The sequence below is a fragment of the Ictalurus furcatus genome, chromosome 24 (genome assembly GCF_023375685.1).
Source record: "Ictalurus furcatus strain D&B chromosome 24, Billie_1.0, whole genome shotgun sequence".
In the NCBI taxonomy this organism is placed as follows: domain Eukaryota; kingdom Metazoa; phylum Chordata; class Actinopteri; order Siluriformes; family Ictaluridae; genus Ictalurus; species Ictalurus furcatus.
In genome coordinates, this window is record NC_071278.1 from 15,080,215 (window position 1) to 15,152,303 (window position 72,089).

The window sequence follows — 72,089 nt, forward strand, 5'->3', positions numbered from 1 at the left end:
TAGTAGTAGTAGTATTGTTGTTGTTTTATCACAGAAATTATATTTGATAGTAACTACTGAACATTGCTGTTTCCACTGTTGTAAGATAAGATAAGATAAGACTGCACAAAAAACAGATAAGAAAGAATACACATTAAATAGGAATAGAAAAAATGTCGAATTTATATATATATATATATATATATATATATATATACATATATATATATATATATATATATATAATAGGAATAGAAAAATAATTATAGTAGTAAAAATATTTTTATACACAATAATAATAATAATAATAATAATAATAATAATAATAATAATAATAATAATAATAATAATAGTATAATTATTGCATAAGTTAAAAAATTAAATTATGTGCGTTTGTTAATTGAAAGCTGTGTAGCTCCTCCTTTTATTTTGAAACTATAGCTTCCGGGTTTTTTGGAGGAATTTCCGGTACAGTTGCTGACTGATTCCCCTTGTTCCTGCTGCTCATAGAGTCGCAGCACATCTCCGTTTAAGCTAACAGCTACACACCGTTTCCCGGTGACTCTTTACGCGTTGATCTTCTTCATTAATCCGCCAAAACGTCTTACGCAATGAGGCAAGTTCTGCGTTTGGGCTAGTTTATGGTTTCTTATCGCGTTAGCTTGTCACAGTTAAGGCTCTGTGGACTCCGGCTCTTATCTTATGCTAGTTAGCGCCCCACGGCTAATTTTTCTCACATATTACTTTCGCAGTGGTTCTCAGTAGCTAACTGTTGTTCACGGGAGTGTGAGAACTGATATTATTTCATTGCGTTCGTTGTGTCGTGTTTAACAGCATCGACAACAAATAAAGTGTTTGAGTGTAATCATCACTGTGCTGATGTTGTGAATGAATGAAACACGGTAGCTAGCTAGTCTGGAAACACACTGAGCTTGTTGGCTAAAGTTAGCACTGTGTCCAGAACACAGTCCTGTTTATTGCTGCAAACGACGTGATAATTAAATGCTTTTAATTTTATTACATTAATCTAGCACCTGGACTGAATTCTCTTTGCTCCACACGCTGGCTAATGTTATTAAGAAAACCTGCAACACTGAAAGCCAGCTTGCTATCCATAGTTAGGGGGTTGCCATGTCAGTAACCAAGCAGCCGTACGGCCTAATTGGGAATGGCTCAGTAACATGTGTGTTTCTGTTTCTCACAGAGGAGATCGGGGAAGGGGCCGTGGGGGCCGTTTTGGCTCCCGTGGGGGTCTGGTACAAGGGTGAGCTATTTCACTTTATAATCCTACTTCACGTACTGACCTCTATTATTACATCACTGTAATGCTTTATACATTCTGTATGATTACATCAGTATACTGCTTTATTTAATCTGTATGTTTACATCACTGTAATGCTTTATACATTCTGTATGATTACATCAGTATACTGCTTTATTTACTCTGTATGTTTACATCAGTGTAATGCTTTATACATTCTGTATGGTTACATCAGTATACTGCTTTATTTATGCTGTATGTTTACATAAGTGTAATGCTTTATACATTCTGTATGGTTACATCAGTATACTGCTTTATTTACTCTGTTTACATCAGTGTAATGCTTTATTTACTCTGTATTACATCAGTATTCTGCTTAATTTAGTCTATGCTTACGTCAGTATACTACTTATTTACACAGTATGCTACTTTATTTACTCTGCATGTATACTGCTTTATACATTTTGTATGCTTGCATCAGTATACTACTTTATACACACTGTATGTGTACAAGTTTATAATTTTTTGGCTGCTTTGTCTTTGCTTATGCCTTTTTTTTTTTTCCATTTTCAGGTACCGCCCTTTTGTCCCACACATACCATTTGACTTTTACGTTGTAAGTGAATCACCTTTTTCATTTGAGCTTTTACCGCTTGCTTTATGCAGCCTTTTAAGAATTAAACATAGAATTGTCGTTTGTGCATAATTTTATCTTCAAAATAAATAGCCTTCAGATACAGGAGAAGTCTGTACACACATTTTAAATCTTGGCTTTGACCCTTATTTGAAATGTGCAACTCAATATATTATTTAAGTTTTTCTTTAAAATCCATTTATTCTAATGTTTCTCTTTAACCACTGTAAAGAAGCTACAGTAGTTTTACTGTGCACTTTGTTCATTCGTTAACTATTGTTTACATGCAACATGAATCTTAATGTGCCGCTGTCATGTAACCTTACTTGCCATTAGTTTAAGAAATGGTGTTTGACAACAATTTGGATTCCAGAAATATACCACCAAAAATCTCTGAAACATTTATGTAGCTCACGTATAAGATTTGATTTCTCCACACTCCAGTGTGAGATGGCCTTCCCACGGGTGAAGCCGGCTCCTGACGAGACTTCATTTAGTGAAGCTCTGCTGAAGCGAAACCAAGACCTGAGTCCTACCTCTAGTGAGCAGGTACCCTTACACTCGAACACCTCTGCATCTATTGCTTATGTAAATGTAGGTCAGGACCTGGAGCGTGAATAGTAGAGTTATTACCGCCATAGTGTTCTTGTTGTCTGTACTCTGCAATAAATTGTAATCAGTGACATTATAACTGTTAGGTATGAGCATTTTTGAAGACCATCGCTATTTTTGATTGTTAGAATGAAAAGGAGCCTGCTGTTCCAGTTAGTTTCATTCCTAGGCACTGTATTGTTGCTGTATAGATGCTGACATTCTGATTTATCTTTTTTGTGCAGTCTTCCATATTGTCCTTGGTGACTAAGATCAACAACATTATTGACAACTTAATTGTAGCACCTGGGAACTTTGAAGTTGTGAGTTTTTACACCAAAGTTAACGTCTCATTTCCATATCTATTTCAGCAGATGGGTGATGATATTTGTACTTGTTGTTGTACATTTACAGCAAATTGAGGAGGTGCGGCAAGTGGGCTCGTACAAAAAGGGCACCATGACGACAGGACACAATGTAGCTGACCTTGTTGTTATCCTTAAGATTCTTCCCACTTGTAAGTATTTTTTTAAAGACATAATGAAATACAATTCTGGTTTGGTTGTAACATATGGTTGGGTTTGGGTTTGGGTTTTTCAACTGGTTTTTATTGCATTGTAAATAACTGCACTTTCCAAACGGAGCATAGTATAACTAGGCGTTTTTGTTCGGAGGTGGATGGGAGGGAAGTGAAACAGAACATGCCATGCATTGTGAGGTAGTCAAAAATAAGATGATTTAAAAAAAAAAAAAGGAATATCATTGTATTTTAGACTGATTAATACTATTGAATAACATACATTATGACCAGGGATATGACGTAACTAGGCCAAAAGGTCGATTTTTACTTTTGGTTGTCAAAGATTTAGTTTTAGCCTGTACCTTGTAAAAGTACATCTGAAGTAAAAACTCTTGTCTGTTGCAGTGGAGGCAGTCGCTGCATTAGGAAACAAAGTAGTGGACACTCTGCGTACCCAAGACCCAGCTGAGGGTGAGTACAGGCTTTACTACACAGGTAGTGGTTTTGCTGTCATTGTTTTATAGGATTGCAATGTTTCATTGCTTCACTTATCTGCTTTAGTGCTGTCTATGCTGACCAATGAGACTGGCTTTGAGATCAGCTCAGCTGATGCTACAGTGAAGATCCTCATCACAACAGTCCCTCCCAACCTGCGCAAGCTCGACCCTGAACTCCACTGTAAGCCTCTGCCTAATACATGTTCATGCTTTTTTTTTTTTTGTGGTGATGGCTGTTTGACCTGAGCATTGTCTGTCCTTTCTCTGAAGTGGACATCAAAGTGCTGCAGAGTGCCCTAGCTGCCATTCGCCATGCTCGCTGGTTTGAGGAGAACGCCTCACACTCAACGTAAGGTCGCTTCTTCTGGCTTTCTTGAGTTAAATCCGTTTAAAGAAATGATCAAAGTCTGTTGTCTGTTGGAGTTTTAAAGCATTCCCTTATAAATGTAGAACCTCCATAGACTTTGATAGTTTTTAAGAGGCTTTGGTGAAGCAGCTTCAAAATGTCAGCAGAATGTTTGAGTAAATCAAAGTGTGTTGTGTGTTGCTTAGGGTGAAGGTTCTGATCCGCTTGTTGAAGGATCTGCGGGTGCGGTTTCCTGGCTTTGAGCCTCTTACTCCCTGGATTTTGGACCTCCTGGTGAGTCATGATTTAAAAGCCAGCATCCAGTTGGATTCTCTACTGATTCTCTCTGATATACACTTCCTCCAGGTTTTGGTGGATTAGATCTGGGCCTCACTAATCTTCCTTCTATTAATAGTCTTGTGCCAATAGAATTGTTTTAAGCTCAGTCAAGGAGCTGATCAGAAAAATTCAGATAAATGTTTTCTGCAGGAAATAGAAAGATATTTAATTATATAATTATTGCTGGTGTATCTCTGGGATTTTATCAGTCATTTCTGGCTGAAACAGAACTATTGGTCAGATTGAAAATGCAGATGATGTTTACAAGGATGTGTGCACCTGTGGGTTTTATGTACATGTTATGGGTATGTCAGCTACTCATGGTTGAATGCAATATACATGGCAGTTTGCATTAAAGATACAGGGTGTACATAGTACACCGGGAATTATTTGTGAGACAACTCATCTGGAAATCTTGTCCAGTCTGACTAGTACTATAAAAAAGAGGTCTGATTTGAGCTGACTTTGTTGATTTAAACTGTGTTGTGCCATCAGGGGCACTCGGCTGTTATGAATAACCCCTCCAGACAGCCACTTTCGCTCAACCTTGCATACAGGTAAGCTAACGGTGCTCCTTTTTTAGTGGATCTGTTCTTTCAGTTATTTTGCTAACATTTGGTTTAGTCTGACATTTTTTGTTTTTGTTGATGTGCCTGTATTTGTGCATATGTGATGTAGACGCTGTCTCCAGATGCTAGCGGCAGGGCTTTTTCTGCCGGGGTCTGTAGGCATCACTGACCCATGTGAGAGTGGAAACTTCCGCATACACACTGTAATGACCCTGGAGCAGCAGGTAAGGACTAATTTTGGGGGAAATCATGCAGATAAGGGTTTGATACATAATGTGGGGAATGGGTGGGAAGTAAATAGATTCTTGTCCGATGACGAGGATTTATCATATGCTGGATGCCACAATACACACACACATGTGAAACCACGTGCAGTCCTGCCTGCAAGTTATTTTATGTGAAATTGAATAGGATGAATAGTAGTTTTTTATTTTTTGTTTTATTGAATAGTTTTTAATAATAAACATGGAAAAATATTCTTAGATTGATCATATTTCATTGCTAGCTAAATATCATATTCACAAGCGCCGATTTAGTGATGGAAATATTTCCTGCTTATTTATTTTATAGCTTATTTATTTTATTGTGCTTATCAGAGTTTTTTTTTGGAAATGTCTCCAAAAAAAATGGAAATGGTTCACCTCTTTGGGCAGGGGGTAAAAGAACCACCCGTTCTTTTTTCATGAGTGGTAAAAGGTGGAAATGCTCTTTTTATATAATGAGGGATACCTGGTATTAATTTAAAGGGTATTTTGAAATTAAATAATTTAAAATACCAAATTATTTATGTATCATAGTGTATTAGCAATTGACATAATTAACGGCTTAATGACTGACATTTTATGTGTGTCTGCAGGATATGGTGTGTTTTACTGCTCAGACACTGGTGAGGGTTCTTTCCCATGGTGGCTACAGGAAGATATTAGGACTTGAAGGAGATGCCAGTTGTAAGTTCTCAACTTCAGTGCCCCAATGTCCTCCTTTTTCTTTTTCTACACCTTCATAATTGCTTCCAGTGTGGTTTATGAGTGTCTCTCATGGTTGTGTGTGTGTGTGTGTGTGTGTGTGTGTGTGTGTAGACCTGGCTTCGGAGATGTCCACATGGGACGGTGTGATTGTCACGCCATCTGAGAAAGCCTATGAGAAACCTCCAGAGCGTAAAGAAGATGATGACGAGGCTTTGGAAGAAGGAGGAGAAGGAGAGGATGAAAGCATGGAGACACAGGAGTGAAACTCAAAGGGGTCACAGACTAAGCCAGATCTTGTCATATAGGCTGTTTATTGTTTTTAAGTATTGAGGCGGAAAAAGTTTAGTGGAGGAAATAATTGATTTTCCATAGTGGATTTGAACTGATCTAAAGTGGATCATGGCAAAATGTGTTTTATTGTTTATTACAGTTTCTGTTTTTCTCCTCCAGTGTTTGTCCTCATCCCCCTTCACTGCAGGAAACCGTATTTGTGCTGTTTGTCGATTCAGCCACCATCTTGTGTTTAAACTGAGGAGGGGAGTCAAGTTCTCCACCTTCATGTTCTGTTCTATTTTTACTTTGTATCCATCACTGATAAATTAAAGTTGTTTTTTTTTTTTATCTATGTTTACTAGAAGCCAGTTTATTTTTTTTTATATTAGTATGTTGGTACTATATTTATTATATATTATATATTATAATATTTTAACTTAATGTTACTTAGAGGTCTATAAGGTTAGCATTATCCTATGGATGGCAGCCGTTGTGGGGGGAAAAGAAAAAAACAGACACAGAATCAACTGGACAAGAATGCTTGACCTTGCTAAAATAGCTTTATCATAATTTTAAAAAATGTTTACAGCCATTAACAGTGTTACATTCTGTATTAGGTTAACCACGTCACAGTGAGCCTTCTGTCTTAATTTACAGCTACTGCACATTTAGCTGTACACGTCTATGGCAAGGGAACAATGACGTACCGAATCTAAAACAGCTGTCACAGGCCTTCAGTGGTTAGCTGCAACTCTTCTTAAAACAAACTGCAGTAAGTGATTCATATTCTAGGCTATATCAACAGGTTGAAGTAGTATTCTATTGCTGTTTGATCTGGCCTATAAAAAGGCATGAAGAAAAAAGTATAAAATTAAAAACAATCTGCACATTTATGCCTGTATTACACTTTAAATAATGAAAACAATTTAAAGAAAGTCAAACAAAATAGTGAAATACAGTATTATATTCTTTAAACTGGTCAGTGAAAGAAGAAGGAACAAACAAAGGAGTGTAAACTTATTTTGCTACATTACAGAATGCCCACTTTTTTCTGTCAGAGTAGAAAAAAAATCAAAAGAAAGTTTTAAATGTAATTTTAAATGATGTAATTCACTATACTCCAGGTGCTATGAACAAACTGAATCCCCATTTAAAATCTCATCCATAATCTTGCATGCAGCAGCCCTGGTCTAGCAGGATATAGTTTTTACTAAATTTTAAAACATTATATATTCTTCCAGTCCACCTTCTACTTTAGCAGCAATAAAAAAAATAATCTAAATAAGGTAGTCCTCTGTACATTATAAGTGCTAGTTATGTATGTAAATGAGGTTCTATAAACACCAGATAACCTCCAGAGGTGGTGAGAATCAATTGGATACCTTGTGTGTGCGCACATACACCAAGAGATCTTCCATAAACATCAATAAGTGATGTATGATGCAGTATTTGCAATAAATAGAAGTAAACATAACTTGCAGGTTGTATTTATATGCAAATAAATAGAACCTGGTAATTATATGGGGTTCACAGTGCTACATTTACTAGCAATCCATTTCACCCCTCCTAATGGCCATGGGCTGTGACACACCTTAACATAGGGCCGTGTGCGGATCACATCAAGGAAGGTTCTGATGGCTTGACTTCATGGAACACTGCAAGGCAATCAATTGATTTGCAAAATTGCTTGACCAATGACAGAAATTCCTGGCCAGAGCATGCAGTTCTACCATTCTTTTTGCTGAAGTGATCATTAACAACAATGGGTGAAAACCCAAGAGTATTCCAACCATTAGTGAAGGCAGTAGTGGAAACCAAGGTCTTGCTAGCCATCTTGTCACCATGTGTAGGACTCTGTGGCCTAGTTGGTCATTTTAGTTTTTTTGTAATGTGGGAAGGATCATCATTAGAGGCAGAAAAGCATAGGGCAGTGCACCATGTCCCAGTGGAATGTCTGGCTCTGTCTGGGAGAACCACAATCTGCAATGTGTTGACATCCACCTGCACTTTGCTAAACCTTTCCCAGATCTGGTTTACCAGTTTTGTAGGTGTACAATACAGCCAGTGCACCATTGTACAGCCCTGGTAGTACAATCCTGGCTCACACAGAGCCTAAGAATGGATGGAGCTACTTGAGTGGATTATGTGCTAGGCTGACCTTGTGCCACCCTATTGGTATCAAATCTTACCATCATAACATCTCTGGTCTCTAGTACCATCATTGATCTCAGTGAACCAACCTGTGCTGATTTCTCAGAACCAATAAGTACAGTCTGAAGACTAGATGGACAGCCTTCAGTTCCAGCTGGTTGTGCCCCCGTGACCTCACAGTACCCCCCAGCAAGTAAGGGAAGTGTCTGTGGTGACTGTTTCTCTCCAATGGGGCACTTCTCCAAAGTGGACTCCTATTGCTTGAAAAGCTAGAGTTTGTCCCCTTTTTTTTGCTGAGACAAAGATACATATCTCTGTGGCATTCCAGGTCTAACCATAGGCTGATTAGCCACTTCTGAAAACTCATAGCTCCAGCCTACAGGAATTACCACTTTGGCTGCCATCAACAATCCTAGCACTCTCAACAGACACCCTAAACAACAGGCGATTCTGCACATAATGACCTGGCTGAATATGATGGCAAGCATAATAATGTTTGCCACTCATTCAGGTGACAGTGGAGCTAGAATTCTTCTTTAAGAAAGAAAGATAGGGGCTAGAGGTGGAACTGGAGTTTGCATCCCTGCAACATTGTCATCAGAACCCACTGGTGTAATGTAGTTGCTGCCCAATGTGCATGCTCCACTGCATTGGTGCTGGACAGTAAGTGATGTGGCTGAGCAAATAATACTGTGGGACAACCTGACACGATGAAGACAATGATGGGTGAATAGCGCAAAACCCGACTCTAGTCCCAGTGTTCCATGTGAACCCAGTTGACATACCATGCTCACTCAGCAGTGAACAGCGTTTGGTATGGCAACGGAAAACCACTCAACCACACCATAGAGCCATAGGCATTTTGGTCAGCTAGATGGGGTTGGATATGAAATACTTGGAGGAGACAATGCTGAGGGAGAACCCAATCCAGCAGGGAAAGGTGGATCATCTTAAGTAACAATACAGAGCAATTTTATGAACGTCAAAGATTTTCATAACTTAACAAGAAAGGGTGCTTGCAATATATAAAAAAAAATATACCAAGTGAGGTAGAAGACATGAGAGGAGGCTATCAGCAGCTTTGGAGTACAGGTTAATTATCCTCTTAATCATAGTCATAAGCTGCCAGGTGATAGCTTCATATGGTATACATACATACATGTAGTCTAAACATGTGTGAGGTGAGAAGAAGAAATGGAAAGATGACTTTTGACAGCGGGATTTAATAAGAAAATCTGCTTCATATGTCACTTTATGACTTTGTTCGAAGGTCTCAGTAAAGGTATCCAGCTGATTCTCCCTGGTGGTTAGCAGGGGTAAAGTAGAACACAACTTTTCCAAATACATATTTTCCATAGTCTAAACATTGAGGTTAAGGAACAACTTCTCTTTATAATGTGATAATAATTATTGTCATGATAATCCATATAATACAATAACTTCCAATGCAACAGATATATTTACATAATAGTAAAACAGAGTGAGGATATATTTAATTACACAGTAATTGTTTAAAACTCTATGACCCATGTGATATCCAGTGATTAAGAACTGCACTGATTTATTATAGAGCAAAAAAAACAAAACAAAATTAAATAAAATTCTACACCACAGTGCCTTGAACACACGCTGCTACAAAGCTCTTCTGTGCTACCAAAATATAATCATCATCTGCACAATCTAATGCTAATGATATTATAGTGTGGACAGGGTAGGCTGTAGGCTGCTTTTGCACTAGAAGACCCTAGAATAACAACAGAGATGTGACAGAGAGTCCTTGTTATAAGTGTTTTGCTAACTCAAGGCATGAGACAGAAATGTATAGAATAGAAAGTGTGCAGAAAGTGCCATCTGTTCTTCCTCATATTCCATGTACCCCAAATATGGCTGGGTCATGTTTCAGATACAGAAGCTGAGGCAGAGAGGTGTACTGAACTGCAGTCTGTATGTTTTTGCTGGAAGATTGTCCATCCTTTTATTCTGAGACACACTTTGCCTGACGGTCAAAATGATTCCGTGTCAGTCTTCCAAACAGGTAATGGGTCCATCCGAAAATGCAAATGTCTGATGCTTAAAATAAAATAAAATAAAATAAAATAAAATAAAATAAAATAAAATAAAATAAAACAACCAGCCAAACAGCAACAAAAAAAGCAAGATTTCATTTCCTTATGAGGAAAAAAAAAAAACCCAAAAACAATGTTCTTTTAAAATCATGAGTCTAGAAGAACAACTAGAAATGTGGAGTCCAGTATGCCAAATGGACAGACGTCCTTCACAGTGGAAAAGGGAATAGTCTTTTGTGCTTTCCTGTTTTCTGACATGCTGGGCCAGATATGACATTCCCTAGTTTTTAGATGCTGATGATCTGCAATTTAGAAATAGATTAAGGAGACAAAGGATATATATATATATATATATATATATATATATATATATATATATATATATATATATATATATATATATAGTGCAGTCATTGGCATTCCTCCTCAATCTGAAAGTGGGTTAGTTTAAAACAAACAAACAAAAAACAACTAACTAAATAAATAACAGTATGACTGGCATAACAGATTCACTGAAATAAAGTATAAAAAGTTATACATGAATGTATTAAAAGGCATGCATGTTACATAGATTACTGGCTGAAGTGAATATCCAGTAAAGTGTTACAAATGTAATTATCAGAACCATACCTATTCCATATGAATAACATACTTTATATTGAGTAAAATATCATAGTCAGTTGAAAAGCCACACAAAGTGCTAATTAGGCACAACTAGTCTATACAGGACAACAAAGACTTTAAGTGGCTCCTGGCTCTTCTTTAATTCAAAATCCACACAAGTAGCCTATCACGGCTGAGGTCTAGAGCGAGAGAAGAGAAATTGGGCACTTCAAGCAGCAGGCTCCATATGATTTCATATAAATATGTAACAACAAATAGGCAACACTGATGATCCGGATATGTGACACCACAGAGACATCCTGCCCTTTTCTTTGTTTTCCTTCTTTTCATTTATAGTACACTGATTAATACTTCACTTTTGATTTGGGATTTCTCTTTTCATATTTAAATCTAAAAATGTCATTTATAAAATATACAATTTCCTATTAAATACTTTTCAAATTCTTCTATAGTTGAACCAAAAACATAGTTATTATATATATATATATATATATATATATATATATATATATATATATATATATATATATATATATATATATATATATATATATATATATATAAAAGACTAGGTGCAATCGGTGTTACAAAGGGCAGCCATTGTTTTGTTTACAATATTTGAACAAAGAAAAACACTATTTTTGCGCGCACACACACACACACACACACACACGCACACACACAGAGAACACACAGAGTGTAATAAGTAAATAAAAACACATCCAGGCAAAACTTCTGAGGTCTGGCGGTATCAGTAATTTCCTTTGCTGTAAGGGGGCACAGCATATTTTCAACATTTTAAAGGAACACAAAAATGAATACCAGTGTTATATCTAAACCCAGTGTTTTCTATACTCTTACATCTAGAAAAGATCTCGGTCATTCTAATACTAAGAGGCTAGTGTTTCTGTCTGGGTAATATTGACTTCACTGTAAGAGATTTCACACTTTCCTCTACTTCTTTTTTACACAGAAGTTCAAAGTGGACTTGAGGAAGGACTACGCTTCCCTTCCTGAACAATTACCAGGATGGGGATTGTCTCTGTGTGGCTAAAGCAGAAAAATGATCAGATGGAGAAAATTAGAACTTGAGAACTTTGTCTCTATCCTCAATGGATAGCATAAATGAAATAGAAATGGGGACTCTGTTTGACTCTGATCTGTTGTGACTAAACGATACTGCGTTTAGGGATGAAGCCCAAATTCACACATGCAGGCCTGAGATTTAGGGATGCACTTATCTGACCTGGCCACAAGAGTGTGCTGCTGTTTCACAGTGAGAGGAGCTACTGTTACCACACTAGCAAAACTACTGTAAATGCACAGTTTAGATATCAAGACTATATCAAAAGAGAGTCTGCTATTTGTAGCTAAATTTCTAAAATCCTCTCACCAAGACAATATTGCACCCGTATTCCGTGGAGACATTTATTGAAAAAAGTCCTAAGGGTTCGGGATATTATATAAGCCTTGTGAAAGAAAAACAACAACAACAACCCAGTCTATACCAAGTGGTTGTGCTGGTGGGAGCCCTTTTTAATCAGTGAGGATTAATCTGTAAGTTTCAACACAAAGAAGTGAGTGATCTCTCTTCCAGAAAGTACCCATGTTGCCTCTTCTCCATCTCATTTGAATCATGCTTGGTAGGTGAGCTATACTGTGGGTCACTCAAAAAATGGAGAGGAGACTTGCTATATTTGTTTTACGGACAAATGTGATCTTGGCTGGCTCACAGTCTGGTCTGGGCCTCAGGGATGTAGATCTCGATGCTATCGCCGCTCTCTGTGGCCGAATTCTGACGGAAAGAACCAGCTCGCTTGGGGCCTGCTTGGAGGAGCCTCCGCCTGGCCTCCAGCCTCTGCCGATCGCCCAATTCTAGGGATTTCTCCCGTAACGGTAAGGGAATGGGCATACTACGACCACGAGAGATCATTAGCGTACCACCAGTGCTTCCCACTCCTGCCTCTGCCATGCTTTCTGCCCGCAGACTCCCAGTCACTCCGCCTACTGGCTTCTTTGGTAACGGAGGAGGAAGCTTTGTCTCCTCCTGAGAGGGATTTGTGGTGGTAGAGAGGGGCACAGAATGAGTGATGACAAGTGATAGATGTGGATGTGGAGCATTTGCAAGAATAGGACAAAGGACACCAAATACACATATACAATACCAAGGGAGTCATGCAGAAGAAGAAGACAGACCATGTCATTATAATGCAGATGGAAAAGGAAAAACAGAGAGAAGAGAAATTTACATGTTAGTTAGTGACAATAAAGTTTGAATAATTCAGAAATAACAGAATGTGTGGCATGACAGTGTTCTATAGAATATTTCCATTGCTACTCTGTTATTGCTTAGGTAGTCATGTATTTCCAGTTTCAGTTACACAAGGAGCTCCCCTTCCCACCGGAGGTTTGGTTCTTGGATTCGTCTGACCCTTCCTTCTCACCTTCTTCTCAGGAGGCAGCCTCCAGCCTGATTCCTTGATCCTCTGCAGGTCTTGAAACTTCACACGCACATCCTCAATGGCCAACTGCAGCAGGTCCCAGAAACCAGCCAGGTCCTGAGTTGTGGGCTGGGGGTATGCTGTGGGGTCCTGAGGGGCGATGTGAGGAGTGAAAAATCAATCTAGTGCCCTAGATTACAGGAGCTTGTTTTCCTTAAGTCTCAAAGTAACTAAACAATAATGACGTTGTAATGAAATTCATCAGTGGCTCCCTAGTGAGAGGAATCAGGCCAGCACGAGAGAGGAAAGGCCTGCTGCTTACCACGCTTTGCTGGCACATGCGGAAGAACTGCTGCACCTTCTGGGACATTAACATCTGTGCACTGCCCACTGCTGTTCTGATCAGCTCCAGCACTACAGGAGAGGAGAGAACAGCTCATTACAAAAAGCACACTGGCTTTAAGACTGAATTCAGATATTGTGTTCACTGCTGGTTCTCCTGTTGACCCAGGCCATTTCTTTGGTAAACCAAGTATAAAATCCAATATTCCAAGCAAGACATTGCATATGTTACAGTTTTAATTTGCAGTAGATAATGATTTGCATTAGCTATGTCCACTTGTTAGGGATTTTACAGTTAGTGTAAACCGGTTCTATGGCCATGTGTTAGTGATTTTATGGTAGGCAGTGCTCCAGCAATTACAGTAGTACACTGATTTGCTTAGGAGATAGCTAACAGATTTCTCCAGTAAGGTTAAGAGACAACCATTCTATAGCAATCTTTATTAAAACACAGTACAACTGGAACTTGCAAATAAAACACGTGACATATAGATAATAAGGGCTTCAGATGACTGTATCGCAAGCTAGAATTAATACTTGGCTATGATGCTAACCAAACAAGCTAAGCTAAAACAAACTATGGTCGGAACTGAGCAAGCTAAGATAACAAAGGTTATAACAAAGACTGCAATTAGATAGTAGTTTAATTAGTTAGACAGCTTAAGATTCAAGGGCAAATGTGGCCGGGTTCAAGCAGTTGTTGACCCTCTTATGCCTGATCATCATAATTGTGCATGCATGAACCTTGTCCTAAAATATAGGTAATGGGCTTTAGTGTTAACAGGTAATTTGTAAATGTGAATTAGAGGTGCAGACATGGATCATTATCAGCTCATCAGGTCAGGTGCATATCCATACAAGAGGCACCATCAAGCACTGACCTGGATATGGTGTCTTGAACAGATGAACCACCAACCTGTACTGTTCAAAGACGCTTGGATATGATTGCACATTTTTGAAGTTATTATATATATTGAAAATATAATATATTAAGCTTATTATATTATATTATGTTATATTATATTATAAGCTGGGGTGTGTGGTGTCTTGAACATTATGCTTCATGCTTTCTTCAGACATCTATTTTTGTTTGTGTCTACGACAGGTACTGTACTGACATGCACTGAGCTGCTTGCTATGGAAAAAAGGTTGTTCCTTGGACTTTCCTATGAGCTTGGATGACTCTTGCTTTCCTTAGAACTTCAATGGATCTTGATAGCCTACTGAATGCTTTCCTTTTATTTGCTAACTACTGCAACACCTTACATACAATAGGACATGTTTAATATAAATTAAATGTACACTCACAGAACACTTTATTACAAACACCTGTACACCTACTCAGTCATGCTATTATATTATCAGCCAATCCTGGGGCAGTAGTGCAATGCAGAAAATCATGCAGATCTGGGTCAGCAGCTTCAGGTATTGTTCAGTCATCAAAATGGGGATAAATGTAATCTCAATTATTTTGACCGTGGTATGTTTGTTGGTGCCAGACGGGCTGGTTTGCGTATTTCTATAACTGTTGATCTCCTGGGATTTTCACGCACAACAGTCTCTAGAGTTTACTCAGAATGGCGCAATAAAGAAAAACATCCAATGAGTGACAGTTCTGTGGACAGAAATGTCTTGTCGATGAAAGAGGTCAACGGAGAATGCCCAGACTGGCTGGAGCTGACAGAAATTCTACAGTGACTCAGATAACCATTCTGTACAATTGTGGTGAGCAGAAAAGCATCTCAAAATGCACAACGCATCAAACCTTGAGGCAGCAGAAGGGTTTGACTTCTGTCAGCCATGGGTCAGAATTTGGCACCAACAGCCATGGACCCAACCTGCCTTGTGTCAACAGTCCACGCTGGTGGAGGTGGTGTAATGATGTGAGGAATGTTTTCTTAGGCCTATTAATACCAATCAATCATTGCTTGAATGCCACAGCCTATTTGAGTATTGTTGCTGACCATGTGCATCCTTTCATGGCCACAATTTACCCATCTTCTAATGCCTACTTCCAGCATGATAATGCACCATATCACAAAGCAAAAGCCATCTCAAACTGGTTTAATGAACATGACAATGAGTTCAAAACTCTTCAGTGGCTTCGGTGGTTTGAAAGTGCACCTGAACAATCTAAAGGTATTGCGTGATGCAATCATGTAACATGGACCAGAATCTCAAAGGAATATTTCCAATATCTTGAAGAATCCATGCCACAAAGAATTGAGGCTGTTTTGAGAGCAGAGGGAGGCCCTACCCAGTATTAGCATAGTGTACCTAATAAAGTGTTAGGTGAGTGTACATGTGGGGAAATTTGTATGCATGTAAATAAGGGAATAGTGGGTGGGAACTTAAATCCAGCCAGCTGATTAATTAAATCCTCTCAAATCAGCATTCATTTTGATGCTATACAACAATCTAATTCTAACACAGAGTAGTTCTTTCGAAGTGCAGATTTTCACCTCTTTCCATCTTAACTCACCATCATCTGGCAGCTCATTCTCCTCTGCCTCTCGCTCCATGCTTTGGCACCATCCCTCCATCCTCTCCACCTCGGTTTGCAACAAGCGGAGGAAGAACTCTCCATCTCTGAGGCACGGTGAAGCTCGGCCTGAGTCGGGCAAGCTGCGTGGGCCTTCGTGCCAACTTGCCACTGCTCGCTCAGTGTGTGTGTGAGGCAGAGCCCTCAGCTCCAGAGCACAGGGCTCAGTGGAGTAGGCGCCATGGTAGTGGTCCCGGTATGCCCATTGGCCCTGTGTGTGCACAGTGGAGCGATATTCCGACTCAGGCTCTGAGGAGTGGCGCTGGAAGGAGCAGCCGAATTGCAGCCCCTTATCCTGCATTGGCACACTCAGAACCCCAAAACCCTCCATCTCCAGATCGGCCTGCACGCTTGCTGTCACGCTGTTGGAGCGTTTAAATCGTGCTCGTCTGTAAAGAATCACGCACATTAAAGAAGCAATTCCTTAATAAAATAATTCATGTATTTGTGATATTGGACATTTGGATTTCTCTTTTATTGTCTCAGGGAATATAGTGTTTCCAATATTCTAAATATTACAAAACCTAAGCGTTAAATTAAACATCCAGAGAAGTTGGAATTTAAAATAATAATAAAAAAAAATACAAAGAAAAGAAAAATATAAAGTAAAAAAAATATAAAGAAATATACAAAGCACTGCTCATTTGCTGATCAGACCAATCTTAGAACTGTATAGGTGTGATGTTAATATTCTAGAAAGCATACTTGATTGGCCATCCAATCAGGAACACGTAAATACTTCTGGTACAAGTAATTGGGAATTGGGAAGTAATTGGTCAAGGTAAAATAATCTATGCCAAAGATTAGCCCCACTGACTTTATACTGTATGACCATAAGAACAATATGAATCAAATTAGAAGGTAATCAGGGAATAAAATTCACTGGAGCTTTAACAACAGCATGAATACAGCAGGGTCCAAAGAACTGAGTCCAATACCAAGAATTACATTTATTACATCACTTATGAAACACTTTTTGTTTGGTAAAATCCTACATCTCAAACAAAATTCCAAACTATTTTGCACTAATATAAAGTGAAAAATACACTGTTACTGAAAACATGATGATAATGTGCAATTCATGCAATTCTCCAATTAGCCAATCTTGTGACAGCTGCCCAAAGGTGATGTCAACTGTGCAATGGTTGCTGGGCTGATTTGAGTATTCCAAAAAGTGCTGATTTCCTGGTATTTTAACAGACAACAGTCTCTAGAGTTTACACAGAATGGCGAGAGAAAACAAAAAAAACATCCAGTGACAGAAAAACATTGTTGACAAGAGAGGTCAGAAGAGAATGGCCAGACTAGATCAAGCTGACAGAAAGGCAATGGTAACTCAAATAACCACTCTATACAACTGTGGTGGACAGAAAAACATATCGGAAAACACAACATGTCAAACCTTAAGGCAGAAAGCATACAATAGCAGAAGAACACTTTGGGTTCCAGTCCTATCAGTTAAAAGCAGGAATCTGAGACTATCGAGGGCATGGCTTACCAAAACTGGATAGAAGATTGGAAGAAGAACCAGACAATGGTTTTCCTGTTTTGGTGAATTTTATGCATTGCACTTCTGCCACACGATTGGCTTATTGAATAATTGCATGAATGAGCAGGGGTAAAGGTGTCTTATTAAAGTGGCTGGTGAGTGTAGAGAACAGTACTATACAAGTCAGTATTAAATGTTGGAATTAATAATAATTAATACTGCTAACAGACCAACCAATTAAATAAAATATATTGTCACACCTAAAAAAAAAAAAAAAAAAGAAGCAAATGGTATTCATTAAATGAGTATTTTAAATGAGTGGCAGCAAACACAGCATGGCATAACATTATACTCTTTCATTAGTGTATATTTAATGTACTTCTAGTGCGACAGGTCCAGTCAAACATGATCTTGTCTTGATGAAAAGAAAGAAACCCATTTAACTGTATGACCTCATATTCGTAAACCTGAAGGGGGTTAATGATCCTGTCATATGACACACATGATAATGAGCTTACCAGCCCAGCCTGGATGACTATGACATCTTTGCACACAATGTGGCATGTCACGTAAGGCCTAATTATACCCTCTCATCACACTCTGTGCTCCTTACACATATACTCCACTGTGTGTATGTGTATGTGATTTACACTCCACACAACCCCCATAAACTTCACAATCCAGTAATCTCTGATTGCAGGTACTTACTAGTAGAGTGAGAGAGACTGAAAGAAGCTAAACTGAAAAGAAAAAAAAAAAAACAAGCAAATGAGAGAACAGATACCTTTTTTCATCCTCTACTTGGACTCCGATGGAGTGCACTTCTCTCAGTGCTTTGCCCTCTGTATCTGAGTCTGACAAAGTCTCAGAGCTATCCACCTAGAAAAGAAACAGAGTGGGCGATATACTACAGAAAAAGCATGGGACAACAAATCTAGTCATTTTATTAGGTACGTTTAGTATGCTGTATATCTGCGCCTTGTTGCTCATCTGTTGCATAGTCTTAGCTCAAACGAGTGCAGCATAAACACATCTGGATTTTTTGCCCACCTGAACAGCTATAGATGGTCTCCATTTGCGCCCTTTGCCTTCCTGCTTTTGCTCCTCCATGCTCTTAACAGTCTTGCTCAGCATGATGCTGGTCTGAGGAAGGGAGGCAGATTTGCCTAGGCTGCCTCCACCACGCTCCCTCAGTGCCCTTGGCCCTTCTAGCAGATTTTCGGCTGAGGCGCTGTGCTTGGGTCTCATGGCTCCTGTCCCTCCCACATAGCCAGAGTCCCTTAAGGCTCGACCATCCATGCTTACGCTCTCTGTAGAGTTGCTGCTCTGTCTGATGCGCACTGCACCCCCACTTGGGTAGTAACCCCCTCTGGAGCTCTCGCTGAGGTCCACAGAATTACTGTGCAGTTTGGGCCGACTCTGGAAGTAGGCATCCTGAGTGGACTCAGTACTGCTTTGTGCTGTTACTGAGATCATGGGCTTGGACATGCGTGGCGGAAGTGGAGGTGGGCCTTTCCTATACGGGAACACTAGAAGAAACACAAATTGTCTGCTGAATCATATCATTTATAAATCAAAAACAAAAGTTCATTAGCCTTTATAAATGACAAAAACCCATAACGGGTTAATGTTAATGGAATGTTTCCAAGAAAAAAAAAGGCACTACTTCTTCCTAACTCTAAAAGGTTTAATGTCTTATATCTACTTGTATAGTTTTATAGTACTGGAGCTGTGAGATTAATGTATCCAACATAATGAAGGTCTATCCCACCCAAAATCTTATCCATAAATACATACCGAAACAAGCTATATTGAAATGACGAGTCTTTATTGGTCACATATACATTACAGCACAGTGAAATTCTTTTTTCTTCACATATAAATTTATGGAAATGAAATTGGTGAAAAAGACATCCATTACTCCAAAGCATTCCTTTAAATATCTGTTTTGATTATTTAATGTTTCTCTGCATTTCCCGTTATTGTTTGTCATCCCTCTGTATTTTCTGTTACTGCTTATCTACTGCCCATGTCTCATGACTTACAATTCACTGTGGTAAACTTTTAAATCACAGAAAGTGCATTATGAAATGGAAATTTCACAAAAAAGTTAAAGATAGTCTGTTTTTGCCTTGTAAAGCGGAGGCCAAAAAATGAACCCTCTAAGCTCCTCTCCTCCTGTAACCATCTTCTTTATCCCTGACAGTCATGCTATATCATACTGCCTGTCAGAGTGCTTGGTCACATGGGACCTTTCATCTGAGTAAGGCACATCAAAAGAACGTGCAAAAATATGTTTTATTCATGGATCATTTTTATTTGCATGAATTCTTACAAAATCAGGGCCTAGTGTGTGTTTTAAAGGGGTTTGTAACCCAATTACTAGGCAATGGGCTTATGGATATCCACTGTGTTTGTGTGTGTCACATTTGGCTGCTTCCCATGAAGAAAACCGAAGCTTTTTATTTAAAAACAAAATGAGTAAAAATTTGGTTACTGAAGTCAAGGTTAAGGTTAGATTTGGGTGTAGACATAGCTTTCGTTTGTATATTAATAATTATTGCAATGGAAAGTCCTCAAAAGGATGTTTGTTTGTGGGGGTCGGGAGGTTTATAGTGGGGTGTATGTGTGTGTGTGGGTGGGTGATGGGTGTGGGTGGGGGGCAATGAACATGCTTTACACTTCACTGTGGCTTTACTAAAGCTCTAAAGAGATTTTCTAATTTAAGCTAAAGAAGAAGATTTAGAGCATAAAAAGGGCGTGAAAAGGTGTGTGTGTGTGAGAGAGAGAGGGAGAGAAAGAGAGAGAGAGAGAAAGAGAGAGAGCGAGAGAATGAATTTCTTCTTGATATCTAAAGCCTTGAGCTGTTTCCTCAGCAGTGACTGGGTGATCCAAAAACTCATTAAGATCCTCGAGTAATCCCTGTTACTGCATAGAGAAAGTGAGAGCCTGAGGCAGAGATATCTATTTACCCAGACTCTCACCCTTACATACACAATCACACACACACACCTGCACCTATACAAACAACCCTCACCTGCGCCACCCTTAATGCTCCCCTGAGGGCCGGACATGGAGAAGACGGACAGGCAGTCGTCGTCTTGGGAGCAGCCTGCTTGGATGGCACGCACATAGCTATGGCTGCGTGTACGAAAGCAGCCGGGCAGATCCAAGGCCTCCACGGCCTGCGACTCAGTCTCCCCAAACATGCTCTCACACACTGACTCGAACTGACGATTCAGCGTGTCCCCCAACTACCGATACACAGATACAATGGAGCAAAAAGGTTATGCTTACATGCACATCTGCAACGTCTACTGCCTTAGACTGTACGAATTATAAGTTAAAAACAAAGACACTCTATTTGCTTTCAGCCTGAGTAGCCTGAGGAAAGAGCAGCATGGAAGCACAGGTCATTTGTCATGCTTTTCAAAAGTAATGAATGACTATGAATGTAGACACTGGAAGTGGAAATAAAATGACATCGGAGAATCGGGGCTTAGCCTTTGTGTTAGAGCTCTTCTAGTGGCACATTATGTAAAAGCCTAGTCAGATAGATAATCAACCTGCAGTAATGAGACTTTTATTATTCTTTGGATAGGTGCAATATTACTGTCTGGAACAGTGCTAACTGTGAGAGAATGTGTTACCTGTGAGCTGGTTAGGGAGCGTGTGTAGCTCCGAGAGCGTGCATGTCCTTTCGGTGTGGTACGGCTGTTTGAATAGGAATCTGTACACTGTTTACATGAGTACCTGGGAAGAGTGATAAACAAGTAAATAAAAATCTATCCTACATTTTATAAAAGTCAACATGAGAAAAAAAAGAACACAATGAAAGAGACACTACTGCATTTTTTCTTGGCAGTACACATATATAATTTGTTATTATATCTACCAGGTGTAAAATTGTGAAATGTGAAAGTCTTCATTGGTGTGGCAAAAACACAGGACTCGACAAACTGTTTGATTTTGTTACTCAAAGTAAAATAATCTGTGTGAGTGGATGTGCAAATCAAACACATCCACTCACATAGATTTCATACTTTCACTGATAGCTTGCATTATGTGATTGAAAAAAAGGTAGCAATGTTGGCTGATTGAATTGTATAATCTATGAGTCCATCCATTTTCTTGCAATATGCCAGGGCACAAGAAGACACAGTGAAATTTAGGAAAACTTCAGTGAACAAATTTAATTTAAAAATATGTACAACTGTTTGTATAAAAGCAATGTCACATAGTGGATAAGCAACCTACGTGTGTTGAATTTGTTCTACTACGTCGGAAAAGAATTCTTATGAAATGGTTGTTTCAAGTTTAAGCGTACTTCTATGTTTTTTTAAATATACTGGAATCCAATGTTACTGAAGGTCCTTTTGAATAAATGTTTGAATAAATTGGAGTGATGCTATACTTATTTTGAGGCATTTGACTCGTAGACCTTGTTTAATGTAGTACATTTTGTACTCACCAATAACAAGTACCATACATTTTAAACTGAAATAGTCCAGCCAAATGTTATTAAATATGATTAATAATATTAAAAATAATATATCATATCAATAATATATATTCTAATGTACTGGTCACTAACCCTGTTCCTGGAGATCTACCTTCCTGAAGACTTTAGGTCCAACCATAAGTGTGCCCACCTGACCATCTAATCATAAGAAGTTCTTGATCAACTAAAACAGGGGTGTTAGATGAAACCTGAAGGAACGTAGATCTCAAGGAAGAGGATTGGTGTCCAAAAAAAACAATATGAAATGGATATTCAAATGAATTTATTTTCAGAACATGATGCCCTTCCGATTGAAATATGTCATATTGTGCACTTTATCCACCAGGATTGACTGGCTTGTGACTACGACTACTTGTCTCCCACAGCACTTGATGAGATGGTGGGAAACAAAATGCTGCTAATGCTGTAGGCAGAGATGGAGGAAAAAGATGAAAATTTCTTCCTAGGAGTGATGACATATATATTTAAGCCTGTAGAGCTAGCTGGTAACAGCGGTGTCGACTCGAATGCAGAGGCCATCATTTGTGCTCCAATATTGGGAAACAACAATGTGAGTAGTACTCATTATCATTCAGATTCATTGCCACAAAAATAACCAGCTCTTCACAATGGAGAAAATGCCAAGGGACAGCATGTAAAAGACATTCATACTGTATTCTTTTAAAAAACTCAGCTGAGCTAAATTGTGGGGAAAAAAACAGTGAAATTGTGAAAAAAACAATCATTTACAGTCACTGGACACTTTATTAGGAACACTATACTTGTACTGGGTAGAGCCTCCATTGCTTTCAAAACAGCCTCAATTCTTCATGGCATGGATTCCACAAAGATGTTGGAAACATTCCTTTGAGATTCTGGTCCATGTTGACATGATGGTAATCACGCATCATCGATTCTACCAAATCCCAAAGGTGTTCTACTGGATTGCGATCCGGTGACTGGGAAGGCCACTGAAGAACATTGAACTCATTGTCATGTTCATTAAACCAGATTGAGATGACTTTTGCTTTGTAACATGGTGCATTAACATGCTGGAAGTAGCCATTAGAAGATGGTAAAGAGATGCACATGGTCAGCAGCAACACTCAAATAGGTTGTGGCATTCAAACGAAGATTGATTGGTATTAATGGGCCCAAAGTGTACCAGGAAAACTTTCCCCACACCATTACGCCACCCCCACCAGCCTGGACTGTTGACACAAGACAGGTTGGATCCATGGATTCATGCTGTTGGTGCCAAATTCTGGCCTTTCCATCTGTGTGCCTCAGAAGAAATCCAGATTCATCAGACCAGGCTACGTTTTTCCAGTCTTCAACTTCCAGTTTTGGTGAGCCTGTGCTCACTGCAGCCTCAGATGTCTGTTCTTGTCTGACAGAAGTGGAACCCGATGTGGTCTTCTGCTGTTGTAGCCCATCCACCTCAAGGTTTGACGTGTTGTGCATTTTGAGATGCTTTTCTGCTCACCACAGTTGTACAGAGTGGTTATCTGAGCTACTGTAGCTTTTCTATCAGCTCAAACCAGTCTGGCCATTCACCATTGACCTCTTTCATCAACAAGAAGTTTCCATCCCCAGAACTGCTGCTCTCTGGATGTTTTTTCTTTATTGCACCATTCTGAGTAAACTCTAGAGACTGTTGTGCATGAAAATCCCAGGAGATCGGCAGTTATATAAATACTCAAACCAGCCCGTCTGGCACCAACTATCATGCCATGGTCAAAATAAAAGGGATCACAATTTTTCCTCATTCTGGTGGTTGATGTAAACATTACCTGAAGCTGCTGTTCCATGTTTGCATGATTTTATGTTCTACACTGCTGCCACACAATTGGCTGATTAGATAATTACATGAATGAGTAGGTGTACAGGTGTTTCTAATAAAGTGCTCAGTGAGTTAGTTATGTTCATTTGCTAAGAATTATGGGTTAGTAACTCACTTTGTTGTAGAAGAGCGCTGGTCCATGCTGATGGAACGGCGGAAAGCATCTCTCTGAGCAATGAGCGAGCGTTTTGGTGAGGTTTTGGGGCTGGTGTCTGAGTCTGCGCTGTCATCATCACCCATGGCCTTAATGTAGCTGCCGCTGCGCATGCGTCTGCATGGGATCTCTCCTCCACTTTCTAACAATCCCCCTCCACCCCAATCATCAGAAGGAACCTGTCATAAACACACAGGTCAGAGTTCAGTAAAGTGTTCTGTCAAAATAGCAGTAAGCGACAAGCTGCATGTGACATAGTGTAAAAGGTGCTAGACCACTGTGCTCAAAACAACGCCCATTCATCAACTGCCCATTCATATCTTTACAAACCAGTGGTGACGGGGCAAAGAAAAACTCCCTGACATGACCAGACTTGAAACCAGAGTGAAAAAGAGAACCCACCCTCTTCTGGGTGACATGGAAAAAAAGTGATTATAAATCACTACTCTGCTGTAACTCTAACTGTATACTCTAAAGTCAAACAGTACTAAATGTGTTGAAAGTATGAAATCAATAAACTTCCTGGGATGAGCAAATGAAAGTCTTCATAATTACAGCAGCAGCTCTTAGGTACAAGTCTACATTATCCAGGTGAGCTTATCCTTTGAAGACTTGGGCATGAAGTTTTTTTTGGGAAATCTTTAGGGTATTCAAGTAGGGCCATTAACAACAACAGAAAGTGAGTCACAAGTGCAGAAAGCTCAAAACAGAAGTAGAACATCAGGATGAAACATTGTCATGCTATTCTCATCAGTTCCTTTTACAACAGTATATACCAGTGACACTAGAGCATGACCTCTTTTCCTCCAATATGGGGTTCAGAGAAAGTGCATCATGCTATCATACCTTCTTTAGTGACTTCTGTCAGGCACAGGGCAAAGTTGACTTACACACATACACACACTCAAATATGCTAGTATTTTGTATGTCCAGTCATGGGGTACTTAAAGGTCATAGCTTTCAAGAGGTGATTCAGTTTGATCTCTGTGTTCCTGCCCCCTACTCTGCCTCTCAGGGTATAAAACCTTCAAAAGATTCCAGTGCTCCATTTATTTCCATCAGCCTTTTAGGCTTCACGTTTCGTCCAAGGGTCTTTCTTTCTTTCCATTAGGGAAAGAGCAACGTAATCAACAAGAGTTAGCAACATTAATAAACAATCTCAGACCACTAAATTCTGTAACACTTTGCTTTCCCTCTCAGAGTCCTCAACGGCACACCCCCCCACCCCACCCCCCAACACGTTTCCATTCACAACTCACAAATTTCTCCATCCTACCTGCTCCATCTTGCCTATTATTCTTATATTTGCCCACAGCTTCTGTGAATTCATTCTCTTCAGCTTGCTGCCTTTCGTTTCTTGTGCTCTCTATCTTTAAAAATTGCCCCTACTCAGTGACTTGGAGCCCCAACTGGTGAAGGTGCACCTCTCTCTCTCTGTCTCTCAGAATCCCAGAAGAGATAAGTTAGCCCTTATACAGGACATACTGCTGACTCTTAGACCCTCTTTTCATAATGTGAGATTACCGAATGTTCCTTTAAACAGTTTGTAACTGCATTTTGGAGTTTCATTTAAAAATTGACTATGTATGGAGAAAATAAAGTAGTACAGTGCATTAACTATTAACAGTGGAGATTGGAGAATGGTTTAGACAGGGCATGCTGAAAACCTAGCTCTGAAGGATAAACCTATGAAGACTAGTTAGGTAGTTAGGCAGCCTACTAATGTAATTACAGCGGCTTTGCTGTATTTTCTTGGCTCTCTCTTCACTGCTTAGCAACTGTTGCCATCTGCCATTACTTCGGTCAAGCTTGGAGCACTTTGGTGAGTGTGCCAGCTTTTCTTGCGGAACTGTTTTGAATAAGAAGCTACAGATAGGGTCATACGACTTGTAAAAGCAACACAAAGTACCCAGGTGTTGTTTTCTATCTATTTCTAAAAAATAAAAATAAACAAATAAAAGACATGTCTGTCTGCTCAAAGGCGAATTCATTTTTTACTGGTTTGTATGGTCGGTTCAAACTATTTGTTCCCTTGAAACAAGTGGAAAGCCAGTATAATAAGAATCGTTCAGGTGAGACCTTTAATTTCCTCTTATATTCTTACTCCTCTTATATTCTAAGGTATAAGTTCTCAATCTTGGAGCACAAGAAATTTGGGCCCTTAAATGGCCAAAAAAGGTTGAGCACCCGTGTTGTAATACATTCTACAGGCCTTGCTCTCCTGATCCCCCAAACTGATATAGTCAGTCTTCTAGTGTCTCTAATAACTCAAAGACTTTGGCCTCTGTTTTCAGCAGCTTGACCTACATAGCAGCAGCTGGGGCCTGATATTAGTCAATGGCCTAACATACTGCATCTCATGAGGAGTAGTAAAGTGATAAACTGTAATGACATTAAATCAAAGGTGGGTTGGCATCCCTTTACATTCTGTCTTAAATCAAGATCTGGTTTATTAAGCAGTGAAACACTAAACTAGCCATTTTAGACAATAATTTGTTATGGATGGAGAGACCATTTGAATAGAATAAGTATAATCTTATCTCAGAAAAGAAAACCACTACAAACACAATGCTAAACACAAATTATATTTCCTTCCTCTGTTTCTATTCATTAATATCTGTACTTTTACAGATCACATATTCATAATCTGTTCAGTCCTGGATGTCTATATTTGTGTCTGCTTTTGAGATTTTGTTGCTTTTGTTTTGTTGTAACCTTGAAGAATTGACATATAGGCTGTTACTTATGTTTATATTTGTTTAATATACAGGATGGATGCATGTACTATGCATTATGTGAGTATTAGGGAGAACTCATTTATACACACACACACACACACACACACACACACACACACACACACACACAAACGTATTTCCCTTTAATGTATCACTATCCATCAAGAGAAGAGTTCTGCTGTGGTTCGCAGATGGAGTGGTAAAGAAGAAAGTGCAAACAGCGTTACCTGCTGTTGTCATAGAAACACTCAGCCTGCATCAGTACCGGAAATGGCAGTTATGAGAGGGGGTGGGACCTTCCAGGGAGCCCAAATTTAGCCTGCCCTCAGGGTATCCACGCTGCTCCCTACAGGTTTGTGTAAAGGGTGTGTGCATGTTTGTGTGTGCTTGTGTCCATTTATTTGGGGGTGAATGAGGGTAAGTGCAGTTATACATCTGGAGATTATGGCCATAAGTACGTGCTTGATAACTGTTGTGAATGAATGCAAATTAAATAGTGTGTTAGTGCTGTATTAAGTCATTTACATTTTTACACATTACTGTAGCTATAACAGTATACCACTTCAACATAAGCTACAGTACACTGGATAAATATTTATTTATGGATTTCACTGATAGAGGTGAGCTTACAAATGGATTGAGCATTGTTCTTGAAGACTATCTGTATCGGAGATAGTATTCCTGTTATACCACAATGATTTGTCAATGATTCCAATTTCTAATTTATTCATGAATAACATATTACTCTTTTTAACTGTTTATAGTTACATTTAATGTTATAGAACATCCATGAGACAGACGAGTTTGTGCTTTATGGTTTCTATTTTCTCATCAACTTCAAGAGAGAGAAAAAAACAAATGCTGATGTAGGAACAATGCTACATAGCTACTATAATATAAGTGATAACCAGAGCTAACTCCCATGTCGTGAAATGTACTGACTTTTACAAAATGCTGAGACTCCTTCCATAAATGTTAAATGAATTCTCCTAACAGAAAACACCATGTCAACACGTATATGCTTTTCTTCATTACATAACATTCCATTTTTAATCAGTTTATTATTAGCCATAGATTATGTGGATCGTTTGTCTTACAAGTCCCTCTGAATGAGCTGTTATAAGAAAAATAATGTATTAAAATGAATGCATTCATATAAATTTAATTTATATTACAGCTGTAAATATTCAGATCCATGCTGCTGATTCTAGAATTCATCCGCACTGTGATATGTAAGGGATAATCCATGGCTGCATTATGCAATGTGGAAGTGTATTAAAATTCTGTAACGCACACCTAGCCGTGGATTACCCCACTTATACCGTGGTCACTTGCCAGCATTGACAAATTAAAACTGTCATTGATGCTTTCAGTGCAAAATTTGACTGAAATGATAAAATAACAGTTAATTTTCATTAGATATTTAATATGCTGGTCATTAGATCTACAATTATGCCTGCTCTAAATCATACACAGAGATAAAGTAGTCTGATAAGATTACATTTATTTGAGTGAATTTTAATAAATAGTTATTAGAGAGAGAGAGAGAGTTACCTTCGTCTGTGCCGTGTCTCTACTTATAATGAAGCTGTGCGTTTAGCTACTGCATGCAACTGTAACTGTATGTTACTATGGTTACAGTTTATAGGTAGTGCACTCATTTAGAACGGTGATTAAACTGACCGGAACTACCTGTTCATTCAACGGTTTCAATGCACACCTTCCAGCCAATCAGAATTGAGTATTCAGACAAACCATGACATAACATTGTTGTAATCAACACACAATGCCTGTTAAAGACCATCTATCATTTGGGTGTGAGGTCATAGCTCATGCCAGATATTCTATATGCTTTTTAAAATTCGAGCACACCAATTTAAAAAGCCTTCATGTGTCCTGGATTTGTGATATGACTGGCTTTGTGTGATGATGGTAGTGACCAGTAGTGTGCTAACAAGGCTATGTTACATAAGTATAGCACTTCTGTTACATACATGATATGTCTTAATTAAATTGAGATAGAAATCTCGCCTGCATGCATGCTCTCTCATTATATGGTTTATGTAAATTTTTTGTTGTGTACATTTCTGCTGTTTGACATTTTGTCATACAGGCCTGATAAAGGCATCAGATTCGACACCTCAGAGTAATAACTGATAAATATAATCACCACATCATTTTTATTTCACAGTGAAGAACTGTCAGTCAGTCCAGCTCAAATAACCTGTTTCTGAACACTGCTTAATTCCTTTTGTCAGGAAGGTGAATCTGCAAGTCAATGAGAGCGACAGTGTGACTGTGTCTGGCTGCATGTATTGGTTTTAGCATGAATATTCAAACAGCTGGAGCTGAGCAGGGCTTACTGCCTTGACTGAAGCTACAGTAATACACTGTACATTTAAAAAATATATATATAAAATCTTCTGAATCAGATTGCATGTTTAAATTACCTATCATGTACAACCAAACCCTATGATTTGTTCACACTATACAAAACAATTGGTGGTTTGACACTCCATGATAAGGGTGCTTACACTGTATGTGAAGTACAACATCTGTGGTCTGTTTTGTCTATTGCAAATCCCCAATAGTGTTTTGAAGGCTTTGTTTTTCCTCTGACATTGATCTTTCTGAGTGAGTGCATGGGGCTTCCTGCTACCTCGTGAGATACTCACACTCAGCCTGGTTATAAAAGCTGTGTCTATCTCCTGCCATCATGTTCCCCATCCTGCCAGTCATTGTAAGATAATGAGGGAAGGGTGCTGCAGCTCCAATATGTTCTGTCCATACAACATGTCATGCTGTTGAAGTTATTGGTGCCACACACGTTAACACAAATTCTGTAAAATCAGTTAAGCCTGCTCTCACTGCAAGACAGTAGGGGTGTAATGATACACACAATTCAAATTCGATATGTTATGAGAGTGTCTTGATACAATACATTTTCGATAGACAAGGTTTGCTAGGTCTCAGCAAAATTTCCACCTCAACTACATCTCAAAAACTTCCCAAGATGAGCTGAAAATAAATGGTATTTCATGACAAATATCCTACTTTATTATGCAGTGTGTTAAATGTATTAACCATTTTGCAGACTTATCAAATCGAGAGCCTTGCATTAAATGATATTATATGATACGCCATATCTTTGCACCTCTACAAGATAACTGACCAAATTTTTAACAACTCAGTGAAAGACTGTTAGTGTAATGAATCAGTACTCTGCTGAATCATAATGCACATAGCATTCCACTGCTGATTGCTCTGTGGCAGCCAAATCAAGTATAAAGGTGGGAAAAGTGTCTCTCATTCACAACCAGAAGTGCACACACACACACACACACACACACACACAAACTTGCCTGTAGGTAATGGAGATTACGCTCCTTCAACTTGGCATCCAAAGGTACCAGAGCCTTATCGTAACCTGATCCTCCTCCCTGAGAGGCAGGATATGCTTCTCTGGCTTGGTTGACTGTCATGGCTGACCACGTGCTCCTCTTAAGAGAATGCCCACTATCTCCTACCCTGGCCATGGTGCTGCAAGCCAGGCACTCTCCAGGAGCAGGACCTTTCACCTTCTTCAAGGTTAGCTCCTGGATGGCTGCGTCCAGGGTCTCGTGACCCGGTGGGTATCCCCGTCCTACCCCCCTGGCTCCAGCTACCAGGAAGCTACTGTCACTATCCAGGTTGTCGTCTGAACTCCACCAGCCAGCTGTCTTGCTGCGGTGGCGTGAGGAGTGCCGGGAATCGTGGCGCGAGTCTCCACTCTTGCTGCGCTCCCGACTCTTGTTGCGGCGGGTTGTGCGTGACTGATGCGTACCTGGGTGGTGGTGCCCTGTGCCATCTTCACCTCCACTGCGCTGGCCTCGCTCTCGGTCACGATCTCTGCATCCATTGAGCTCACGCTTGGATGGTGCCTCGAGTGAATGCGACTTGGCGAATAGGCGCTGGACGGAATTTACCAGGTGGCGAATGCGACTGGGACTCTCACTGCGCTGCTCCCCACTGGCTGAGCGCTGGTACTGTAGAGTATGGAAGCCATCTGGGTGTAAGGGTAATTGCTTCTCAAACTGATCGAGCAGGTTAGGAGGGATGCGATGCATCTTTGGGTGCCCATGTCCATGTCCATGCCCGTGTCCATGTCCAGCAGAAGACAAACATTCTTCGCGGGAGTCATACGGCTGCTGCTGAGTGGAATGAGAGCGTGGGAAAGTGCCTCCCCCAGAATGTGGTAGTGCCAGGGGCTCAGGTGGTCCACCAGGTGGGTAGTATGGGTGGTCTGCATGGCGTAAGTAGTCATGCGTGGCCTCAAAGTCCTCAGGTGTGCAGTGGCATGGCCCGGATGAGTGTTGTGACAGGCTGCGGCTCACCTGGTAGCCCTTCATAGCTGGGCCATGGTGGGCCACCCGGGCCGAGAGCGGGCGCTGTGGGCGCGACAGGGCTGCGTTGGAATCAGCTGCATTACAAAAAAAGGAAAGAAAGATCATGGTTAGAAAATGTTTTCTTCAATGATTTAGCTATGCCCTACATTTTGTTGATTATTTATTTTATGTGCTTCATTCAGTTATTTATTTTTAAGTGCTGATTTTTAAAGTAACATATTCTTTACAATTTACCCATACCACTAAGTTTGGAGACATAATCTCCTGTGAGAGCTACACAAATTCGTTTTGAGTCGAGCGAGCTACTATTGAGAAGGACCAGTAACTACAGTACTAATTTAATTCCTCATTCTCTCATATTTTTCTTTCCAAAAGCAAAAGCTTTCTGTTGTAAACAAGATGCTGTCATTGACTTTCTGCAGTTTCTACCTGCCCTTTAGACTATTACATCTGTCAGTATAAAATACTGTGTACATTTTGTGAGGGTGCTATCAGGATCACACCCACTAGATTTTTTCTCATAATACTGAGTGTAGACATACCAGCTTACAAATTGCCCTCAGTTGTTCAGTGAAAAGTACTGTAAAAAACCTTTTGAGAATAGGTTATTGTATAATGGGAGAATCTCTATTCCAAAGCTTTGTTCAAGGCGGTGAACGAATCACACTTTTATTATTTACATTATTAAAGCAGCCGTTGACCCTGAGAACAGCTGACTACACTCACATCCCAATGCTCAGCACAACTGAGCTCAGTTCGCTAATCTGTAGCAGTGAGTAATCCCACATCCTCGATTTCTGATTCCAAACTCATTTAGAAGAGCAAAGCATGCTGTTTCACTAATTCATCCCATAACCCATTTCATGCACATCACACACAATTCCAACGACTCTTCCCTACTCTGTCCATGCTTGGTTTGTGTTAATCTCGATGAGATAAGCATCACAAAGGAAGACAGTGAGGAGAATCAGTTCGGCTTTGTGTGTGCAGCTCATTGGTGGGGGCACATCTCCTTTAAGTGGCAGGTCCTGTAGTGGCTCTGTTGATTGAAGAGGTGACAGAAGTGGAGGTGATTGGTAAATAGCCTGTTATTGAACATTGCTAGACTGCAGCTACTACACTTAGACAGCTCCATCATGCACATGCTCTCTCAAAGATCATTCGTATTATTAAGTGCTCTATTTATGTGCATTAGAGGTGTACACTAAGAGTACTGTGTAAAGTAATGAGAGTAAACATGAGAGAGAGAGAGAGAAGAAGAAGTGCTGTCACACATAAAGGATAAATAACACAGTGTGTGATGTGTATGTAATTTAGAAGAGGCTGCTGTCAGTCACTGTCTCTCAGCATTCTTTTAAATGCCACTTGTCCACAACACTCCTTGTCACATAGCATCGCACCTTATCACTCACAAGCAAGGACGGAAATAGAGATTAAGTAAAGAGTGGCGTGAAATAGCGAAGAGATCAAATGCATCTCAAAGGCATCTCAGACAGTTCAGGGACGTCTTTTAAAAGCCTCTTGACGTTTCCTCTGTTCTTCCCCTCTCTCCATCTGTTTCTCTCTCTCTTAGCTATTTCTAGATCCTTGCCTCTGACCTACTTCTTTCACTCCAGTTTATGAGGAACCCTGACAGTCTTTCTAGAATGTCTATCTGAACAGCCATATGTCTTTCCTCCATTTAAAATTTACACTTATTGTTCTGTCTGTTCTCTTTGCTCACACTCACAAGCTGGAGCTACTGCTTTGCTCCACCTGAGCGTGCAAACACCATATGGGGTGAACCACAGAGAACACACGCACGCACACACACACACACACACACACACACACACACACACACACACACACACACACACACACACACTGCATCACATATGGTATTATTGCACTACATTGTAACGCATATATATCATGTTGAATCATTGGCTGCCCTACATATAACTTTCATACAACTGATCATTTATCATGCATTGTAATATTATCTCACAAAAAGGATTGACCGGTACTGCTGGGTAAGAATGAATGGACCAATGAGATGAATGTTCAGCCAGAGAACATGCAATATTTTTCTATCTAAGCAATGACAGAAAAATCTTTATTACGAAATGAGTTTATCTTGAAATGTGTGATTAGAGTTGGAGCATTGTGTAATGAGCGTGAACTGAAGCTCAGAGTTTTCCAGAAATGGCTCATTCAGTAGGCAAATAAGTTTAGCATTTTTCCCCTGAAGCATATCAGTATGTAACAACAATATGTAAGAAGGCATTAATTAGAGGGGGATCAAGGGAGCTTTAGTTTATGTACATTAAATGACAAGCAATGCTGTGCTCCTATAGCCTACTATAATTTGATGGAACAGTAAATAATAGCACCACATAATGATGATATAACACAAATACCAAAATTGTGGCAATTTAAAACAGCAATTTAAAATCTAGTCCTAGTTAATTAAGGACAGAAACAGATAAATTTAAAATGGAAGATTCTTTGATTTATGATGTTTTTAATTGGAAATGGTAGAGTCTTCCCTTTTGCTTGTTTCTGTACTGAGACATTTCATGACAGAAAGCCATTTTAATAGAAGTATTCTGGCATTACTCATAGGGGCCAGACCCATAATTTGAAGGTGTGTGGTCTGCTGTGCCACTGTGACCCAATCATCTGGGACAGCAGGTCTTGTCTTATGAGCAGTGAGCACAGAGTACCAGTCAGTAATGTCAATAACAGGTGGAACTATGGCCTGTTTGGACAGAAAGGGGCTATCAAAACACTGTTCTGAGAGATGTGGTGCAGTGTCATCCATAACAATGACAGCAGTGGAACAGCATCTGTAGATATAGCCAATCCTACATCAACGAATCCTGCCTCAAAAACATCTGTTTCTGCCCTGTATGTGAACCATATTCAACAACAGATTGACTTCCGTGCTGCCATAGGTGTTCCAAGTTATCAGATCCACCTGCTTGTGAATTTGTCAATCCCTGGGCATAGGCATGCTGCGAGACAGTGCATATGCTGCCTGATTGCATTGGCCCACTAGGTAGGCAGCTCTTAAAAACAGAAGGTGTACATCTGCCTACTTCTAGAGCTTGTTCTCCCATGTCAATATCATTTGCAATTTTGTGCACCCTTGGTGGTTGATGTAAAACACCACTGTAGTGTTGATGGATCACACTAGTACATGTGAGCTAAACATTTTGCAGCACTATTGTGAGCTCAAGTATGCGGAAGAGGGCAGATGGCACTTTCGTCTAAGTGTGTTAAGCTGCAGTGTAACGCAGGAGTTTGAAAAACATGTGGTTGGCTGGCTTCACATGTCTCAGAGGAAATGTGTTAGCCTTCTTGGTAGCTGTTGTATGATAGGGGAGAGTTGGCTGGCGGGTGGGAATTGACAGGTGAACAAATTGAGGAGAAAATGGGGAAAAAAAGGCTTGCACGGCACATGAGCTGAGTTTCATGCTGATGAACTGCACAGTTGGACTCTTCTCTGATTGACTTTCAGTCCCAGAGCTTTTACATGTGAGATCAGGAGCGCTGTCTGGCTCATCACCTGCTGTTACGACTGTCCACACAGCAGCCTGTCATCATTCAAATAGGCGAGTACCAGGAAACTGTGAAAAACTGTGTATTTTGTCTTCTAATGTCCTAATTACCTAATGTTTGTCCATTTACCCTCATTAAATGAAGGCTACAGAACTCTGTAGATACATTTGTAGCACAAAGTGGGCTGTTCCAATGTAAGCCAATGTAATCTTTTTCAATACAAATACATTTTAATGTCCATATTTATAATTGATCTAATTCATAAGACTAAGGTGATCTTGAGCAACAGCATATAGTACTGCAAACTGCTTTATGAAGACACCACAGAGCACTGAGACATACGAATTCCCGGGTAACACTTTAGAATACGGATCCGTCATTAATGATTAACTACACAGGAAGAAATGAATAATTGAATATAAATGAATAACTTTCTAGTAACTACGATTAGCTAACTAGAATATCTGATTAACGAATTAGTAAGCAATAGCACACAGATGAATGTGGTAGTTCAGTGTTAGCTAAGGGTTAGCTGTTTGTGAGGGACCAAGGCAGTCAAGGCACAACGGACACAGTTTCCCAAAAAGAGAGTTTAATGAATCAAAATATATATTTACAAATAAATAGGTACTAATCAAAATAAACTAATAAACAAATAAAAATGTAGTATTATTAACAGCTTACCCAAATCATAAGTCTGCTATTACCTATTGATTATGTAAACAATCTTGTCTATTTGTTAACAGTAGTGGTTTCTCATTACTTATGAAACTGAATATAGTTTCTTAGTACTTCTCCGGGAGGCATGAAAGAAATAGTAGTTTCTTCGTACATTTACATTTTGGCATTTGGCCGACGCCCTTATCCAGAGCGACTTACAGAAGTGCTTTGAAGTCTCTATCAATAAATACATCTCGATACTGGTTCACTAGGTCACAGACTAAAAATACCATCAGTCATAAAACTCTCTTGAGGGTAATACAGTAAGAAAACACAGACAATTTTTTCAAATGAAAAGAGCTAATTTAAGTACTTTAGAAAGAGGTAGGTCTTTAGACATGGTTTGAAGACTGACTGTGAATCACCTGTTCAGATATCTAGGGGAAATTCATTCCACCATCTAGGTGCCAGAACAGAGAAGCGTCTTTATGAATGCCTTCCTTGTATCCTGAGAGATGGTGGAACCAGTCGAGCGGTGCTAGAGGATTGGAGGGAGTGTGGCGCAGTGCAGGGTGTAATAAGTTCTATGAGGTAAGTGGGTGCTGGTCCATTTTTGGCTTTGTAGGCAAGCATCAGTGTTTTATATCTGATGTGGGCAGCTACAGGAAGCCAGTGGAGGGAGCGTAGCAATGTGGTGGTGTGGGAGAACCAATTGTGTAGCTGCATTCTGTTTCAGTTGCAGAGGTCGAATGGCGGTCAGAGGAAGACCTGCCAGGAGTGAGTTGCAGTATTTCACTCTCAAAATGACAAGAGACTGAACCAGCACCTGAGTGGCCTGTATGGATAGAAATGGATGAATCCTTCTTATGTTGTAAAGGAGAAATCGACATGAGCGTGTCAGATTAGCAATGTGAGAGGCAAAGGACAGTTGATTGTCCACGGTTACCCCAAGGTTGTGTGCAGTAACCGAATTTCTCTGGGAGGCCTGAAAGAAATAGTAGTTATTAATAGATTCTTAGTAGTTCCCCAGGAGGCCTGAAAGATATAGTAGCTATTGATTAGCTAATAGTGAACTTCCGCATTCATCTGTGTGCTATTACTTACTAATTCGTTAATCAGAGTTTCTAGTTACTTAACAGTAGTTACTAGAATGTTAATATTGTGTTATTCATTTCTTCCTGTGTAGTTAATCATTGATATCGGATCAGTAATTTAAAGTGTTCCCAATTCCAGTTATTTCATTGTTGTATAATGCAGCAAAGACAATATCAAAGAAAAAAACAGCATACACTGGCCATGTAATAAAGCCAGCCATTGTGTCTTAAAGCAGGAAGACGAATAAAAGCTAGCTGTTCTGTCAAGCAGATATATAATGACCTTATCTTTCTCCCTATAATACTATATGAGTGTACAAATAAACCAGGCATTATTCAACAAGCAATTATCCTGATGTCCCCTACTACAAGGGATGGGCATACACACTCATTTCAGTGTGCGGTAAAGCATCTTTTTTCATTATTATTATTTGTATCTTTTTTATCTGTTAAACCGAATCTAGTGTTCAACAGACACTCCTGAGGGTGTGTTGATTGCTATATTTAGTGGGTTGAAGTGAGCAGATGGGTCTTGATGGCTGGGCTGATCAAGCTGACCCTATGTGATCACCTGCAATGTTGGAGAATTGGTAGGATATAGAGATTTAGCCATTACATAGTATGCTTATACAGTAGTACAAAAATGGTGTCAGACACAGGACAGCTCCACTGCAAAATATGGACAAATTAAAGATGTCTTTGATCTGTTTGGTATAGAAGATGAACAGAAGTGTAGAGACTGCTGTCTTGCTGATGCAAAAACCACATATATAAGTGGCTGCCTCTGTGGAGTACCAACTATTTTTCTGCACCTCTATGGCATACTCAGAAATCCTGCTTATCATTTTGGTTTATTTTGTTTTACATGCAAGACAAAATGATGTCAGTGTACTACTGCTGAAGCAGCTTTAAAATACTCTTTACTCGTGAAGCAAAGCTAAACCAGGATGGTGAACCCCCAGGTTTCAGCTAATGCTCAGCTGAATCTCAGAGTATTTACTGAAATCATAAACATGGAAAAGAAGGAGATCTGTGACAGGATTGACACAATGGTTGCAAATCTGAAAATTGAAATAACAACAGTTCATGGAGATCATGAAAGGTTTACCTTTCATCTATGGATATTCAAGGTAAAGGGCTAGTGGAGCTTGAGAACCTTTGGATTTGAAGTCTACGGTTTCTAGAGTTATTGCACAGGGTACTACCCTTAAGGCAAAATGCAAAAATCTTGAGTGCAGGTACAGACAGAACAAAACCCACCTTACCAGAGTAGCGGGAGTGTGCATATAGTACCCTCCACTAATATTGGCAGCCTTGGTAAATATGGGCAAAGATGGCTGCAAAAAAAATGTCTTTATTGTTTTACCTTTGATCTTAAGTTAAAAAAAAAAAATCACAAAAATACTCTGCTCTTGTGGATATCAAACAACTGCAAACAGAACACAGGTTTAGCAAAAAAAAATCTTTTTTAAATATAGGTGTGCAACAATTTTTGACAACCTTTTAGTCAATACTTTGTGCTACCTTCCTTTGCCAAGATAACAGCTCTGAGTCTTCTCCTATAATGCCTGGAGAGGTTGGAGAATACATGGAAAGGGATCTGAGACCATTCCTCCATACAGAATGTCTCCAGATCCTTCAAATTTAAGATCCACACTGGTGGACTCTCCTCTTCAGTTCACTCCACATGTTTTCTATGGGTTTCAAGTCAGGGGACTGGGATAGCCATGGCAGGACCTTGATTTTGTGGTCAGTAAACCATTTTTGTGTTGATTTTGATGTATATTTAGGATCATTGTCCTACTGGAAGATCCAACCACGGCCCATTTTAAGCTTTCTGGCAGAGGCAGTCAGGTTTTAATTTTTAGATGAGAGTAGAGGCCTTTTCTCTTTCAAACAACTTGTGGTGATGTAGGTGACTTCGGTTTGTAGTTTTGGAGACTTTCTGACCCCAAGATGCAACTAACTTCTGCAATTCTCCAGCTGTGATCCTTGGAGATTTTTTGGCCACTCAAACTCTCCTCTCCACAGTGTGTTGAGACAATATAGACACATGTCCAATTCCAGGTTGATTCATAACATTTCCAGCTGACTGGTACTTCTTAATTATTACCCTGATGGTGGAAATGGGCATTTTCAATGCTTGTGCTATATTCTTATAGCCACTTCCCATTTTGTGAAGCTCAACAACCTTTTGCCGTACATCACAGCTATATTCCTTGGTCTTAACCAGTGTAATGAATGACTAAGGGAATTTGGCCCATGTGTTACCTCACATTTATACTCCTGTGAATCAGGAAGTCATGGTTGAACAATTTCTTGTTCCTAGTCACCCAGATGCACTAAAAAAAGTAAAATATCAATGGGAATATACTTCAAATATATTTTTCTCATATGAATTCATAGGGGTGCCAATAATTGTTGCACACTTATACTTAACAAAGTTTTTTGTTGTTGTTGATAAATCTGTGTTGTGTTAAGCAGAGTATTTTTGTGACTTTTTTAAACAAAAGATCAAAAGTATAAACAATAAAGACAATTTTCACAGCCTTCTTATTTACCAAGGGTGCCAATATTAGTGGAGGGCACTGTAGCTGACTGAATTCATATAACAATGAGACAGAAAAATCCATCAATCCATGTTCATCAATCACTGCATACAAACAATAGGTTATAAATTGCTTTAATGTGTAAACCTACTGTAATTATCTGAATGTGAATGTTTTAAACAAGTGAAGCACAATAAAACACTCCAACATAACTTGAAGACTAAAGTAGCTTTTCTTCAGCTTTTTTTTTCTTTCAGCAAACCAGCCTAAATCATTTTGATCACCATAGATCAAGGATGGGTGAAAATAGTGGGACAAATGTATTACATGTTTTCTTTTTCAAGCAAACCTCAAGGAATTGCTATTTTAATACCAAAGGTCACAACCTTTTATCAAGCGTGGGGCAGCTGTGGCTCAGACGGTAGAGCGGGTTGTCCACTAATCGTAGGGTTGGCGGTTCAATTCCTGGCCCACATGTCTCCACATGCCGAAGTGTCCTTGGGCAAGACACTGAACTCAAAGTTGCTCCCGATGGCAGGCTAGTGCCTTGCATGGCAGTGTGTGTGAGCGTGTGTGCATGGGTCAATGAGAAACAGTGTAAAGCACTTTGTAGAACCACTGTGGGTTAAAAAGTGCTGTATAAGTGCAGACCATTGACCAAAAGTCAAGAGGGTTGTTACTGTCTTTCCTATATACACTCACTGGCCACTGGAACACCCAATCACCAGGTTTTTTTTTTTTCTTTTAGCATCAAACATGTGTAAACAACCTCTAGAATTTAGTGACAGTGGTGTGAAAAACAAAAAACATCCAGCGAGTGGCAGCTCTGTGAGAAGAAATGCCTTATTTAATGAGAGAGATCAGAGAAAAATGTCCAGACCGGTTCAAGCTGACAAGAAGGCTACAATAATTCAAATAACCACTCTTTACATCCCCAGTGAGCAGCAACTCAGAATGCACATGTAAACCTTGACAGCGGTAGGCTACAACAGCAGAAGACCGCATCAGGTTCTAGTCCTGTCAGCCTTTTCTTGGCTGACAGGACTAGAACCTGAGGCGGTCTTCTGCTGTTGTAGCCCACCACTTTAGATAACAAACTTCTTTCATCTGTTTCCTCGAATGCATATAAAGATATAAAGCTATTTTCTGGTAGTAGTTAAAGTCATTCTATTAGATTAAATGTTTTTAAAAATAGCCATCCCCCCCTGGGTCTTTAACTCACTTGTACATTCTGAAGATGAATTTGTTAATTTTCTTTCCTTCCAAATAAATATGTTCATTAAAACTAATGTTACTATCAATTTCTCTTGCTTTGGGTATTTAGGTGTATATTCTGGACTAAATGATATCTTATCTTAGCTTCTGGAAAGGCATATTTGTGAGTTTATTTTATAATATATGTATGGTACTACAGTATGGTACCTACAATTTTAAAAATCTTATAGTTAATAAGATAGATATATTAGTATATGTGTCAGTGTACAAACACCCTCAATACAAATGCCCCTCCACAGTAATCATACATTAACCCCCCTTCTTTAAAATGGGGCTTTAAAACAAAGAGATGAAAGATCCATGATGCATTTTTATAAGGATGGAAACTGCCTCCTTTCAACAATTTTCAGAAATGTCTCATCTTGCTAACTCCTTTCAGACAGCTTCAAGCATATAATTCTGCTGAAAACTTTATAACAGTTTCCTACATTGTCTGCCCTGGTATTCTTTAGATGCACTTTTTGAAGCCTCCTCATCTCTCAGAAGTGTAATATCTTAGTTTCATTTTTAAATTCTTCTCCTTGAGAGAAAAACATCAAATCCGTACATTTCCGAATTGTTGGTGATTGTTGGTGCTGGTTTATGCTGTCTAAAAACATTTTGCCAATTTTATGTCTTAAATTATTGGAAATTATTTAAACCTTCACTGATATTTACCATCTATAATTGCTTCAGATATAGGCGTTTTCCTCGTGACATTTGAATTTTGCCAAATTCAAGTACTGTGATTTGAAATGTCTTATTAAAGAGCCCAAATACATATAAATATGTAAATGTAAATGATGTTTGCATGATCACGTTTTAATTGTCATTTAAATAAGGCTATTAATAAGGCATCCACATCATGTGTAAATGAAATGTCAACACTAGTACATCAAATGGGAAATGCAAATATCATGTATTATGTTTACTGTAACTGAGACTGAATTTACAGAGAAATTTCTATTCAAATAAAGGAGTCCACAATACATTTTAATTTTAACATTGCCTGCAATGCGTTTCAAAACAATTTGAGGTTTGAAAGATGTTGTCTATATTCAGCTGAATCTCTTTATTTTATTAATTGTATTATTTGCTTGTTGTCTTCTTTGAGATTATGCATTTTCTTATTTTATTTGTAAAAAGTCAGCAATTATCAAAACAACAGGTTAACTGACGGGTGAAATAAAAGCAGAAGTAATAGTGCTGTGTGTCATCATGAAACCTTGCTTTTATGGTAGCCTGACAGAAATACATGGCTAGAGCATTTAAAAATGTTAGGTTTTCCACTCACTATCTGCATAATACATTGGTGTATATTCTGTCACTACCAGTTTGAACGGGATATTAAAGAAGAACCCAATTTCTCCATCTCGGTAAGACACAGGGGAAGACACCTGTGACCAGCTGAGAATGAAAGCTATAATGCATCATGCACAGGGAGCTGATGTGTGTGAAAATGATGGAGTCCTCATTGATTGTGCTCCAGCAGCCCTCTGGATTGTGTGTGTCAGAGGTATGACACCACTGGTGACTATGTAAGGTGATTTGCCGCTGATTGTATTGCTCCAATCCTACTGTAATAACAAAAGCTTTTGAGACAAACTGCCATCTCACTGAAAACACTGATAGATGGAGACAATTTAAATCCACTATCTGCTCTAGGAATTGCTATAAACATCAATCTGCTGTATGTATTCTTACTCACAAATACACCACCACCACACATGCACATCCACAACAACAATTAAAGCATATGTATAAACTTCATATATTAAAGGCTCCTTTTTCTCTTCCTGTGTCTTGCACAGGTGAAGGGTGTGATATAATTCTTTCCCAGCCTCACCAAGATAAGCCTTCTCTTCTTCTTTTGCCCTTCCTTTACAGACTGAAATCCTCACAGCAAGCATGAAGGGAGATGAATAATCACAGATAAAGCCATGGATGGACCCTGGGGAAAGACTCTTGCCAAAGCTCTTCGGTCTCTTTCTTCTATCTTTTCTCAATGGGGGCAATTTGAGCCCTTTACCTTGGCTCCTGAGACATGGATGAAATGGCACTGCAGGGATGCTAGGGTTGTGGTCTGAGCCACAAGCATTGCATGGATATCTTTGACATAAAATATACAGAAGGTTACTGTACCAAATACAACCCCAATTTCGATAAAGTTGGGACAGTATGGAAAATGCAAATAAAAACAAAGAGGAGGGATTTGTAAATGTACTTTGACTTGTATTTAAACAACAACAACAAAAAAAACGTATAAAGACAAGGTATGTGATGTTTTACCTAATCAGCTGCATAGTTTTATGAAGATAAATGTTTATTTTTGAAATTGATGTATGCAACACATTCCAAAAAAGTTGGGACAGTGGCAAATTAGGACTAATAGCAAGTCCCAATTTGTGACAAGTTGAAATAAGAAGTTGATGTGAAAAAGGTGAGGCAATCATCTAATCATAATATATAAGGAGCTTTCAAGAAAAGCCTAATCCTTCAACAGCAAGGATGGGTCGAGGATCGAGGATTGTCAATCTGCCAACAGATACGTCAGCGAATAATCCAACGGTTTGAGAAGAACATTCCCCAAAGACAAATCGGTAGGATTTTGTGCATTTCTCCCTCTACAGGGCACAATATAATTAAAAGATTCAAAGAATCTGGTCAAATCTTGGTGCATAAAGGGCAAGGCCGAAAACCACTTCTAAATGCACATGATCTCCGATCCCTCAGATGTCACTGTCTTAAAAATCTGTAATGGATATCCTGACATGGGCTCGGGAATACTTTGGTAAACCTTTGTCAGAAAACACCATTCGCCGCTGCATCCACAGATGCAAGTTAAGACTTTACTATGCAAAGCAGAAGCCATACATCAACACTGTCCAGAAGAGCCGCTGATTTCTCTGGGCTCGGTCTCATCTGAGATGGAGAGTAGCAGGATGGAATCGTGTTTTGTGGTCCGACGAGTGAACATTTCAACATTTCAAATCAAGTGTTCTCCGGGGCAAAGAGGAAAAGGACCATCCAAGCTGTAGCATCAGGTCCAAAAGCCAGCATCTGTCATGGTATGGGGGTGTGTCAGTGCCCATGGAATGGGTAACTTGCACATCTGTGAGGGCAGCATTAATGCAGAAAGATATGCACACATTTTGGAGCAACATATACTGACATCCAGAGCAGGACAACACCAAACCACATTCTGCCCGGATTACAAGCGCATGGTTGCCTAAGCAGAGAGTGCGGGTGCGAGCATGGCCTGTCTGCAGTCCTGACCCATCTCCGATTGAGAATGTGTGGTGCATTATGAAGTGCAAAATAAGATAATGAAGGCCCTGTACAGTTGCACAGCTGAAGAAATACATAATGGATGAATGGGGGAAAATTCCACTTGCTAAACTTAACCAACCGGTGTCTTCACTCAGCGTCCATACTCTTAATAAGAGTTATTAAATGAAAAGGTTTGAAATGAGTGTATATATTCAAAAATAAATTAAATTCAAATTAAAGTAAAACATCAAAAAATGTGTTAATAATGTTTACAATATAGTACAGTGTAGTAAATAATCTGTTAATAAAAAACTTTTTCAGAATTGGGATTGTAGATTTCCAACTGAACAAACTTTCTGCAGCATATACAGTTGGACAATAAGTACCAGTAATGTTTTTAGTCTTTAAGGAAGAAACTCTCAAAAACAATTAATAAGGGCTCTGGAGTTGCAAAATACTTTGTCTCCTCGGAAGCGAACACATCCACTTCTGCTCATCCAGTTCTGCTCAGCCTCGACAGTATGTCTGCACCCACAGTTATACTGTGGTTAACAACTAACTGCCCTAACAGCCTCTCATCCCCTTATACCTCCCTCCGCGTCCCCTCAGGACCGCTTCTTTTTGCCTTTTCGGCACTGATTCTCATTTATAAATCAGGCCTACTAGCAGGATGCAACCGCCATACTCACCTTCTGTGCCTCCCTCACAATTCAGAATTGCTGATTTGTTTACATAATAAAAAAAAAAAGAAAAATAGTAATTATTTTCCACATACTAAATGCTAAGCAAATTTTTTTTGATATGTCAATAATTAACAACAACATTAATTTTGATGCATTCATATATTTTATGCAGTGTCAGATTTAAAACAAAGCCTAGCACTCAGGTCCATAAAGGACAAAACTTCCAAATATTCATTCATTTTCAGAATTTTAACCCCTTAAACACCGGTTTCATTACATCATTCAAAAATCTTCAAAGCTCAGTAATCTACTTTGACTCATATACATGGGTGGGATTTGTGATTTCCAATATAATATCATTTCTTTCTTTGAAACTGTTCACACACATAAAATTTTCAGTACACACACACACAAACCACAACTCTGATATCCATATAAAAACACCCTCACGATTATAGCTGCATCATTTATTGCATTTATTTATTATAGAGTCTGCAGCACTCTATAATAATAATAATAATAATAATAATAATAATAATAATAATAATAATAATAATAATACAGAAGAATCAGAAAAAAGGAAAAGCATGCATTTTCCCCACAGGCTAAACGTCAGAAAATAATACACATTTCAGAATTTTTTTTTTTTTTTTAATTCAACGTTTTGAAACCTTGCCAACAAAATAAAAGCCTATTAACACAGAATACATTATTTTATTCTTAAATGTCACAGGGATTAAATATCGCAGTTGGAATGGGTTTCAGTGGGGACATTTTTGTCCTTAAGGTCCTGAGTGTAACTATTTTGTGTGCTTAGTTTAAAATAGATTTATGAAAGTAAATGAGGGTGAAATATTAAAATTCCAATAAAAAATACACACCTTTTGCAAAATTTATGCTTAAACAAAAATGAAAAGGACAAAAATGTCCTTAAGGATGCACAAGGTTTAAGCCATGTTGTAAATACATACACAAAACCCCAAAACACAAAATGCTCAGGTACTTAAGTGTTAATAGATGCTACACACTCAGCGCTCATGCTGTGAAACTTTTACAGAACACCAAGGAGTTGTGAGGGACACAGCAGGGAGCTCTTCTCAGAATGTTTGCTGTGTGCTTTCCAGAGCAAACATGCATTTAATTCTGTTGTGCTGTGGCCATGATTGGAGATTTAACTCACTGGTGAGGAATACAACTTTCCCGTAGGTACTACTGATGCTTAAGCAGCCCACATTAATTCACACACATGCACATTACCCCAACATCGTTTGTATTTTAGGAAATAGAAGCAACGAAATTTTGTGGACAGGTACAAACAAAAAATAATAACAATGAACATCTCTAGTTGAGACCAAATATCAACTTGAATGATGCAGCTGAGGCTGAGGAACAGTCAAAGGCAGAATTCACAGCTCATGAAAATGCTGACATTTCTACCTCTGAGTTTTCAGTTTTTCCAGGGTTCATGTTTAATATTTTACTTTTTTTTTTGTGATTGCAATTTTTTTTTTACACTCCTATGTATGTGTGTTTTGTGTGATTTCCTTATTCACTTAACTAATTGCAGCCCCATGGTGGACCCATTGTGAAGAGATGAATATGCTCACTACAGAGCAACAAAACAGAGGGACCCACACTCTCCCACTCCTCTGCTGATGGATACTTAAGTGCATAAAATCCTAGCATTTTCATTAAAACAGCAAGGCAACAAATGGCAATTTTGGCTTATAATGACTGACTGTAAAGCCGTTCCATCAAAATGAAAATAAATTTTGACAATTAGTTCAATTAGCTAACAGCCAGAGCTACAAATGACCTTTGTAAGCATGCTAGGTTATTAATCAGGAAGGAGGGGCTGTGCTCTGGCAGTATATGCAAGGCTCTAGGAGTCACTGTGTACACTCTGTAAGTGCATTAGTAATTGTTTCACATCCTTGCTGACTTCATCACAGAGGTGTATGATCTGGAACACCACAGGTCAGTGATGCGATTAGAGCAGCAAATATTAATACAAATTTAACAAGTCTGTAGTTGCATATATGAAAATAGAAGGGCAAAGATCATGTTCACGTACTGTGTATATGTGATACAAACTCCATGTATATTCCACTTATCTAGAGAGATATGGATATAAGCCCAAACTGGGAGTGTGCAGTCTTAGAAACAAAATAAATAAATAAACATAAAATCTAGAACCCTAGTAGGTTCTTCAGTAGATTTTTCTTTAGGTCAAGAACTATTTACTATTCAAAAAAGGAACCAGGAACACAATGTATAATATTAACTGAAATTCTACAATCCACATAATAAAATATCAGTGTAATGTTCTATGATAGAATATTAAATGTCTTATAACTGCAATAAACCGATAACTGTGATTCAGTCATAGAGGAATCAAAAGTCACTGAAGTAATTTGTCCTGATTCCTGCACTGAACTTTAGCCTTATTGCATTTTTTTGGCTATTGTTTGCAGACATTTCTAATCACATCTCATATTAGAAGGACTGTGTACGTTTTCAAGCATAAAGATGGATAACTCATTTACCCTTTCCCACCACCAGTGAAAACAGTACAACACAACCAGACCCCCAGGCATCAGTATGGAAGCAGTCTGGCTTGTTATGCCTCATATTTAAATATATTTAAAGCATATTTAAATATATTTCAATATAAACCCACACAGTTACTTTATAGCAGGTAAGCCCCACCCACTCATTTTACTTCAGGTTAGCTCTGCTCACTCAATTTACATCATGGTGTGCTGTATTTCAATTGTGAGGTGACCATCCAACCAGAACTGAGGTCATTTGCATATAGCAAATTATCTTAATGACAGAGTAACAAAAACTACCTGTTTAATTCTGAGGGATAAAAAGAAGTCATGTAAAAATTAATTACTACTGTAAAAAAATCTTTGTGAAATATATGTGTGCCACAATTATTGGCACCCATTTAGTCAATACTTTGTGCTACTTCCCTTTGCCAAGATAACAGCTCTGAGTATAATGCCTGATGAGGTTGGAAAATACATGGCAAGTGATCTGAGACCATTCCTCCATACAGAATCTCTCCAGATCCTTCAAATTTTGAGGTCCACACTGGTGGACTCTTCAGTTCACCCCACAGGTTTTCTATGACCATGGCAGGACCTTGATTTTATGGTCAGTAAACTATTTTTGTGTTGATTTTTATGTATGTTTTGGATCACTGTCCTACTGGAAGATGCAACCACAGCCCATTTTAAGCTTTCTGGCAGAGGCAATCAGGTTTTCATTTAATATCTGTTGATATTTGATAGTGTCCATGATGCCATGTATCCTAACAAAATGTCCAGGTCCTCTGGCAGAAAAACAGCCCCAAAACATTATAAGAGCCACCACCATATTTAACCGTGAGCATGCGGTACTTTTCCATAAGGCTACCTCTCTGTGTGCGCCAAAACCACCTCTGGTGTTTATTGTCAAAAAGCTCTATTTTTGTTTCATCTGACCATTAAACCCGATCCCATTTGAAGTGATCCCATTCCTGTAGTCTCTGACAAAATGAAGATGCTTGAGTTTATTCTTGGATGAGAGTAGAGGCTGTTTTCTTGAAACCCTTCCAAACAACGTGTGGTGATGTAGATGACTTCACACTTTCTGACTTCAACATGCAACTAACTTCTGCAATTCTCCAGCTGTGATCCTTGGAGATTTTTGGGTCGCTTCAAAAATCCTCTTCACAGTGTGTTGAGACAATACAGACACATGCCCTCTTCCAGGTTGAGTCATAACATTTCCAGTTGACTGGAACTTCTTAATTATTGCCCTGATGGTGGAAATGGGCATTTTCAATGCTTGTGCTATTTTCTTATAGCCACTTCCCATTTTGTGAAGCTCAACAACATTTTGCCGCACATCATAGCTATATTCCTTGGTGTTACCCATTGTTATGAATGAATAAGGGAACTTGGTCTATGTATTACCTCATATTTATACTCCTGTGAAACAGGAAGTCATGGTTGAGCAATTTCCTGTTTCTAGCCACCCAGGCGTACTATGGAAAATGTAAAATATCAATGGGCATATACTTCAAATATATTTTCTCATATGAATTCATGGGGTGCCAATAATTGTTGCACATCTATATTTAACAAAGTTTTATATATATATATATATATATATATATATATATATATATATATATATATATATATATATATATATAATCCTGTGTTGTGTTTGCAATTGTTTGATATCCATGAGAGCAGAGTTTTTTGTTTTTTTTTTGTGAACTGTTTTAACAAAATATCAAAAGGATAAACAATAAAGACAATTTTCACAGTGTTCTTTGCTCATATTTACTAATGGTGTGAATATTTATGGAGGGCACTGTATGCTGAGTTAGATGTTTGGTGATTGTGATCTGAGAAATGACTCATGTGGCTGGTCATGTGGTGGAGTTTGTAGATCATTCTCTGTTGGAAAATGAGGTTTGATGTGGAAATGGCTTGGAATTCAGGTAGCTGGAGTTTGTGGCGAGAGTGGTTGATGATGCTAGTACACACTAACATGTGACAAGTTGGTCTTGTTTGTAATTTGTATTTTGTGGGTTTGTAGTGACTGATGCTAATTCCACTTGTGGGTGTATATTTAGTTTCGATTTGAAGCAGTAGTAGAAATATACATAACTTCTAAACTAGTTAAACACAAAGTAAATAATACATGCAGTCAGTGTTAGAACTGGCTGTTTAATTTATAATAGTTATATGTTAGATTTTGTACTACCTTCATTTGCAGATCAGCAAAGCATGCTAACTGTACTAGCTATGTAGACTCACTAGAGGCACCAATGATCTCTGTTACTTCTTTCCAAACTTTACTTTTATTCATCATGTCTCTATAAACAATTTAATATGACAGAATAAGATGAAACCTTGGTTGCAAGTTCTCTTTCATTTTGTCTGTCAAAGAGTAAACGGGAACTTACTGCATGGACAAACTAAAGCTGCAAGTGGGGAAGTGAAAAACATCAGACCACACACCATAGGATTGGTCTGAGGATTCATTCGAGCTAATAGATTGTGATTTGTCTCTTCATTATACCTCATTCTAGGGGTGTGTGATATGAGATCTTAGATCATAAACTGTTAAATGTCTTCATGATCTGGTTTTTACAGAGAGATTGTGTGTATCATGATATTAAACACAATTTGTCAGTTGTGCTCTAAACAGTTGGCATCCAAAGCTGTTTTATGAACCAGACTTTATTCACTCATCCAGCTTGCGCTCTCCCTGACAGACACATGAACAAAACACTAGCCAAAAGAAGGCAGCTCCTTAGCTTACACTTCTTTTTTTATTTGTATAACCAACATGGCAGCATGGGCTGATAAAATCTTGCTGTTGGTGCCAAAAAAAATTCAACATTGGTTAGATGGAACTGCTGGAATTTACACAACGGACATGGTGCAAAAACAACGCATGTTTGCAAAATATACAAATCCAAGATTGGCAGATTGAGGAAAGAGGATGAATTTCTTTAACCACCAAGAAAGTACCCCAAAGAGTATGCTGAAATCCAGAAAACATGGTGAGTACCTGTGAACGTAACAGCTCTGTAGCCAGAAACAGTGCTGATGTAAACAAATGCATTAAAAAAAGCAATCCTTATGACGAAACAAGTGTCTGGAAAGACATCATTGATGCCATGATATTTTATTTGACCAAGGATAAACTGTAGTACCCATCAAAGTGGTCAAAAATGAGGGGTTAAAGCGACTTCTTAAAATAGTTGATCCTCGTTACATAATTGATACTTGACTGGGTTGTAAATGTTGCAAATATTTCAAATGTTCCAAATTATCCCAAAGGTGTTCAGTGGGGTTGAGTTTAGATATGTGTGCATGCCAGTTCTTTCAAGCCAGCCTTGGCAAACCATATCTTCATGGACCTCACTTTGTGCACAGAGACACTGTCAAGCTAGAACAGGTTTGGGCTTTTTAGTTGCAGTGAAGGGAAATCTTAATGCTACAGCATATGAAGACATTCTATACAATTGTGTGCTTCCATCATTGTGGCATAGTTTGGGTAAGAACCACATATGAGTGTCATGACTATATAGTGTATGATATTTTTACCAGTTTGCCAACCTCCATCTAATCTGCCTGCCATTTTGTCGATTGCTAGTGTGATCATAGGGTTGTTCACAGGGATGCAATGGGATTCTAATGAATGTGACTAATTAAGTGGACATCAGGCAGTTTACAGTTTACATCAGACAGTCCATGAGACTGTTTTAGACATTATGGCAGGCAAAATGTAATATTTCTCTGAAGCTAGTTCTGAATGAACACAAACACAGAGAACATATGCAAACACCCACATATACATACACACTCATTCACATACTATCCCATCTTTAGGAGAAGTAGGTCACAGTGTCTCTGTCACACTCAAGTCTGAATTTGTGTGTAATGGCTCTACATGCTCCACTTTTTTCTCTCTTCTGAATCTCTGTATGGTTATTTGCCTTCTACAGCACACACACACACACACACACACACACACACACACACACACACACACACACACACACACACACACACACACACACACACACACATACTAATCTATTAATCAGCAGGGCCTGGAGCATGGAGGCACAAAGGACATTCAAGGAGAAGTGTAGAAATTAAAGCACTATTGTTCACTGCTGTTTAGATATAAAAAAAAAAATGTAACCTGCAGCATTTCAGCCAGTCCCCATTTTCTCATTTCTGGCCTTAATCAGTAGCTACATGATATTCTGCCTGAGTGGTAATGAGTTTTAATGATGAAACATGAGAGGGCCTAGGAGATTTCTCATTATTGCACTCAGTCTGCAGAGACATGTGGTTCAAACTCTCCGCACCTACTGAAGAGCTCTCTGAATGCATCAGACCATTCATCACATGCAGTAACAGATAGGTGTTAATTGTGTTAAAAGCATGTGATGGCAGCACTCAGTGACATGAGTAGCCTATATGCTTAGGGAATAGACAGCAAGAGCACACAAACAGAGCAACTCTCAAGTGGAGCTTGTTAATTTGTTTAGCTATATAGACCTGGGGCCAAATGTACTGTAAGTATGTGAGGAGTTAAAGAGTAAAATGTGATTTGATGCAGATGCAAAATACACTTGCAATGTGTCTGACATTAAAATCACTTTGCTAAGGCTGTAGCTCATTATGCCATATGCACTTGGGACCACCTACTGAATGTGTTCTGCAGGAGGCACAAACTGCAGTTTAAAAGCTACTGTGAAATAGTGGAAATAGTCAACAAGAGAGTCATCAAAAATCTCAAGACTACAGAGAAAACACAAGTTTAGTAACACAATTTATTTAAAAAATTTAATTCTAATTCAGTGGTCACCAACCCTGTTGGTTGAGATCTACCTTCCTGCATGTTTCATCTCCAACCAAAATCTAACACACCTGTTTTAGCTGATCAAGAACTTCTTAAGGCAATGATTAGATTATGATTATGGTTGGCGCTAAAGTCTTCAAGAAGGTAGAGCTCCAGGAACAGGGTTGGTAATCATGGTGGCTTCGAGGTTAGCATTTTTCCCTCACACCTCCAGGGACTGGGGTATTGAACCCCACCTCTGCCCTGTGTGCACGGAGTTTGCATGTTCTCCCCATGCTCCGGGGGTTTCCTCTAGGTAGGATTTTTCCCCCAGCCCAAAGACATGCATTGTAGGCTGATTGGCATTTCCAAATTCGTCCATAGCGTGTGAATGGGTGTACAATGGGCACCCCGTCCAGGATGTCCCCCCGCTTTGTGCCCCAAGTTCCCTGGGATAGGCTCCAGGCTCAACCATGACCCTGTGTAGGATAAGCATAACAGAAAATGGATGGATGGATGGATGGATGGATAAAGGCTTGTGTCAGAACAAGTGAGGAGGACATTTGATTGATCGATTTTAATGAAAAGATGGCTATCTACAGCATAAGCTAGTTTGTATAAAAGTAGTCTGGCAACTGGTAGTCTTGCTGTCTCACAACTCTATGGTCCCAAGTTTGATCCTGTGTTTGGGTTAATATCTGTCTGGAGTTTCACATGTGTGCATGCACAGTGGACTCAAATTCCATCCAGGGCGTATGTCTGGGTTCTGCCCAGCGTTCCTGTGATAGGCTTCGGATTCACCACCACCCTGCTCAGGATAAAGCAGTTACTGAAAAATGTGCAATTCCATTTACTTAAATGTCTCTTGTGGTTGAGTAAGCTTACGTTTGGAGAATTGACATAAAATAAAAGCCCTGTTTCTTGTGTTGAAACACTCTTGGTAGACACCAGGCAACATTGTATACACAGCTCTGAGTAACACCCATGGTACTAATTTACACCTGGCTTTGGGAGATGAACAAAAACTGCTGCTAATTGCCCAAAGTTTGATACACTGAACAATATTTTTTCTGCATTTTTGTGTGTCATCCCTCAAATCCTTGCTCATAGTAAATATGTTTTTTTTTTATTCATATTTGCCGTAAGTGCAAAAAATGGCCAAAAAGGCTCAAAGAAAAGGACAAGAAGAGCATAGCTACAAATGTGAGGGAACTTGGCGATGTAGGGTGGATAGCTAGCAACCTAGGACTTAATATTAGTGGTTAGCTAGTATCATGTATACCTACTGTATTCCATGTTAATTTGTGTGGTGAATTCACACAGCGGTTAAGATGGTGTCATTTAACTTTTTTCATTTAATATTTAGTTTCACAAGGTAGCTAGCTGATTGAATTAACATGCCTAGAGACATTAAAAAAAATATTTTTTTTATAATGAATAATTATATGATGACAGAGTCAAACTTTATCCATGGTCAACAGTGAAGAAATGGTGTAGCCCATTTTAGGGATGTTTCAAGGTGTATTTTTCTTTCTTTTCTGCATCTAAATTAGAGGTCTGTGTGTCACTGTCTGGTTGCTCTGCCTTAGATCTGTGTCAACTGCACAATCATTGTAGAAAAAACAAGCCCTTTCTGCATTGCAGGTGGGAAGGAGAGATCCTTAGCACTCAGTGTACTCCAAAACAGAAACAGATGTATTGCAGCATGACCAAATCAAACATTTGATTATTCCTTTATTTCTTCAAGTCGCACTGTGGCACTAAGAGCACTAGATTAGCACGAAACTCTATTTAAACAGCAATGATTGCACTGATCAGAGAGCGGCAAAATTACAAATTGCTATGGGTCAAAACGATGTAGTACCCTCCAGCAGCGAGGTACGCTGAGCTGCATCTTAATGCAGAGAATGCGGAAAAGCGCTGGGAGTTAAGCAATGACTGTGCGAGGGGGTGGAAAGACTGTAAATTTGGCCCAGCTCTGGATCTCTGAGATGTTAGTTCTGCCTTTCATAGGAAAGTGATTTCTAATCAGACCAAACAGCTTGTCACAATGCATTCATAATAATCTAATTAACGGCAATCAAAATAATAATGACATTAGCCTCTCTGATTGCACTGGAATAAACACTCGGGAGAGCATTGGTGTCAGGGTGTCATGGCGCATCTCCGGCATTCCACATTATTCAGAGTGACTGACCGTGACGTGCTTGTTTCAGGTTTAACCTTTGCTGAGGACTAGAGCATGCCAAACGTGGTTACTCTCTCAAACATGGATCAGTGTACTGGTGTTCCTTGTTCCTTAATAAAAAAAAGCTACTGGGGTTAAACTTAAGGTTAGATTTAGGTGTAGGCATAGCATTAATTATCTGACAACTATCTTATATTATCTACTTACTGTATATTAATTATCTCACAAAGGTAGCAAGACAAACATTTTAACACTTTAAATTTGCAGTCAAATACCAAAATCTCTGTAATAATAAACTGCTGTGCAAATCACATGATAGGCTCAATGCTCATTCAGCACAGGCAAAACTTTGTAGTATATTGCTAGAATATTGTAACTATACACTTTGTATATCAGACATGGAAGTATACAGTATGTGCTAGTATACATCGTGCAGTCTAACAATTTAACATAACTCACTTGGGTCCAAAACGGTGCTAACATTACTGCTTGCTGAGACCTAGTCCTAGACCAGACACAAGGCTAAACTTGGGTATTTCTGACCCATATAGTCCTTTCCCAATTACTCATTGTATGTCACTCCATTTAAATACAAATGTGCTACATCACTCATTATATATATATATATATATATATATATATATATATATATATATATATATATATATATATAATTTCCAACCTGTACATAGATGGCTATTCCAGCAGTGGAAATATGTGTGTTCATTCTTTTATGTTATTTGCTGTAATAATGAACATCAGCATATTATATCAAAGCCAATTGCAGAACAACAGTTTGCCAGTGTAGTTATAGTCTTTTTCCATTAGAAATTATGTAACTGTTATGTTGTTGCACTGAAAATCTGAATTTGAACATTTACAAGCTACTTTGTTTGACCCATGCAGCATTTGTTGTGTGTTTATTTTTATCTCTATGTTGAGATCTGTATATAGGAACAAGGAATATATAGGAATAAATAATACTCCTGGAGTTAAAACACTTAGTTTTTTTCATGAAATCTCAATGATATCACAGAAAGTGTACGATTACTCATGATTAAGAAAATTAATCAAATGACAGCACTATTAAATTACTTTTTATAGTGATGTTTTGGAAAAAAAAATTCAGTGGCATGCAAATAACACATTTATAACATATCTTCCAAAACCACTTAGAACCTTTCCAAGTCTTGACCTGCCACACCCATATATGCCAACATGCCTTACTTTTGCATTTCCATTATGATCAGGAGGTAGGGCCTTATAGATGGATCATTGTGGTTTAGATGTGAGAAGAAGGATCTGTAGACAAATGAAGCATAAATTCAGTTCTGTCTTCACCTTGACTGCACTGAGGGTGGACTTGATAGCATTACTGCTCTTGTTTAGTTCTGCTTCTAATCCGCAAATTTAAGGCGGACACACGGACTCATGAACTCATTACATTTTATCCGCTTTAACTTGAAGTAACCTTGAAGGCTAAGAAACAGCAAGGTAAGAATTAGCTTCTGTCTTTTTTGAAGAACGTGCTGTCCCAAATGCAGCAGAAATGTATGTGACAGTTATTCTGTCTATCGTGTTCACTGGTGGCACTGATGTAGTGCTTCTGTCACTTTATTCTGGCACATTTTTACAATGAGACCACCCTTCAGGCAGGGTCAATGAGAGAAACCCTGCCTATTATAACGATACGAAGCCTTTTCAAAGATCTCACCTCTATTCAATTAGAAAGGCAATTGACTCTGATAGAGGTTAGCCAGTTATATATTAATGGTGAATAGAAAATTTTAAAAGAACATATTGTTGGTGGCATGCATTAGAGCACAGTGAGAGTTAAGAAATTTCTCTACCATCTTAGCCAGAAGACCAAACTTGAGCCTTTGAGGACCAGACCTAATTAAAACATAATGAGATCTTTATTACACAGTCGTTCAGTATTTTAAATAAATTACAAAATTCTGAAATTTCACAGAACTATTACCCAGCTTCACAGATTAAGAACAGTAAAAAGATAAATGGGGTGTTAGAAAGTACATTTCTGCAGGAAAAATACTGTAGAAATACTGACATACCTTAAAGGTTACATGTCTAAATATCACACAAAAAAAGAAAATAGACTCTTACAGTAACCAAAGTGTGTTTGAAAAGGCCATGCCGAAAAACCTTTAACAAATATGCAGGTAATGACTGCTTGATCGCACAGACACACAGAGCAATATGCAGAAACATACATGCATATGACACACCTGGACATGATGCAATTGGAAAGTGTAACTTCATAGAGATACAGCAAGCAATTCTTCAACATTGATGCAATTTCACACTGCTGGTGTTTGAACAGTAACATTTTTTTTTATTGATTTCCTGACTATCACAGCTTTATAACATTTAATGCCTAGACATGTAAAATATATTAACTTTCCAGGTCTTCATGGCAAATAATACAACATTCTTTAAGCCATGCATTACTGTATGTCTAGTTCATATTTCTAAACACACAGTATACAGTACAATATGTGCTTTAATAAGAAGGTCCAGATTCTTCCAGATTCTGAAGAAGAGATTAAATGATAAATAAATGATAAATGAACACTTCCTGCATTCATATGATCTGTCAGAGTATTTGACTCTCATTCTGAGGCTGTTCCAAATTATTGTTCCATTCAGGCCAATTGAAATGCAATTTGAAATCATCCCAGCTGTATTAGAGGCATGTAAATTGTGAGACCATGTGCTGTGCTGTATTGTAACATAGCATCTTTACATGCTGTGAACTTAACTTGCACATTGTTTGGGTGAACTGCCCAAAAATAAGCTTATGAGAACTGCACAAAGAGAACAAAACAGAAGGAGCAGTATTGCATACTGCTGAGTACCAGCCCACCGGCTTTAACGCTTGTGATTTTTAATGGTAATTTCACATGAAAATACCTTCCGCTCCTTTCATTTTCAGGACCATAGATCAAAGACTAATTAGATTGTGTAAACTGGCACAACAACTAATGACAATTTTTCTTTCCATCTTTCTTCCATTTTTTTAGTGGGTTCTGTGGTATCAAAATAGACTACATCTGTACAGTGAAATGCATCTGAAGGGCTTTTGTTCCCTGTTGCTTTTATCACAAGGCCAGTTTGATCTACTTATCATACACAGCCAGTTGATGCCTAAATAATAAGTGGAAAATCACATGAGCTGTTTTATGCTTAACACATGCATGTGCGCACACACACACACACACACACACACACACACACACACACATACACAAAAGGCCTAGGGACATCTCCACAGTGACAGTATGGTTCTCCCCTTACCCAGCAGACTTTGGGGGAGCTCCTGGCATCACAGGTTTCTCATATCTACAGTTGGTGATCTAGTTTTACATGTGCAAGCATATGGGATCCCTGCATTATTAATATGCAGCCCTGTAACTGACCAATCAGAAGCCATGCTCATGCTTGGATACTGTCTCTATGAAGGTTGGAAGCTTTTTGGAGTCATTTATTTAGTTTTGGGTCATGTGAGTGAATTGGAGCCCAGTCAAGTCCTCATCCATCAGGAGTGTGATATGGATACCCAGTACCAACACTTATCAATCATAATAATGAGAACGTTTATTGAAATTCTGACTTTGTATATGGGGCATTTATGAAAATTATGATTCAGTATTTAAAATCTGTATACCATGTTTATATGTTTCTGTAAAGCTGCTTTGAGACAATGTCCATTGTAAAAAGCACTATACAAATAAAATTGAATTGAATTGAAGTATCTTAAAATAATTAGAAGCGTATTACATTGTGTTATGGCTATAAAGGTTTTGCATTAGATATTAACTACACCATCACTGCTAATGTGAAAAGTTTTTCAGAGCTGTGGTGTTGTTTCTCCTGTGATAAAAGCAGTAAGTGACTACAGCTCAGAAGTCACTTACTGCTTTTATCACAGGGGAAACAACACCACAACTCTGTTTATGACACTGTTTATTTGTAAAACATCCAAATGAACACTGTACTTCCATATTTGGATAAAATCTATTCATGCATACAGTACCAACTGCACACCTGTACCAACATGGTAGATCAGGCTGGTTCTTCAGATCTGGCCCTGGAGGTCCACTTTCCTGTGGAGTTTACCTCCAACTCAAACTTTTCAAACTCACAATTTTTTAAAGCAGAATGCTACTATAGAGCACTTATTTCTGTGAAAATTTCAGGTTCATATCTGATCTCCCAACAGAGATATTCAACCTGAATTTGAGGGAATTAAAAAAGAATTGTACTTTCTCGCACCCACACACACACAAAAAAGACTGAGACTTGAACCGTTCCCATTATAAATTGACATTAAAAGTGGAACTGTGAGCAATATTGAGCATTACATTTGGACTTAATGGGCAAAATGTTTATATATGTATATGTATCTTGTAATGTGACATCATTTTTTGTTCCAAGGAGCTAGGCCCATCCTGAGCCAAGATATTGAGGTTTCCGTAAACAGCTGCAGAACCAAAATTTGTTGTGTGCCATGACACAAAGATGGCTGTTGTAGTTAAACCAAGAAAGAAAAAAAAACTTCGTGATTTTACAATGCCAATACATAAAGGTAATCACAAAAAAACATTGTACTTACATGTTCAATTTGATTTGGTTAATCTGTGGTTCACTACAATTGCAAATGTGCATTTAATGATGCAAACTTTGATTAAATTAGTTAGATAAGTATGTAAATCTCAGTGTGAATGAAAAATAAATTAGTATAGACATGTGTGTTCTGTAGATATGGTATATGTGAATAAAACCCTTTCACAGGGTTGTTTTTGAGATTCACACTTTCTTGTGAAAAGCTTTTTAGTTACTATGACTTTTTTTTTTTTTTATAAATAGATTAGATGATGCTGCAAATGGGCTTCCATAGTCTAAATATTGGATGGTTGATGATCCAGTGGTGGAAAACAGAGATTCAGCAGAAGAGATTTATCAGAATAGGTTTAGAAAGAGAAAAATAAGAGCATCTGAAATGCCTCTTAAGGCACCCTGTGGTCTGGCAAAAACAAGGCTTGTCTAGTCTTGCTGATTCATATATTCTGAGTTTACACCTACCACAGGATTAATTCAAAAGTGTTTGTAGGGATTTAAAAACATCACTGGTGCTACTTGAAACGTGTAGTCTTTATGAGCTGAACCATGAAGTACAGTGCAAGAAAGGGACTGAGGAAAGAAAGGGGGTGCTACGTGGCTCCTTTTGCTCTATGAATAATGACCTCACCCAATCTAAGGGTAGCTGTATTTTTATTCATCCTGCAGACCCACGTCTACATCACAGAGTCTTCACTTGCAGCCTCTATGGATGCTTCAGTAGAGAGAGGCAGAAAGTCTCTTCAGCCATTTTAAACCTTATTCGGGCACTCTGTTGCTCAGTGGCTCTCAGGATTACTGTTAATCTGAACGTGGTTTAACGCATCACCCTATTGCCTGTTATTTAATTTATTCCTGTTTACTCTGTATCATATTTGCATCATGTTGGTTCTGTTTCCTATTTTCTGCCACATCTTCTCCCCTTATGCACTACTTCCTCTACTATTCACATCAGCCATATGGATCTCTGTGCAATTTAGCACCTCATTTGGACACTTAAACTCTAAGATTGAGAACAAATGCTATTTTCACAGCACGATCGTATGTAGTATGTACTATAGTGAAGCTTATGATAACAGTAATTCAGTGTAAATGAAAATGAATGAATTCTTAATGAAGCACAGACAGAATAACATTAATGTAGTCAGTCCCCTATTTGGTCCTCAAAATGGCAGCGATAATAGAATATAGTGTAATATCACAGGAAATGAAAGGATACTATAGATTTTTCACTTAATAAGCATTTACAGTGGGTGGAATTGCAAGCTAGTCTCAGATGAGCATTTCATAAAGTGGGTTGTGCTTCACCCTTCTCGGCCACATGAGTTAATTTAATGGTTGTGAATGTCAAGTAATACATATTCAACAAGGATTCAAGACATCAGGTTATCGTACCCATCGTCTGTTTTGTGCTTTGCTGTTATCCTGCAGCATGGTGTTGGTGAATTTCCACCCTGATCATCAATGCCATGTTTGTTCTGCAAATCAGAACAGAGGAGGGAACTGATGATAGTGAGCTAGCAGAAATAGGGGCTTATTAAAGGGGAAAGACTTCTCTCTGTTATGATCCACTCACACAAGCCTGCGGAGGGAGTTTACATGTTGTCCACAGGTCCCAGTGTGAGCTAGCTACCTAATGTTACCTAAGTCGCTCTAAGGCCTTGTTGAAGGGGAAAGGCTACACTATGTTATGATGCCTGCTTGATATATAGTATGCATTTGAGCTCACATTTGAAAACTACCACCAATTTGAACCTGACAGCTCTGACTGTTATTGTTACAGGATTTCCATAGTGATTCACAGCTGCTCAGAAACATCATGTTTTAGAGAATTTTTTTTTCTCCCCTTACTCAATAATAATATGTTTTATTTTTAGCAAAATCCTACGCACTGTGGCTTTAATTACAAATTAATTATAGTTAAACACTACAAAAACTCAAATGTTTGACTTAGTGGGTGTGTCAGATTGAGCAGTGATTGGCAGCAGCAAAGTAAACAACCTGACACTGACAACAGTATTGGGAAAGCGGATGGGAACAACAAAGGTCCCAAGTCAAAAAACTTATTTCTTATGTGTTTTGTACATATGTCTGTGGGTATAATGCTCACACCAAGTAGCAGAAATAGAATAAAACTATAACTTGTCTGTGCTGATTGCTTGTGCTTCTCATGCCAAGCTGATTTAAAGGCTATAATGATGGCTAATTCGTTAACATCCTTGCACTTAACTGCCTACTTTCATGCTAATGCCACAGTGGCAAGAACAGGTTAATTAGCTAACAAGAGCCTACATTTTACAGGCATAGACATCTAGGATGCATAATGTATGCAGATTTATGCACATAGAGATTGGGTACACAGCAACAACAACAACAACAACAACAACAACAAAACATCTATATTAATATCTGTATCTACATGCATTTCTAAATATAATTGCTCACTAAAAAAAGAGGCTGAGTGAGCAAGAAAGAAGTTCACTTTCTGTTCACAATTTGCTTTACTTTCAAGTCATTTCCTATGTTGCTCAACTTCACTGGCTAAAAGACTTTCAGGAATTTCTAAACGGAAAAGGCAACCATCATTCTTTCAACAGTACATTCACCACAGAAGCTGTAGCTATTAGTAAGAAGCTTATCATTGAGGTTGGCAAGGACTCAAAATTTCTTGGTGGATGTTGTACACTATCTGACACACTACATTTACATCTGTAATGATACACTATATGGCCAAAAATATGTGGACACCTGACCATCACACCTTATGTGCTTGTTGGACATTCCATTCCTCTGCCCAAATTGTTGCCACAAACCTGGAAGCAAACAATTGCCTAAGATGTCTTTGTATGCTGTAGTATTAACTTTACACTTCACTGGAACTAAGGGACTAAGCCCAAACCCTGAAATACAGCCCCAGACCATCAGGGCAGGGCAGAAATTTCACAAACTGATGTTGCCATATTTAAAGTCATTGAGCTCTTCAGTAAGATAAGCGGATATAGTAGGATATAGAAGATGGTTGGTTGGTTGGTTGGTTGGAGCTCTTCAGTTTGATCCATTTTTCTGCCAATTTTTGTCTATGGAGATTGCATGGCTATGCACTTAATTTTATGTACCTGTTAGGAATGGGTGTGGCTTGAACACCTGAAGTCAGTAATTAGAAGCTGTGTCCACATACTTTTAGCCATATAGTGTGTGTGTGCATATATGTGTGTGTGTGTGTGTGTGTGTGTGTGTGTGTGTGTGTGTGTGTGTGCATGCTTGGAGCCAACTAGGTATGTGAAAGATACATAAGTAAAAAGAAACGGAGGAAACATGGGTAAAAAATAAAGAAATAAATAAAACTGAATAAAACTGAATAAAAATAGATGAAAATACAACTCAGTGTGTGTAGGTGAGAGAGAGAGAGAGAGAGAGAGAGAGAGAGAGAGAGGGAGGGAGTGAGTGGAGGCTGTAGAGCACTCATGGGTGTATGGTGGGTGGTGGTGATGGATATGAGCTCAGAATAATCCTTGTAGTCTATTGTCTCATTCTTTCAAACTCATCTCTGCTTTCATAAAAGGAGCTAATGAGAGAGCAGAGCTTTTGGCTGTAAGGGCACACGCAGGACAGCTGGACAGGGAGAGATAACAAGAACAAGAGAAAGAGACAGGAGAGCACAGCGCAGCATGAGGAGGGAGAGAAGTGCAAAACTGCACAATGATGAGAAGAGATTGATGGAGTACCATTAAATCCTGCTCTTCAAATTTCCTGTCTACTATACCTGTCATATGCCATTCATGCTAGATTTGGCCTTGTGGGGATGCACCAGTGCATCAATTAGCTCAGACTGTGAAGGCAAACAATGTGTGAGTGCGAGAGAAAGAGAAAGCTCCAACAATTTAGGGGTAGTCCACAGAATAGTTCTAACATGGCTGATGTTGGTAATCCACAGCACAGTCACCTGATGACAAGCTGCTATTGTTAAAACTACTAAATTAATAAAAAGTAACTATATTAATAGCATCAGTGAAATAACACCAGAGATTTAATGACTCTTCACTTCTTGGCCACAAAAAATACAGCAGTTAAGCAGTGCAAATGAACTGGGAATATCTCAGTCATGAGCTACTGAGTGAGTCATGTTGTTCATTCACACAATAAATGCCCTCTCCAGACTGCATGCCATCCTTTCAGTGTTTAGCAACTTCAGCCATGGTTACTCTTTTGGTAGAGTGTGGTAATTAAGAAATTTGCTTCAATTTATATTCTTTTATTCAATCATTCTTCTATAATAACCACTTTATCCTGGTCAGGTTATAGTGGATCCAAAGCCCATTTCAGTAACACCAGGCATAAGATGGGAGCATTAAAATCCCCACCCAGGCAGTAAGTCAAACACAGGGTCAAACCAGGCACCCAGGAGTGAGGTGGCAATGCTACTGACTGTATGATCGTACCACCCATTTGATAACATCTTGTAACATGTCAAATAAATGCTCTTATAAATTTCTCATATATAACTTATACAAAACAGAACTGACAACGATAATATTTTAATTTTGTGACACTTCATTTTTAGCTTTATTTTCCCACCAGATGTGATTTCATTTATTTTATGACTTTACCAAAGAGACCACCACTGTATCATCCAGTCAGTGCTGAAATGATTTCATGAAGCATATAATCATGCTTTCCTCTTAGCAAAATAATTCTTCTGATTCCGAAGTAAAAGTTCATCTCAGGATTTAAGATGAAATCTTTTTTTTGATAGTGCCTCTTTGGAAGACTCCTGGGAACTGATTACCAAGATCCAATATAACGAGTGCTAATTTGCCAGCAGTTAGTGGGCATATTCCAGGTAATTTCCTTCCCAAGCTCCTGTTAGTAAAACATTAGCACATTTTTTGAGTGATATCAAATTTTGCACCTGTTTTTTTCCCACAAAACTTTAGTCAATCATGGGCTAAATGGTAAGAAAAGCCCCTTTTGTGAGTATGGCTTGAGGTCTCTTCACCCACTGCCTGCACCATACTGTTTTACATTCACACTGCATCTCTGCTTACACACACGCATACACACTGGCCTTAGCCAAGCTGAGCTGAGTTCAGAATCTATAAGAAAATCATAGTGCATGGTGCTAAGGCTATTGCCCAAAACTAATCTGTTCCAAAAATGTAATGGTACTGTGACCACTCTCCACTGTTATAATATATGTGTGTGTGTGTGTATATATGTATGTATGTATGTATGTATGTGTGTGTGTATCTCTCTCTCTCTCTCTCTCTCTCTCTCTATCTCTATATATATATATATATAAAAGGGGTGCACGGTGGCTTAGTGGTTTGCATGTTCACCTCGCACCTCCACAGTTGGGGATTCAATTCTCACCACGACCCTGTGTGTGCGGAGTTTGCATTTTCTCCGCCGTGCATGGAAGGGTGAATGGCATGTCCAAAGTGTCTGTAGTGTAGCGAGTATTCTGCGATGGATTGGCACTCTCTACAGGGTGTAACCCGCCTTGTGCCCCCTGGGATAGGCTCCAGGTACCCCGCGACCCTGAAGGATAAGCAGCATAGAAAACGGATGGATGGATATATATATATATATATATATATATATATATATATATATATATATATATATATATATATATAATGTGGCATGTTAAGTACAGGAAAATAGAGAGGGGGAGGAGTCATGCATTATTTACATCATTCTAATAGTATTTTGGGATCACAGTGACAGGGACATGACAAATCTCTTTACAGGCCCCCGTTAACACACTCACACTTACAAACACACATTCAATACACTGCAGACACAGAGGATCCACCCACATGTCAGTCACACAAAACTGGCACCACACATATGTATGAAAAGTTGTCTACTGTTTAAGATATTAATGTTTTCACAACATACAAAAATGTTGTCTGCATTATTAAGTGTTTTAGAAAATAAATGTTTGGAAATCAAAATGTTTGGACATTTGTTAGAGGTTCATAGTACTGTGTGTATTTAGACATTTCAGTGATGCAGGCAGCAAAAACACAGAGTGCATGAAAGGGGCATGTGTAGGCTTGTGCCATTGTGTGCACATATGTGCGTGCGTGTATGTGTGAGTGTTACCATTAGCCTCTATGGGAAAATTCACGTGCACAATGACAAGAACGTACCAGCATCTGAAACCCACTAAGATAGAGAGCACACTCATTCTTGTGTGGAGTGTAATTGTCACAATGCATAACTGCCTGAATACAAAAACATTGTGCCAAATGAGACGCCATTACTGCTGCCTGACTGCAAAACCCAGAACTAGTCTTCAACTTCTTGTTATTCAAAGCAACTTTGAGAAGAATTTCTTCTTATTAAATTGTGTGAAGTGTAGTTAGGAGCAAACTTTTCTCCTGATTATTTTGCTCTGTAACTTATGAATATCTTACGCAGTTCACCAAAACGATGCACAACACTGGTTATGTATACAAGCATATAAATGTGCAAATGCATGCATATAAATTTGCAAACGTAAATATAAATTCAAGCATGAATACAAATTTAATTCTGCAATCATTCTGATTGCAAATTCTCAATGAACCGTTCACATGAACCATAAACTCAACGCTCTTTCAAAATCTGTTTACATGAAGCTTAAACTTGAACCTCTGTCGAAAATCTGTTTACATGTGCCCTAAACTCATATGTCTGTTGAAAATCTGTTAATATATGTACCCTAAACTCGCAACTCTGTTGAAATCTGTTTACATGTACCCTGAAATCAAACCTGATCAAAGGTCTGTTTAGACGAATGCTTTACACACAAACAACATCTATATTTATATGAAGATCTGCATTTATTATCATCATTATCATAACAACAACAATAATGTAAGTGTCAGGAGTATTGCTCTGAGTAATGTTCTACTGCTTGTTTAGCATCTAGCTTGTATGTTTATGTCTGAAATCATGTCCGTCTCAACAAGTGTTCTCTAAAATTCCCTATTTAACAGAAGTTGAAAAAAAGAAACCATGTTCTGCATCATTTTCCGTCATCTAACTGTTCAGTTATTTTGAATTCCTGTTAAATGTGTAACAATAAACTGGTTTATGGTTAAAAAATAGACCTGTTTTTGAAGTCATATATATATATATATATATATATATATATATATATGTATGTGTGTGTGTATATATATATATATATATATATATATATATATATATATATATATATATTTAGATATTCTATTCTTTTAGAATGAACTAAGAGTCAAGAAAAGACGAAATAAAGACATACCTATGAAGAGTTACAAGATAATATTAATATAACCTGCATGCCAAAAATACTGAATATGAATATTGGCTGCTTTGAAAACATTGTAAACTTTTTGGGGGGTGTCTTAATAGCATTCAAAACAGTGTTACTATGAATGCAGACTTTAATACACTGAAAAAGACACACTATTAGCGTTACATAAATATATATATATATATATATATATATATATATATATATATATATATATATATATATATATATTCATTCTGCCCACGTTTTACATTTTTCCTACATGGAATAAAATAAAATATCAGATGCCACGTGTGTACCTAAAAAATGACCTTATAAGGGCATGGGTATTGTTTCGACTCAGGAATGCTGTCATTTGCTGCTATTGTCAAGCAACTGTTGGATGCCATACACAAAAGCGCTTCAGCTTCACACGTTCGCTGAGAGTAGGCTCAACGTACGTTGAGAGGCAGGAATTTAGACAATAGTTGTTGCAAGCCTTTTATAATCACCCAATTGGTGTGCAAGAAGGTGGGAATTACAGAGAGGGGTTAAAGCAATGCAATCATGAAGCAGTATTAAACCATAAGCACATCATAATGGAACTAAAGCCAAATCCCGATCATTTTCTCAAATTTAGTAATCCTGGCCAGACGCCTTTTTAAGGTCTAAAAATGAGGACATATCCGGGATGCATGGTCACCCTAACAAAAGTATTTCATAGAACAATTTGTGATAATGTCTACCAAATTAACTTAGAACCAGAACTATAATCAAGCAGCTGCTATATTATTTTATGTCAAAATATTAATTTCTTTGGTTTTAAATGAAAAAAATTGTAACCCTGATAGTATTCCCATTTTTTTTTACAAAATGTACATTTAATCTGATTACTTTTTTTTCTTTTTGACGTAACTATAACGGATTACAGTTAGCAGTTTTTTGTATCCTGATTACGTAACACCGTTACATATATTCTGTTACTCCCCAAGCTTGGCTGCAGACAATGGTTATCTCCAGCTTATTCATTACTTCATTATTTTAACAGCTAATAACTAATGGCTGGCACTGGGCTTTGTCAAAGTAAGCCTCTGGTAAATCAACTCTATGATTATTGCTTTTCTCCCCTGTAGTAAGTTCATCAGCCAGATTAATAACTATGCCGAAAGCTCAAGAGAAATTGCTTCTCCATATTTCAGTCACAAATCATGTCAATCTGGATAAAGCAAGCTCTTCCTGGAAAGCAAGTCGTTAAATAAATATTTATTACAGTCCTTTAATGTTTACTAGAGAAATCAATGTTTGAGCTGCAGATCTTTCAGTAAAAATCCAATTAACATATTGGAAATGCACAACTTTCATTTAACACAGTGTCCCAATACTACTGCTACACAAAGGAATATATCACTGATATTTCCAGTAACAGTTTAGGAACATTGTCTCTCTACAACCATAACATGGCTCTTAGAAATACACAAGACTTTACAAGCTTCATCTAATATGCTGGTACTTTCCCTCTGCAGACTGCAAGGTTCTGAATAAATCTATACACAACAGTAATTGCTTATCGTGAAAAATGCAAAGCGTGCCCTTCAAACAAACTAGGGAGGTGGCATTCATGAATTATATCATGCATAAGAGACACACGCTGTAGGTTCAAGGTATAGAATGCAAGGTGAAGTGCATGGATGAAATTGCCCACTTAGTTCTACATTTACACTTAAACTGAATTCTTAAGAACATTATTTCCCAAACAATATTAGGGGGTCCTTCCACACAGAACAGCCACACTGCACCGTTTCAACAGAGGATTCAAGAACACATTTTATGCTATCAATAAAAATTAACCCAGTAGTTGTGTGATCTCTTCAGTCTGTGAACACAAGTGTGGGTACAGGTTTGATAAAACTGGACACTTAAAGAGTGGAAAAAACATTGCCTGTGCCCACTGTAGCCTCATATTCCTGTTCTTGGCTGACAGGAGTGGAACCCAGTGTGGTCTTCTGCTGTTGTAGCCCATCCACTTCAAGGTTCAGTGTGTTGTGTGTTCTGAGATGCTTTTCTGCTCACCACAACTGCAAAGTGTGGTTATTTGTGATAAATGTAAGTCGCTCTAGATAAGTGTAACTGCCAAATGCCCTAAATGTAAATGTAAAAGTTATCTGAGTTACTGTAGACTTCCTGTCAGCTCCAGTCTGGCCATTCAACTCCAGGCCACTATCATCAACAAGGAGTTTTGTTTTTCACACCATTCTGTTTTAACTCTAGAGACTTTTGTAAAAATCCAAGGAGATCAGCAGTTTCTGAAAAACTCACACCTGCCTGACTGGCATCAACATCCATGCCATGGTCAAAGCCATTAAGATCACATATTACCCCCATTTTGATGTTTGTAACAAGCAACATAGCATGTATACTGTATTCCTAGCACATATACACTTACTGTATCTGCAAATAACCAATACTTCTATCACAGCTCACTGAGCCAATCTGCCTCCAAAATATTCTGATGTATAAAAAATTCTGGAGGCCAAAAACCGAATGGAAACTCTCCAACTGTTGCAATCAGTATATTCTAATTTCATAGCCCTACACGTACTGCCATATTTCTGAAAGATCACAGTTTAACTGTTAATAATACGCACCTTGACAGGCTTTCAGGTTAAAATATGCAAAAGGATAGCTAAACTGGGCATATCTAAGGGTTTAACCAGGACTTCATAAAAGAGAATGACATGTACTTTGAGGTTTTGCTGTATCATGCAATTTATTATTTATTATTTTAAAAAATGGGCTTCAAAGCAGATTTTGGATGACTTCAGGCACTCCTTAGTACATCATCAGCATCTTTTGCCAAATGTCTCTGTTTTTCTAAACCCATTTAAGAACTCGCCATCACAAATCAAATGTGCACAACACACAAGAAGAAGTGTGCAGCCTGGTGGAGCCAACTGCACCATGGCATGATGGATGTTGAGGAGCTGAGACATGTCAACCTCAAGAGACAGACATAAATCATTGAAGAGAGGGTGAAATGACTAAGAAAGAAAGATCAGAGATTGAGTTGAACAAAAGGAAAGAGACTATTAATTCTATTAAAAGTATTAATTCATAATCACATGAAGAGAGTGAGAAAATGTAAACAGCAGAAAAAAAGATATATCATACTAAATACATAAAGGGCCACTTTTAGAGTTGAGTTGAGCTGGATCAAGTGCTATTCTATACGCTGCTGAATAATTATGGTGGATCTTGTTAAATAAAGAACAATTTGTGGTAATTACTTAACGTAATATTTACAACTGTTCATGCCGCAATATATTTGCAATATACTAGACTCCTATTGAATGTATTCAATGTTTATTTGAATGCTCACCATCAGCTCATTTATATATCATCATAGTCTTTCTTTTTACTTGTATATTTTTAAATTGTCTTTTTCCTTTGACAGCGGGGGGGGGGGGGGGGGTCTCAGAATACAGACAATGTTCCATGAGTGAATGTTAACTTAACTTTTGACCTTAATTCACCTAATCTGGATAGCACCCAAAAAAAATATGAGAAATGTGCGAGAAGGTGGGTAATCTTAGAAAGCAAAGCAAACTGGAGGAAACATAGAACACTGTGCAAAGAAAATGTTATACTGCTTTTCACACTTGTCACTGATATGCCAACTGCAAAGAAGATAATCTGGAAGAACAATCAATACTTGTCCTCATGCACTTCTATCCTTCATCCTCTCCTCTGCATTTGGATAGAGTCATCACTGTTTCACAAATCTCTTTTTTCCTCTCTTCATCAATTCATCCATTTATACTCTCTCCATTGTTCTACAGCTAAGAAGGCACAATGTATTTGTCATTAAAAGAGAGACTATGAGTAAAAGACCTCTGGAGGGGATAAAAAAGAAAAGTAGGGAGAAGCAGAGAGAGACAGAGCGAGATGGCTCCCTAGGCAGCTTTTTTCTCCAGTTAAGCTGGTCCAGACGCGAACCGTCAAACAGTCACTCTTTACAGTTACAAATGAGTCCATTAGCATAGCAGAGTCTGCCCTTTGGAAAACAGACGGCAGATTATTTATCCACCTCCTTTCATCTTTACACTGCATGGGGATATGTATGTGTGTGTATTTATTTTTGGAAATGTGAAGTAGTGAGTAAAATTTCATGTCCTGATATTTTACCTTATCTCAAGATATAATATTATTTCACAGAAGAATTGAGTAAAAAGGTAAAGAGATTTGTCCTAGCTACTACATGGATGAAGGCATCTTGCTGATAGTGTTTTTCTGTTAAACAATGACGACTCACACCATTCGCTATTATCAGGTGCAAAGGCAAATTAATAGCAATGGTATAAGGAGATTAAAAACATGATACCACAATTTTCTAGACTTTCTAACCCCAACCCTAACCCTAGAACCAAGCAATAAAGTTGTAAAGTACAAAAACAAACAAACAAACAAATAAAATCCCTAAAAACAGTGAAGTAGCTGTTGTTACTTACTTAGCTGTTGTGTTGTTAAACACAAAAATGTTTGAAGTTTGGTACAGAAATTGGTCAGTTTTTCCACTGGGCTAAGCTGGTTGAAATAGAACATCTCCTCCAGCGACACAGGGTAATTTCAATGTGGTAGAAAGTGACTTCAGGTTATATTATTGTCTAGAAACTAAGAATAGAGACTAGGAAAATAAATTTAGTAGCTAATGATATTTTAAATGATAATGACACAAGGACAAAAACAAGGCTCAAGATTACACTACTGGCATGTTTAATTGAGCCAAAAGAATATTCTTGACATTTTTGCAAGAGGTCACATGTTAATTAGTGGTGTAGTTGCAAAATGTGGTTGAAGAAGAAGGAATACATTATCACAGGGGTGTCAAACTCAATCAACATAGGGGCCATATAAAAAAAATAGACCAAGCCGCAGGCCAGATATGGCTTATATTTATTTTTTGTTGAAAAAAAAAATGTGATGCTGCAGTGACTCAAACTAGTCATTGTTTCATACAAATATAAACTTCATATAATAGGTAACATGACTTTAAGCATCAAATAACTAAAAGTAAACATAACTCAATCATGAATAACACTTAAATTAACTGCCCAAACTATTTAAGTGTTTATCAGGTTTTAAGGCTTATTTTGTTATCTATTTGCTACTACTTGAAACCTGGTTTCTTTTCTTTGATGCAAGTTTATCAATATTTGGGGTCCTGAGCTGCTGAAACTCTGAGAATTGAACGAAGGTGCTAGTCTGTAAGTTGTGATCTGTGAGATGCTTCGTTTATCTTCATGACAGAGAACAACTGTTCACACACGTATGTGCTACCAAACGCACAGCAAATGGGCGAACTCTAGGCAGAGCAGTGGCATAGTTTCTGGGATAAAAGCATACAACTGTCCAGCCTTGACTAAACCGTACTTTCAAATTCAAGTTCAAGTGGTTTTATTGTCATTTGAACAATATTCAGCTGATACAGTACACAGTGAAACGAAACAACGCTCCTCCAGACCATGGTTCTACATAAAACAAGACACTAACCACATGAGGCCACACAGAACTAAATAATATCTACACAAAGTGCATGTGCAGACGTGCGCTAACAGCACAGGACAGTACAATACTACTAAAACAGGACAATAGACACAGTAAGTGACAGTGTAGCGCCAAACAGAACACAGTTTTAGTGTGGACGTGTCTGATATAACAGGTAGTGCAGAAGATACCTGCCAAGGAGTAACGATATAATTTTAAAAAGGTATAAATGTAAATATAACATGCTATGACTTAGTCTTCAGCAGATTAATTTATAGCAAATATGGAAATAGTAATTATTGTGGTAGCAGCTAGGTAAAGTGTATAATAGTGACAAATTAAATACTATATTTTTATAATACAGTAGCAGCAAAAATGTAACAGAGTCAGTGCATGTAATGTGCAAATATTACAATGGGAGTGGGGTGGTGTTCAGTTCAGTGTGTGTGTGTGTGTGTGTGTGTGTGTGTGTGTGTGCCAGTGTCAGTGTATGTCCAATCTCTGAGTATTGAGGAGTCTGATGGCTTGAGGGATGAAGCTGTTACGCAGTCTGGCCGTGAGGGCCTGAATGCTTCGGTACCTTTTTCCAGACGACAGGAGGGTGAAGAGTGTGAGGGGTTTGTGTGAGGGGTGTGTAGGGTCGGCTTTATGGATGTAACGTGTGGTGTAAATGTTTGTGATGGAGGGAAGAGAGACTCCAGTGATCTTCTCAGCTGTCTTCACTATCCTCTGCAGGGTCTTGCGATCCAATGATGTCCAATTTCTGAACCAGACAGTGATG

General features: G+C 38.5%; 2 protein-coding genes across 2 annotated transcripts; one reads left to right on the forward strand and one right to left on the reverse strand.

Moving 5' to 3' along the window:
* Positions 1-440: 440 nt before the first annotated feature.
* On the forward strand, positions 441-6,323 carry ilf2 (interleukin enhancer binding factor 2). Its single transcript, XM_053612665.1, has 14 exons — positions 441-595; positions 1,184-1,243; positions 1,814-1,856; positions 2,319-2,423; positions 2,711-2,788; positions 2,880-2,982; positions 3,391-3,456; positions 3,547-3,663; positions 3,753-3,831; positions 4,035-4,122; positions 4,663-4,724; positions 4,846-4,960; positions 5,593-5,683; positions 5,816-6,323. The coding sequence occupies exons 1-14, from the start codon at positions 591-593 to the stop codon at positions 5,965-5,967; spliced, it is 1,164 nt and encodes a 387-aa protein (XP_053468640.1). The 5' UTR covers positions 441-590; the 3' UTR covers positions 5,968-6,323.
* A 5,094-nt stretch (positions 6,324-11,417) lies between these two features.
* Positions 11,418-31,382, reverse strand: dlgap3 (discs, large (Drosophila) homolog-associated protein 3). Its single transcript, XM_053612664.1, has 10 exons — positions 30,231-31,382; positions 24,092-24,309; positions 21,283-21,385; positions 20,670-20,886; positions 18,683-19,161; positions 18,417-18,511; positions 16,084-16,532; positions 13,582-13,673; positions 13,263-13,409; positions 11,418-12,865 (listed from the first exon to the last, which is right to left on the reverse strand). The coding sequence occupies exons 1-10, from the start codon at positions 31,356-31,358 to the stop codon at positions 12,548-12,550; spliced, it is 3,246 nt and encodes a 1,081-aa protein (XP_053468639.1). The 5' UTR covers positions 31,359-31,382; the 3' UTR covers positions 11,418-12,547.
* Positions 31,383-72,089: the final 40,707 nt, after the last annotated feature.

Coding starts and splice junctions, on each gene's coding strand:
- ilf2 (XM_053612665.1), top strand. Junction 1,244..1,813: donor CGTGGGGGTCTGGTACAAGG/GTGAGCTATTTC, acceptor TTCCATTTTCAG/GTACCGCCCTTTTGTCCCAC. Junction 4,123..4,662: donor CCTGGATTTTGGACCTCCTG/GTGAGTCATGAT, acceptor TTGTGCCATCAG/GGGCACTCGGCTGTTATGAA.
- dlgap3 (XM_053612664.1), bottom strand. CDS start 31,358: ATGATCTTTCTTTCCTTTTTTTGTAATGCAGCTGATTCCAACGCAGCC. Junction 21,386..24,091: donor CAGCGCTCTTCTACAACAAA/GTGAGTTACTAA, acceptor CACTCTTCCCAG/GTACTCATGTAAACAGTGTA. Junction 20,887..21,282: donor GCTCCCTAACCAGCTCACAG/GTAACACATTCT, acceptor GTGTATCGGTAG/TTGGGGGACACGCTGAATCG.